Here is a 72089-nt window from a genome sequence, read left to right as displayed (position 1 = left end):
CAGTAAGAGTATTAAGAGAGTGTAATAGATTATAATGAGGGCATTATGTGAATGAACCAGGCCATGTCAGGATATTATGTGACTGTCAGAGGTCACATTGCTCCATTTTTGAAATTAAAAAAAATGTTTATCTTGAAAGATTGACTAGGAAGTTTAAGGCACATACCCAGGATTTCATGGATGCCTAGTACACAGTTGTCTTTCCCATGATAATGAGAAAAATGGATGTGGGGTAAGAAGAGAAATTACAGTCAACAGGTACAACAGAAAATACAATATGTTGGAACCAGGAGCCCTACATTCCCCCATGAAGTGTAAGCTAATGGTTGCCCGTCATGTTCCTCAGGTCTTAATATGAGGAATGGACCACTTCCCTAAGACCATTTTCTGAAAGAGCATTTCCCTTGCTAAGCCAAAATTAAACTGGTAACAAATGTACCCAAAGTCCTCCCAGCCATGGCTTGCCATGTCCCTCTGGAAGTCACAACTTGAGGCCGGTACACTGTTGGCTAATTGAGGTTTAATTTTGCATCCATTCTTTCTGGGCACATTGGGCTAGGTGCTGAGTTGAAGGCTGGCACAGACTCTTGGACATGTCTGACATGTCCCACAGTCCCCTAGGATTTTCTAGCCAGTGCAAGGGTCAGTCTTAACAAGAAGTAATGACAATAAGGGGTCCAGGGCTCTAGTTTTATCCTAGTGGTAACAAGCAGCATATCAACATTTGAATTTCAACAGTGCTTATAAAGGAACTTCCTTGAGGAGTCCTGCTGATGGGGTTTAGGCAACAGGGAGAGAGAGAAAAAGGCTCAGAGAATGGCAGCAGTGGCTGGCAACATAGTCTGGCACCCTTGAATTTTCCCTTAAAATGCTAGAGGACCAGCCAGAAGGAAAAGGTTCACTTGTGAATATTCACCCTGGATGGTAAATTCCCTGAGGTCAGGGTCAAGACCCAATGCCCAGACAACACTGACACATTCAGTCCTATGTAAATGTTCATTTCAATTCTGAATATTTAGGGGAAAAACCCTCAAGATGACTTGGATTCTGCAATATCCAGTGCCATTATTCTTAGCTTGACACCTTCCATAGTGAAGGACAGGTTAGGCACACCTAGATGAGCTTCCTAACATTAGTTCCCAGTGGCAGCTGCATAGGGTTTGCAGGAGAGAGTTGGGTGTCCCAGGCAGCGCTGAGACTCTAAGTGGGGTCAGTGAATCTAATCATATCACATATCTCTATATTTCTGCACACCACCCCACAAGTTTACTAGCAGCACTATAGTTGAATATGTTTGAGACCTTTTCCACAGCAAGTACATCATCAGATGGCACAGTAGTAATTTCTTCATACATGCAATTTTTTATTTTTTTTTACATTTGAGTATTTTCTGAGTTACATAAACCACCATATTTTTTAACTATCATCCTTAAATCAGTATAAGAGTTGTGGAACAATGTAACAATTGATTCAGCCATATTGCTCCTCTTGAATATTTAGGTTCCTCTAGGTCTTAGCTAGTATGGAAATAATCTGTAAAATTTAAAGATCTTTCCCAAAATAGTAAAACCAGAGTGAATGTAGAGGATTTCTGTTTGGGGAAAGAATTCTGTTGTCTCCCATCCCTTTCCAACAAGACCAGTGTTCCTTGGAATCCTGTTTCCTTGGCACAAGCTCAGCCCTTTAAAGGTCTAGACCTTTGTCCCCTTAGACTGTGTCACTTTCCCCTACTCAGCTCTCTTCCTGATGCAGTTGTGCTGAGTCTTGGATGGTGTGAAGCAGCCTCCCCTATTGGTTATCCCCCACAAACACTGGAAGAGGACCCAGAGGTAGCCAGACTGAAGCTCAGTTGTAAAATAGGACTGATCAACAGGTAGTAGAGTAGCTGACTGTGAGAGAAAAGGGCACAGGCCACAGTCTGACTCCTGAAAGACACAATGATTCCATAGTTCTTTCTAAGTAACATAAAATTTTGTCCATGTGCAGTATCTGGTTTAAGAGATCACATAAAGCCTTTCCCATTCACAGGGTGGAAAGTCTTGGAGTCTTCAGGAGGAGGGTGGGGTGGGTGGGGTTTTTTAGATAATTTCATGTGATCCAAACCTGTGATTTCTGTTTCTATAGAATCATTAGAGTCTAGCAGATCATGTTGTTAAACTCCCAGGTGAGAGAATATCATTGTGACTTCATTGTCATATTATAGAAACTAGAATATTCTAGAGTGAAGGGTTAATAATCTGTCCTTGGAGATAGGAGCTCAATGTAATTTGTGGTAGACATATTTTCAGTTGAATAAATAATAAATATGTGCCAGGAGTCAGGGGATATTGATTCAATATAGCTGTGACCCAGCTGGTTGTGCAAGAGGGGAGACAATGGCCCTCAGGGTTGACGTGCTTCTCTGTACACCGAGGGCATTTTTGTCCATGTTCTCAAATGCCCTTTTTTCCTTTGGTGTCTCCTCTGTTCTTCCATGGAGATTGGTCTCTGGCAGACATTTGAGAAGCAGATGGACAGTAGGACAGTGGGAAAAGATGTGACTGCTCAGCCTAGTAATGCCCTAATTCCTAGGGACACTCTGCAAACTTGATTTCTTCTTCCTAGAGCAGTTTAAAGCAATAATCACAGAATAGTTAAATTGGGAGTTATGACATGACTCAATGGTCAGGAAAGAAGTTGCTGGAAAGAACCATGATCCCTGAATTAGATCACATCTAAAAGGGTATTGGTTGGAAACTAAGGTTGAAGTGACCTGAACCAGGAACCTAGTTTTGAAGTGTGTGAACTTGACTACATTTGGGGTAGTATATCTTCCTGTCCTTCTGGTTGAGGGAAGTTGGGACTTCCCTCATCTTGCTCTCAGAGTGCAATGGAGATTGAAGGAGTTCCTAGATAACTGCATGTGGCAGAAGAGTACAAGGGTCATTTGTGTTCTGGTGTGACCCTGTAGCTCCAATACTCCAAGCTGAGTTTGAAGACCCTGCCTCAGATGAATGTCTTTGAACAGTGCACATATGACTGGTAATTAATTTTAGTAGTTCTATGGGATTTTGAAGTCAATTTTTATTTGGGGCAAATGATACTCATTTTTATTGAAAACTGCCATAAACCACTGAGGTTTTAAATACATTTTTGTAAGTATAAGAGGCAAGGTGACTTAAGAAAAATAAGTAAACAAAAAATAACTCAAATACAAAAATTACAAAGGCAATGTGGAAATAAATATATGTGGGAACAACTAGAAGATGTGAGCAGACAGGAAGTCTTCCAAACTCAGCCTCAAACTGACTGGTGTGGAGCCTCTATGAGGTGCAATCATGGAGTCTTCATTCTTTTTTTTTGGGGGGGGTGCTGGGGATCAAACCCGAGTCTTCATTCTTTCTGATTCCCCTTTTCCTTCTCAAGGTCTATAATAATTTTTTTTTTTACCTCAGAGAGACTATTAGTGAACTGGTAGACCAAGAATAATTTAAAACATACCTTTGGAGACTGGATTTGTCTTTATGTTCTGGCTCTACCACTGTCAAGACCAGTGGCCTTGGGAAATAAGTCTAACACCCTCTGAACCCTGATATCCTCATCTCTGAAGTGGGGATGTCCTGATACCTGGGTTTTTTGACAGTGCCATGAGCTGACATGGAGGCTTCCCAGCTATGTGGTGTAGTCAGCTATTCCCCTGCAGATCAGAGGGGAGTGTGGGAAACAGCGACAGACAATGGGATAACAGTGACTGAGATTGGGGGTCTCTGATGACCTCATGGTTGTGGCATGCCTGGTGCCTGGGAATGTTTCTACACAAGGGCACAGGATGCTGGATTGCTGCTGTGGCAATGCCCTGCATGAGGAGTCTGTGTAAGAGTCCTATCAACTCTGATCTTGATCTCAGGCTTATAGCTCCTGGGAAGGAAGACATTTTTATGATAGAAAACCACAATATTTCATGCTCCACTTCTCCTGTGTCTGCCCACTTTAGAATAACTTTTAACAATGTACTTTCTTGAGAGCAAACACATAGTTCCTAGCATTAAACTTTGCAACTGTGGATTGCAACTGAGGAAAAGCTACTTAGAAGTCCTAGTTTCTGTGACTTTCCTGAATACAGAGAATAATGGTTTCATAGTCATTAACTTAATAACGAGATGCATATAAATAAGGATTGCTGGTATAACTGTTTAGATCTACATTTCCATCAGAGAGCAGGGCTCCACTTTATCCCAGTGTAATCTTCAAAATCTGTGTGAATCTTGATTTCTTATCCCCTTTTGCCCCTCACTTGAAGTGAAAATTTGGCCACATTCGTCACAGCAGGGGAATCTGCCCAGCATGTTTTTATGTGTCTCTAGTGTCTATTTTCTCTTCTTCCAGAAGAAACTCCTGATTTTTCCTGGGATCCTTCCTCTACATTTCACCCTATGTTGGCTGAGGTGGGAAGATGACATAGTTTAAGAAATCAGAGCTTGGAAACCCATTGAAGAAGAAAACACAGTCTGCCAAGTTGGCTTGAACTGGTCCACACAGACACTTTCAGAGGTCCTTCAATGGCTCATAGGAGTTGAGCATGGAAAGCTTAATGCCATCTCATAGTCACAGAGGAGGCCAGAAAATGGAAAAAGGAAGAAATGAAAAAAATATACATCACTGAAACCAGTTGTGCCTGCAGTCAGAACTACCCCGAGGGTTATCAAACAAAACACTGTCCCCACCTTTGTCTATGTTAGTTTGAGTTGATTTTCTTTCACTTGAAAACAAGAGTGCTTACTGACCTACTGTTTTTCTGAATTCCCTTTCATTTGTAGTAATAAAGGGACAAGAGAATGGTAACAAGAAAAAACAGAAGAATAACTATCCAAAAAATCCAATTACCTAATTAATCAATAGGCAAGTAAACTAAACAGACACTTCTCAAAAGAATAAATACAAATGACAAAAAATATATATGGAAATATGTTCAACATCATTAGTAATTAGGGAAATGTAAATCAAAACTACACTGATATTTTATCTCACATCAGTCAGAATGGCATTCATCAAGAACACAAATAATAGATGCTGGAGAGGATATGGAGAAAAATGAACACTTTTACACTATTGATGGGACTGAAAATTAGTGTAACTATTATGGAAATCTGTATGGAATCTCCTCAAAAGACAAGGCATGGAGCGACGTTATGACCCAAGTATACCACTCTTTGATATTTATCTTGAAGAATTAAAGTCATCATCTTACAGGGATACATACTTATTCCATATTTATAGTGGCACAACTCACAATTGCTAAACTATGGAACTGGCCTAGGTGTCCATAGACTGATGGATGGATAAAGAAAATGTGGTAGAGATATACAATTGATTTTTATTCAGCCATAAAGAAAAATGAAATTGTGTAATTTGCAGGAAAACACATGGAACTAGAGACAACCATGGTAAGTAAAATAAGTCAAACTGAAAAGGTGAAGGGTTAGATGTCTCCCAAGGGAAGCTACGGAGGGAAAAAAGAAAAACAAAGCTGGGGTGGATATCCTAAAAATCAAAGGGAGATCAGTTAAGGAAAGGAACCAAAGGGTAGGACCAAGTGGGGAGGGAGCGGGGAAGTGCTGGGGAATCATATTGGTTAAATAATAGTGTTTGATTGTGTTCATGTACAAATATACAACAAATCTGAGCATTATGTACAACTATAATGCACTAATAAAAATGTGGCAAAGAGAAATTAAATCCATACAAGCATTGAGAATGACTTAATTCTGGCCACGTTTTGGAGCACATCTTTCAAGAGTCCTAAAGACTTGCTTCTGCTTTCATATGCTTCTCCCTATGCAAAGAAGGTTAAAATTTAAGTTGTTCTAGTGGCTTGTATGAAGATGAATATAATCCAGGACATATTATATTCATTTATTTTTCTTTAGATTTCAAAATAATACATTTCTACAGGATGTAGGCACTGTGCCTATTGTGTCCAATGGATAAATGGACTCTGAATATGCTTGCTTTTTTTCTGTATTATATGTAGCACTTTCTCAGTAGGCATGTTTGTAAAAACTATTTGTTCTGTTTTCAAGCAAATCATATTTCAATAGATCTACAATGCATATTAAGAACTATATCAACTGGGGCATCCACTATGTGGAGGAGAAAGACAGTCCTGGTGTTTAGCTCTATATTATACTTTCTCCTTTCAAGTTTTCCTGAAGAGTTGGAAAAGCCAGAAAGCTTGACAATGTAGCTGAAGTAAGATCAATGCAAATCTTGAGAATTTTTTAAAATATTTATTGTTTACAGGACTGGTGACTTCTGGGAAACTAAGTTTCCTTCTGCAAAGGTCCACCTTCAAATCCCAATTCTTGCAATCAAATTAGAAAGATTTCAGTCACGTCACTCAAAGTAACAGATGTGAGTTTATTGAAGTGCTAGTACAAGGGAAAGGGGACACTCTCAAGAGAGATTGTATTCTCTCAGAGAGGACAGAGAAGTGTTCCTCTCCTGCACTCTAGTTTTATTGGAGGATCTCAGGGAAGTTTCATGAGAGCCCTGCCCAGGTTCACCTTTTGACTTTTGACTGACAGCTGGATGACACCAGACTTTCATGTCCCAACTGCCAATGACAATTCTAGGTCACATTGGTCCATGCTGTTTCTAATTGGATTCCTAACCATAAATTCTTAAAGATTATCTTTATCACCCTGAGTTTCAGGATCTGATCTGTGAAAAGGGTCACAAAAGTCTCCCTCTTCAGAGTAACTTGAGTCCCTCTTACAAACATTATTTCAGGCCTGCATTTTTCCTGCAGAATATAGGGAATTTGCTGAGGAATGTGCCGTATAGCCCATCCACTTAGGCCAGACAGGGATGCAGGTAAATTGCTTCTTGGAAAAGAAAACATTTGGGGGTCATCACAATGGGCCCACTTTAAAAAATAATTCTCTTAATTAGAATAGGGTTCTCACCACTCAAAGCTATTTGTCCACTATTGATATGGGAAATCAGGTTTGGGTCACCTGGTGTTGAAGATTGACAACTAAGTGAGCCAAGGCATGCATAGAAAACAATTTTTATTTAAAAGAAATAACAGAGATAGTAGACTCCTCAAGAGAGGAGCTGGGACCTAGAGCTGGTGCTCCTGAGTGTAGGAATATTTTGCTTTTTGATGGACACCCACCCACCTCCTTTATTTCTGTGGATGTTCCCAAAGGCAGAAAAGGGTAACCTCAGGGGATAATTACTTGTGTTGGAACTTGTCATTCTTCTAACCTGGAGGTATTAGCTATCAGTTGAGATTGAGCTGGGAAGTGCTAACCAGAGTTTAGCTCTTAGCAACTCATTTTCTTTTCTTGGATAAACATTTAAAGGTCCTTTGCTCCTGTCCTTTAGCAGTTCAGCCTAAGTCACACTAGGGTTCAGGTTGTGTTCCCAACCAGCATCTGTTTCACCAGAGAAATTGACAGCAATGCAGATTCTCAGGCCACACCCCAGACCTGCAATGTCTGACTCAGGGTGACTCAGGAATCCTAATTTTCATGATCCCTCCAGGTGCACACTTGGGGCTAAATACTTATGCCTTGTTTTGGTCTCTCATCCAAGAACAGAATCTTTTTCACCACTTTGTAAAGAGACTTTTTATGATAACCTCACTCACTGACCCCCAGCAGACAGGTATCCAGTATTATCCAGTTACAACCAGGGTGCACAGATTCTGAGATACAAGAAGCTATGCTCATAGTTCCTTAGTGCTGAGGAGTCCAGGGAATATTGTTCCAGTGTTCCTTTTAACACCTTCAAACAGAGCTAAACCTAATAGTCAAAGCCCTGTAAATGTTTTGACTTTCACTTCTCTGGAGGTGAAAGCAAAAACCAATTTATTGTTTAATAAGTTCTGGAAATCATGTTGCTGCTCTGTGACCACTATTGAGAATGAGTTTGAAGGATCACATCTTTTTTATATGGAAGATCCTGGGTCATGGTGAACAGATCCCCACTGTTGTCCCTCATGACCACTAGATGGCAGGAATGCACTTACCCCCTGGCACATAGTGGCACTCTGCAGTCAGTCTCCCTGCTTCTCTGGGTCCCATCATAGTCCCTGAAGTTTCAGTGTCCTGAGGTTGATTGTAGTGAGGTGTCCAGGAAGTCTATGCATCCAAGGGCTTTGACTAGAGGGAGCAATGGTCATGGTACTGTGGCAGGACAGTCCTTTAGAACTTTTCAGGGTAAGCTGATTATCTTCCCACAATTCTGAGTCCTGAGAGTTGGCAGACCTCTGGTCACAGGCCCTAAAACCAATCAGGCAGAGGACTGCTCATAAAGTGGTGACAGGCCATTTTCTTCTCATAGGAAGACTAATCTGCTTGTAAAGACAAGAAGACCTATCTTTTTTGATGCTTTAAAGTGTCCACTGGGAAGGTAACTGAGGAGGTGTGAAGAGAAATAGCATGTGAATATTGAATTCAAGTCAGGCTCTACTCCTGACTATGGAGGGCTTTTATCTGCTCTTGTGCCTCTTCTTTGACCCAATTTTGTTGCTAGGACAAGAGAGTGTGAACAACAGGAACCATGTTTGCACACTTACTCTTCTCAGGTGCAGCTGCCTTCCTATCCTCCCACCCCTGACAGCCCTTCCTATTCCCTGCTTTAAGATGGGAGGGCCTAACAGAAAGTACAGGGCTGGATGCACCACCTGAGAAGCTTTGTAGGTTTGTCTGTGATGTAAGTGTACCTTGGGTTTGTGTTAACCTGATATGGTAAGACACATAGAAACAGGTTTGACTCACACAGATGGCTACATTTTCTTACAAACAGTTGCTCAGAATTATGTGGGAAGTATTGAAGGATTATGGAAAATAATAGTCCTGTAAGACAGCTCCCCAAGATAATGGAAGAACAGTGTGACTTGGAAGGAGGGATGGGAAATTGATCAAACATTAATCCTCTCCCAGGGCATTCTTTCCTAACAACAGTGGACCCTGGGGCAAAGGGGTGGATACTGAATGCTGGGTCCTAAATCTTGATCTTCTCCCATGGCAAATTAGTTCTAAATGATAATGGGCAATATTTGAGTACTCATTCCTCAGGATCCAGACTCTTATGCTTCCAGACAACAATGAGTTTCATACTTTTTACAAATACCCTCCTAAATTAAAGTTTTAACCCGTAAATCTAGCCCCTGATGGTCAAAACTTCATGTACACTGTTTCCAATTACATCATTGTGCCCTATAAAACCAAAATCTCATCTGTAGTTGATGGCCATTTTCCCATGTGGAAAGTGAATCCCCACAGTGCCTAAGTCTATGAAGGAATAAACTCTTCTCTGAATCCACTGAGGTCTGCCTCTTGTCTTTTTTTGCTTACAGTAAAAACCCTTTCTTTACTGCCTTCAGCTCTTCTTACTTTTGGTAGGGCTCTCACAAGTGTACATCTTAAGTTATAGTAAAAAAAAAAAAAATAACTTTGTTTTTCATTTGAATTGTCCATGTAGGACTGCTAAGGCTGTACTCTCCTGCCAGGTGTTTAAGACCAAGCTAGTCAAAACTGACCTTGTTCATATCTATTCTTATGAATGAGCTGAGATTCCTCAGAGATCACACTTGAAGATGCATGTGAAGCCTCCTGACTTCTTTACCTTTCCTCTACCAGTGGTGCCATGTGCCAGGATGGATCAGGTCAGTGTTTGGATGACCAAATGTGACTTCCCTTGGAAATATCAGGGACAATTATGTCTCCAATGACCCTCTTCTTTGCAGAAGGTGCACCATGAGCTGGCTTTTTGTTCTCTAGAGACCTCTTGATCTTTCTGATTGGCAGATCAGGTAACTCATCAGAATTTCAGAGTCCTTAGAGGAGTCCCCCCTATCATTCTGTGGATTCTTGCTGACCTCTACAGGCAAGGGCTAAGTATTGGGAGCTTTTTCCTTGGTCCTTTTACTTCCTTGATTTTGGTCTCCAAGTTTTTTGTTTTTAAACCTCCAGCAAGGCAGTTTCACAAGTCTAATGGAAAGAGTAACATGTTATAACTTTGATATCTCTAATTCTACAGTCATTTACCCCTTCCCTTTAATTGGGGTCAGTATTACTAGTGGAAGTATCACATCCATTCTGTCCTCTGTAGATGATTACCCATTACCTCAAATTAACTCGTGTTGTTATATTAGAAGTTACACTTCTGTAAAGTACTAACACGTAACAATTAAAGTTTATAAGGAAAATACAAAATGAAATTAGCAATAGCAAAAATGCATTGTTTTTATAATAGCTATGGTCCAAGAAACAAAACTTTTTTATAATCCCAAACCTTACTTTGTTATATCTCCTGTTTATTTTGAGACAACAGTAATCTTTAAAACAAAAATCAATCTTTTGAACACAATTTTAAATGAGCACAAGTCTAACCTATTTGGGAGCCATTCTAATGTGGAGTAAGGTGGGAGGCAAAGACTTATCTCAGGTTAGGTTGGGCTCTTTACAAATAACAATACAACATTACACCTGAAACATGAATCAAAGGAAAGCTAAAGAGATTTTGGATCCTTTTTTGTTGGAAAGTGGCAAAAATGTTTGCATGTTTTACAAAATCTGCCTTTAAATAGATCAGGCTCTCATTATCTTTTTAAAATACATTTAAATTTTTACCCCAGTGTAAAAAGTAGCATAAAATTTTATATACATCTTATTGATAACAGGTTCAGTTATAGAATATTAAATGATATAAATTTCCAATTAATTTTTTTTTATTTCTAGATGATTTAAAATTACCAATTTAGACAAATTTAGTTTGGAGAACACCAGCTTAGTAAAGTACTCTTCCAATCTTTATATTTATAATATATATCTTAGAAGAACATGAATATATTTAATATTCAAAGAACTAATATTGTTAGGGGTCGCTAGCTCAGTTGTAACTTGCCGATAGCTCCCAGAAAATATGCTCCACATACACGAGATCTCATGCAAGAGACTTTATTTATGTGGATGATTCATGTCCACTCAGGGCGAAAAGAAAGGAAAAAAGAGAAAGATGGCATATGGCTTCTCCCAGATATTGGAATTTCGTGGGCTGGAAGGAACTAATTGCAGAGGAAAATTCTTGCAGGCTGACTGATGAACCAATAGCATGTTAGGACGTAACGTGGGAGGCAGAAAGATGGTGGCAGCGTAAGCCAGAAATTCCTGTAATGTAAGAGGCGGGCAGAGCGCAGATTGACAGGTGGTGGGGAGGTGGGAAAATGGTTGTACCTGGTGGGTGGGAGAGTGGTTTTATACATTGCAAATATTATCACCATTATATAGATGTCCTTAAATTAGGTAGGTTTAATTTTCAGAGTAAAATTCAGAATCCAAAAATACTTACAGCCTTGCAGAGTTTAGCAGTACTAGTAAAAATAAGTGATAACCTTAAATCTCTTATACATTTAGGGAACAGAGTTAATAATTCAAATTAGACTTAGTCAAAGAAGACAGATACAGGTAAGTTTTAATGGCATTGTTGCCCTATGCCAGGTGTAAGGTATAAAAGAAAGCACTTACTGGTTAAACTACATAAACATTTATTTTTAAAATTTTATAGAATATTTAGATAAGGCTCAGACAAATATATTTAATTTCAGATGTATACATATTTCTAGTCAGGTATATTTAGGTTATTCATGAAAACCAAGCCTCGTCAAAATCTTAAGTCATCTGCTTCTCTGACAAAGAAAAATCCTAAAAGCAATTGACATCATACTTTAATATTTTATAGCTGTCAAATCTTGCACAGATTGGTATTCATCAGTGTGAGGTTTTTTAACAGGCAAAAACGGCAGAGTAGGATATCTGGCAAAGCAGACTCATTTTACAATTTAAAAAAAATGTCCAGAAGAGAATGAGTGCCTCTTCTTTTATTATTATTTTTTTATTTTCATAGACACCATTGTGATTCATTGTACACAAAAAGGGCACCTATTTTTGTTTCTATGGTTGTGCACAATGTAGATTTATACCATTTGTGCCATCATACATGTACATAGGGTAATGATGTCTGTCTCATTCAACCATTTTTATACCCCCTCCCTCTCATTTTCCTCTATGTAATCTAAAGTTCCTCCATTCTTCTCTCACCTACCACCCCACCACCCCCATTTTGTATCATCATCCACTTATCAGGGAAAATATTCTGCCTTTGGTTTTTTGAGGTTGGCTTGTTTCACTTAATATTCTCCAATTGCATCCATTTATCTGCAAATGTCATAATATTATTCCTCTTTATGACTGTATAATATTCCATTGTGTATATATACCACAGTTTATTCATCTAATCTTTTGTTGAAGGGCATATAGGTTGGTTCCACAATCTAGCTATTATAAATTGAGCTGCTATTTTTCCCCCTGGGGCAAGTTATTCCCTCCTGAAACTAATCTTGGTTAAGAGAACATTGATCAATTTCCCCAGGGAGACTTTTTCTTAAAAGGTCTTTCTCACTTCTAGTAGACCTCCAGCAGAGCAGTTTCTGTTTCCTTTTCCTGGAAGATACTTGCACTTGAAATTTTTAATTTTGGTGTGAGTATGTTATCTGTACATTTAATTTACACAACAAATTTTATCCCAGCAAAGGGATTAGACAGTTTGGCAAATTTAAAATCTGTGCCTTAAATTTCTTTTTTTTTCCAATTCACACTCAAGTGGTTGTAACACAGTTTATTGTTTTATTAGTCTCCCTTACAATCATCATAATGCCATCCACTCTAAGTGAGTTCCCCATTGTTAGTTATACCCAGAGACTCTCTCTTTACATACTTTTGTATATAAAGGTACTGTCTAGTGAAGGTCACAGAAATTATTAGGAACCTCTTTCTTCAGAAATCAGCAGGCCAAAAGACAGGTGTTTGAATTCATAGGTACTGAGGGAGACCTTTGTATTTTAGCTGTGTGGGCAAGAGGAAAGGCTTGCATCCAGAATTGTCCCCTGATCAAATACGGCAGGAGAATTACAGGAGACAATTTTGTCCTCACATTATAATCTAATAATATTAGAACCCATTGTTTCATTTTTTTGTGAATGGAAGTTTTCATCTTCCATCCCCATTAAGACAGTTTAGCTAATCATCAATGAATATAATGGGCCCCAGATAGGTTTTATTTAAATGTAAAGGCAATCTTGTGAGATTAAGAATTCCAGTCCACTTCTTTGACCCAGAGTGGCAGGAAAATTAAAATGGGGTTTGGACCCAAGTGGAAGTTACAAAAATCCAGACATAAGAACTAAAAGTACACAGCCAAATAGAAAGTTATGGGTCAAGTCAACATCCATGGTACCTTCCCAACAACTGTACAGAATAGATTCCAAAAATTAACCTTTACACTTTTAATATCTATTGAACATGAACTCTGACAAGCCTCTTTGTGTCTTTGTCAAAACCTAATTTCTGATCTAGTATACTCAAGTGGAGAAGCTTTCCAAATATTTCCCCCTCACGTCACAGGGAGATTCATCTATTTTTTTTCCTTTCATTCAAAACTAATTATATTTCTTTTGTTTTTGTCCTCTGCCACCATCCATGAGTTTCATTCTTCAAATCCAAGGGACAAGAACCCAGAAAGAAAACCCAGGTTTATTGTTTATATAGATTCATTCATCTGAAGAAGCTGAAAACTGAGCCTTGTTCTCAAACTCTGGTTTTATTCTCATGTGCAAAGAGTGTCTGGAAAGTTGGGCAGAGGCTATATTCTCCTTGTCTATTTCTCTACAGACCAGACAGATTTCCTGAAATTTTCTTTTTTCTCCTTTATATCAGGACTGTGTCCCTGACCCACAGAAATATGATTTGCAGTTGCCTGGGGCAAGACTGAGAAGTAGTACTCAGACTGTTAGCACTGGTTTGGAAAGAAAAATAAATAAATCCTACATTTTTGTCCTGCTATACTCACACATTAGAGGGAGCACCTTTTACCATTCAACTTGGTTTCTGCCTGTTAATATTTATTACATAACTGCATACATGCCTGTACATACAGAATCTTTTATTTTACCTTGGACAGACCAAATCCCAAGTGCAAGATTGTAATAATACAGAAAACCATTTAAAGAGCACAGTGTTACAGTAAAATGTCATGTTTTTTTACTGGTTTATACAGGTTTTTTACTGGTTTTACAGGTTTATACCTATAGGTGGCCCATTCAGCCAAGATCTTTCCCAAGAAACAATCTATAGAATCAACACAGTATTTCCCATGTCTTAAGGGACCAGAAAGAAAAGCAAACAAAAAAATCCTAGAGACAGACAAAGAGGATCCCCAAACCATGGCCAACAGAGGGAAACCTTTAAAACAGACACACCAGATGAGAGAAATTTCAAGTTCCCAACTACCACTTAAACATGACTTATACACCAATGGACCACAGATATCCCCACAAAAAGGGACTAGATATTCCCACAGAGTGGAACCAGATGTGTTGAATCAAGGGTCTTGGTGTGCACACTGAGGGAGCTTACCGAGTGCCTGAGGTGTCCAGACATTACTGCTTTCAGTTTCCTTTTTCTCAAAGTAGACCAAGATGGAGTGATTCTTAAAATGCAGGAAAGGAAGACTAGAGTTCCCTGAAGCAAAAGAGTCACTAAATGAATAGTCAAGAGAAAAATTAAATCAAATTAAAAGCCAGAAATAAACCAAAATGACTGGGAAAAAAGTCATATCTCAGTAATAATGTTGAATATTAATGACCTAAACTAATTAATCAAACACATGGGCAGATTGGATTAAAAAACAAGACCCAACAATATGCTTTCACCAAGAGTCTCACCTCATAGGCAAAGTTATCATTAGACTGAAGGTGAAAGGATAAGAAAAAAAGTTACTCATGTGGATTACATAAGCAAGCAGGGATTTCAATCCTTGCACCAGATAAAGTGTACTGCAAGCCCATGTTAATCAGAAGGGATAAAGAAGTTCATTTCATTCTACTGAAGGGAATTATAAAACAGCAAGACATAACAATTGTAAATATTTAAAAATATTTATGCTCCAAACAATAGAGCATCTATGTACAACAACAAAAAAAAGCAAAAAAAAAAAAAAAAAAAAAAAAAAAAACCTTTCTCAATTTCAAGAATCAAGTAGGCCACAACACATTAATACTGGGTGACTTTAACACACGGCTTTCACTACTTGACACATCTTCTAAACAATAACTTAATAAAGAAACATAGAAATAAATAATACACTCAATAATTTAAATTTAGCAGTTAATATAATATTTCATTCATTAATGAGTGAATATACTTATTTTTTGGTAGCACATTAATCCTTTTCTAAGGTAGACCATATTTTATGCCACAGAGCAACTCTTAATTAATACAAAAAAATGGAGGGCTGGGGAGAATGCTCAGCTGGTAGAGTGCCTGCCTCACAAGCACAAGGTGCTGAGTTCAATCCCAGTACCACAAAAAAAAAAAATGGAGATAATACCCAGCATTCTATCAGATCATAATGGTCTGAAATTAAAAATTAATTATAAAATATAAAATAAAATTATTTCTAACACATGGAAACTAAATAATACACGATTGAATGATGAATAGATAGTAGAAAAAACCAAGGATGAAATATCTAGAGGTAAATGAGAACAAGGATACAACATACCAGAATTTCTGGTACATTATGAATGCCATACTAAGAGGAAAATATATTACAATGAGTTATTTATTAATGAATAAAAAGTAAACAAATAAATGACATTACATCTGAAAGCTCTAGGAAAAGAACAAATCAATACCAAAAAGAGTACAAGACAGGAAATAATTAAAATCAGTGGTAAAGTCAATGAAATTGAAACAAAAGAAACATGAAAAACTTGACAAAACACAAAAGTTTAGTTTTTGAAAAAATCAATAAAATTGGTAAATACCTAGCTGCACTACAAAGAGTAAAAAAAAGGATACCCAAATTACTAAAATATGTGATGAAAAAGAAAATATCAAAATGGACACAACTGATATACAGAAGATAATTTGAAACTATTGTGAAAATTTATAATCCAATAAAACAGAAAATACTGAAGACATTGACAAATTTCTAGAGACATATGACCTACCTATACTGAATCAGGAGGTCATACATGATTTCAACAAAACAATATTAAGTAATGAAATCAAAAACACCATTAATAGCCTACTTGTATTAGAAAAATACAAGATAAGACAGATTCTCATTTGAGTCCTTCAATATCTTCAAACACCAAAACTCCTCAAATTATTCCATGAAATAGAAAGCAAACCCTTCCAAGTTAATTCTATGAGGCTACTATCACCCCAATACCAAAATGAGACAAAGACACATCAAAGAAAGAAAACTTCAAAAAAATATGCCTGATGAACCTAGATGCAAAAATCTCAAAATCTGGCAACTCTCATACAAAAACATAAGGATGGTGCACCACAATCAAGTTCATTTTGTCCAAGGGATGCAGGGTTGGTTCAGCATATTGAAATCTGAAAATATAATTTATCATGTCAATAGAATTAAAAATAAGAATCATACATTTATCACATTAGCTGTAGAAATAGCATTTGACAATACAACACTCCTTCATGTTCAAAACAGTAGAAAAACTAGGGATAGTAAGAACCTACCTCAACATCATAAAAGCCATATATGCTAAACCCAAAACTAACATAATTCTAAACCGAGAAAAATTGAAAGTTTTCCCTCTAAAACCTGGAACAAGAAAAGAATGCCTTCTTTCACCACTTTTACTCAACATTGTTCTTGAAATTCTAGCCAGAAAAAATAGAAGAAAAAATTTAAACGTATGCAAATAGGTAAAGAAGAAAACAAGCTATCACCATTTGCCAATGACTTGATTCTATAATGAAAGATCAAAAAATTCCATGAAATAACTTCTAGAATAAATGAATTCAGAAAAACAGCAGTATATAAAATCAATGCCCATAAATCAAACACATTACTATACATCCATAATGAATCCATTGAAAGAGAAATAAAAACAATACCACATTCCCAGTCACCTAAAAAGTATACTTGGGAATCAAACTAACTAGAGGTGAAAGACCTCTACAATGAAAATTACAGGACATTAAAGAAAGAAATCAAAGAAGACCTTAGAAAATGGAAAGACCTGCCATGTTTCTGGGTAGGCAGAATTAATATTGTCAAAATAGCTATACTATCAAAAGCATTATACAAATTTAATGCAATTTCTACTAAAATCCCAATGGTGTTCTTCATAGAACTAGAAAAAGCAATCATAAAATTCTCTTGGAATATTAAGAGACCCAGAAGAGCCAAAGCAAATCTTAGCAAGAAAAGTGAAGCAGGAAGCATCACGATACCAGATCTCAAACAGTATACTATAGAGCCATAGTGTTTAAACCAACATGATATTTTCACCATGACAGACATATAGACCAGTAGTACAGAATAGAAGACACAGAGACAAACCCACATAAAACAGGTATCTCATGTTAGGTAAAGGCACCAAAAATATTCACTGAGGAAAGATACCTCATTAAACTAATGGTGCTGGGAAAACTGGAAAGCCACATGTAACAAAATAAGATTAAGCCCTATTTCTCAACCTGCATGAAACTCAACTCACTGTGCATCAAAGATTTTGGAACTGGAAGAGACTCTGGGACAACTAGAAGAAAAAGTCGGCCCAAATCTTTACCATGTTGGTCAAGGATCTGATTTCCTTAACAAGACCCCTAAAGCACAAGGTAAATCAGGAATCAATAAATGGAATGATCTCAATCTAATTAGCTTATTTTCAGCAAAAGTAACAATCAATAATTTGAAGAGAGAGCCTAGAGATTAAGAGAAAATCTTTACCACATGTACCTTGGAGAAATCATTAATCTCTAGACCATTTAAAAAACAAAAAAACTTAACACCAAAAAAATGAATAACCCAATAAATTAATGGACTAAGCAACTGAACAGACACTTCACAGAAGAAGATATACAATCACTCAACATATATATGAAAAAAGGTTCAATATCTCTAGCAATTAGAGAAATGGAAATGAAATCTACTCTAAGATTTAATTTCACTCCAATCAGAATGGGAATTATCAATAATCCAAGGCACAATTAATGTTGTCAATCACTGGTCGGTCGCAGTCACGGAGCGAGCTGGTGGGTGAGTCCAGCAACCTGCAACTCGGAGGTAGCCAGCGGGCACCCAACTGCCTGCATTGTGAAGCTAGGTGGTGGGCAGCCAACCCGCCCAACCACCAGGCCAAAGACAGACACCATCAGCGAGTGACCCTGTCCAACCAACACGCCGAGGTCTGTCACCATCACGGAGCAAGTCAGCAGATGAGACAGCATGCCTGCATCGTGGAGGTACCCAGAGGCTTCTTTATAGGATATTGTAGGTATTTTGAATTATTCCTGAGGGCATGGCCATCATCATTGTAAGGGCAGCTCCCTTCCCGAGACACCTACAGGAGGGTCTTTGATAGACCCAGGAGTCAAAAAGAGGAGGTATTGAGAGACTCAAGACCAACTCAGAGCCACCAGGTGAATCTCTCCCACTGGTCAGGCTCCTCAGATGGTGGAGTAGTCCCAAAAAACAGGAAACTTTGTGGAATAGAGTGGCCCAGTAAGACTCCCCTGCTGAAGCTGAGAAGCCAGTCAACCAGGAACATTGCAGATGAGGGATGCACAGAGAGAGGCTTCCATGCAGAGTGAGTGTCCAAGGCCCAGGTGGTAGCTCTGGTCCCCAGGGATCATAGCAGAGGAGGGTCATTCAGCAAGGGAGTCTCTCTCAGGGCCAGGCTCCCCAGACCAGGTGGTAGATCAGGCCCCTGAGAACATCGAAGAGGAGGGATTCCCAGTACAGGTGGTAGTTCTGGACTGAAGGGAACTTCTCAGAGGAGAACTGCCCAGTGAAACTTCCCCACTGGGTGAGTCTTCCCTGGTGGGTGAGGCTTTCCCACCAGGGAACTAGAACCAGAGACACAGGCCCAGATCAGACATGCCCAAGTCTGCAGTCTAGTCCCCATTTGGCAGATCATCAGTCAATAAGTGGAGGCACCTCTGCCCACTGACAGGGAATATACCCCACCTAAAGGCCACCACCCCTAGAGGGGCAGCTTCCTAGAGAAGAACACCACATTATAAAGTTCCTCCAAGACTTCAGGCTACTGAAGGCTAAGAGGGGAGTTACTGGAAATCTACAGAGACAATATTAGTCAATAGAAGAAATCTGCAATATTCCAGAGTTTCACTAATAGATACTATAAAAGCACTACTTAGAGGCAAATTTATTTCCTGGAGTGCATTCAATAAAAGAAGAAATCAACAAATAAACGACCTAACACTACAGCTCAAAGTATTAGAAAAAGAACAAAGCAACACCAAAAAGAGTAGAAGACAGGAAATACTTAAAATCAGAACTGAAATCAATGAAAATTAAACAAAAGAAACAATCAAAAAAATTAACAAAATAAATAGTTGGTTCTTTGGAAAAATAAACAAGATTGATAAATCCTTAGCCACACTAACAAAGAGAAGGAGAGTGAAAACTCAAATTACTAAAATTCGGGATGAACAAGGAAATATCACAACAGACATGAGAGAAATACAAAACATAACTAGAAGCTATTTTGAATATCTATGCTCCAACAAAACAGAAAATCTCGAAGACATCAACAGGTTTCTAAAGCCATATGAATTACTAAACTGAAGCAGGAGGACATACACAATTTAAATAGATCAATTTCAAGTAAAGAAATAGAAGAAATCATCAAAAGCCTACCAACAAAGAAAAGTCCGGGACCACATGGGTTCTTAGCCGAGTTCTACAAAACCTTTAAAGAAGAACTGATTCCAATTAATCTCAAAGTATTTCATGAAATAGAAGAGGAGAGAACCCTCCCAAACTCATTCTATGAAGCTATTATCACCCTGATATCTAAACCAGACAGAGACACATCGAGGAAAGAAAATTTCAGACCAATATTCATAATGAACATTGATGCAAAAATTCTCAACAAAATCTTAGCAAACTGCATACAAAAATATATCAAAAAGGTAAGTGCACTGCGATCAAGTGGGTTTTAACCCAGGGATGCAAGTTTGGTTCAACATCCGGAAATCAAAAAATTTAATTCACCATATCAACGAACTTAAAGTAAAAAATCCCATGATTATTTTGATAGATGCAGAAAAAGCATTTGATAAAATACAGCATCTCTTCATGGTCAAAACACTAGAAAAAAAAGGCTTAGTGGGAACACTCCTTAGCATTGTAAAGACCATCTATGCTAAGCCCATGGGCAATATCATTCTAAATGGTGAAAAACTGAAAGCATTTCCCCTAAAAACTGGAGCAAGGTAGGGATGCCCTCTTTCACCACTTCTATTCAACATCGTCCTTGAAACTCTAATCAGAGCAATTAGACAGACGAAGGAAATTAAAGGGATTAGAATATGAAAAGAAGAACTCAAATTATCCCTATTTGCTGATGACATGATTATAAATTTAGAGGAACCAGGAAATTCCACGAGACAACTTTTAGAACTCATAAGTGAATTCAGTAAAGTAGCAGGATATAAGATCAGTACTCATAAATCTAATGAATTTTTATATGTAAGTGATGAATCTTCAGAAAGAGAAGTTAGGAAAATTATCCCATTCACAATAGCTTTGAAAAAAATATATAATTGGGAATCAATCTAACAAAAGAGATGAAAGACCTCTACAAAGAGAACTACAGAACACTAAAGAAAGAAATTAAAGAAAACCTTACAAGATAGAAAGGTTCCCCAAGTTCTTGGATAGGCAGAACAAATATTGTCAAAACGGCCATACTACCAAAAGTGCTATACAGATTCAATGCAAATAAATTAAAATCCCAATGACTTACCTTACAGGAATAGAGCAAGCAATCATGAAATTCATCTGGAAAAATAAGAAACACAGAATAACTAAAGAAATCTTTAGCAGGATGAGTGAAGCAGGGGTTATCACAATACTAGAACTTCAACTATACTGCAAAGCATTAGTAACAAAAACGGCAAGGTATTGGCACCAAAATAGACAGGTGGATCAATTGCACAGAATAGAGGACATGGACAGAAACCGAAATAAATACAATTTTCTCATACTAGACAAAGGTGCCAAAACATGCAATGGAGAAAAGATAGCCTCTTCAACAAATGGTGCTGGGAGAACTGGAAATCCATATGCAGCAGAATAAAACTAAGCCCCTCTCTCTCACCCTTCACAAAAATCAATTCACAATGGATAAAATACCTTGAAATTAGACCAGAGACCCTGCATCTTATAGAAGAAAAAGTAGGTCCAAATCTTCAACATTTTGGCTTAGGATCAGACTTTCTTAACAGGACACCCATAGCACAAGAAATAAAAGCAAGAATCAAAAACTGGGACAGATTCAAACTAAATAACTTTCTCTCAGCAAAGGAAACTATCAGTAATGTGAAGAGAGAGCCTACAGAGTTGGAGAAAATCTTTGCCACTCATACTTCAGGTAAAGCACTAATTTCCAGAATATATAAAAAAACTCAAAAAACTCTACATGGATTATAAAAATAACCCAATCAACAAATGGGCTAAGGATATGAACAGACACTTCACAGAAGAAGATCTACAAGAAGTCAACAAATATATGAAAAATGTTCACCATCTTTAGTAATAAGAGAAATGCAAATCAAAACTACCCTAAGATTCCATCTCACCCCCATTAGAATGGCGATTATCAAGAATACAAGCAACAATAGGTGTTGGAGAGGATGTAGGGAAAAAGGTGCACTCATACATTGCTGGTGGGGTAGCAAATTAGTTCAGTCACTGTGGAAAGAGTGTGGAGATTCCTTAGAAAACTTGGAATAAAACCACCATTTGACCTAGCTATCCCACTTCTTGGCCTATACCCAAAGGATTTAAAATCACCATACTACAGAGACAGTCACAACAATATTCATAGCTGCTCAATTCACAATAACCAGATTGTGGAACCTACCTAAACACCCTTCAAATGATGAATGGATAAAGAAACTGTGATATATATATATACAATGTAATATATATACACACACATATATATACAATGTAATATTACTCATTCATAAAGAATAATAAAATTATGGCATTTGCAGGCAAATGGATGAAATTTGAGAATATTATGCTAAGTGAGATAAGCCAATCTCAAAAAACCATAGGATGAGTGATCTCACTGATAAGTGGATTATAACACATATAAAGAATAGGAGGGGGGCAAGAATGGAGGAAGAAGGGACTATATAGAGGGATAAGAAGGGTGGGAGAGGTGGGGGGAAAAATAACAGAATGAATCAAAACTATTACCCTAGGTAAACGTATGATTACATAAATGGCAAGCCTCTGCTTCATGTACAAACAGAGAAACAAGATGTATCCCATTTGTTTACAGTAAAAATGAATTTAGGCGATCCAAGATGGCGGCCTAGAGGGAGACTGCACCCCCGGTCGCTCCAGAACCCAGGAGTTAAGAAGGGGAGGCATTGAGAGACTAGGACTGAAGTGGAGCCACGGGTGAGTCTGCCCACTGGGTAAAGCTCGGCCCGGGTGGCAGGCCCAGATAGAGGTGGCTTATCGGAGCCGGGCAGGGCAGCTAGAGTCATCCACAGGCAGTCCTGCGCACTCCGGCGGTGGGCCCCGCCCACACAGCCAGCTTCTCCAGGTTCTCGGAACGGAACTGGCCCGCTAGTGAGAGCCTGTCTGAACAGAGCACACTCCGAGTCCCGGAGCTGCTGCAGTGCAGTGTACTCCTGCAAAGAACCAGCGGAGAGCCTCGTTCTGCAATCAGACTCAGGGATAAGGACAGGGCAGCCGGAGACCTCTTCAGGCGGCTCTGCCCACTCCGGCTGCGGGCTCTCTTCACGGGGCGATCCAAGATGGTGGCCTAGAGGGAGACTGCACCCCCGGTCGCTCCAGAACCCAGGAGTTAAGAAGGGGAGGCATTGAGAGACTCGGACTGAAGTGGAGCCACGGGTGAGTCTGCCCACTGGGTAAAGCTCAGCCCGGGTGGCAGGCCCAGATAGAGGTGGCTTAGCAGAGCCGGGCAGGGCAGCTTGAGTCTTCCCAAGGTAGTCTTCCACACTCCGGCAGTGGGCTCTTCCCACACGGCCAGCTGCACGGTGCAGGCCCACAGTGAGAGCATTTCCGCACAGAGCCAGTTCCAAAACGTGGAACCAGTAGAGGGCTAGGGGCAGTATTCTTCGAATGAGCTGCTTTATCAGATTCCTCCAAGACATCAGGCTACTGAAGGCTGGGAGGTGATACACTGGAAATCTACTGGGACACTATAAGCCAATAGTGGAAAACTGCAATATCTCAGGGTCCCACTGACAACTGACCATTATGAGAAAACAAGGGAAGAAAATGTCCCAAACAAACCTAGATACTACATCAATAAAACCCAATGACAGCAGAGCAAAAGAAATGTCAGAAAGGGAGTACAGAATGTACGTAATTAAAACGATCAGGGAAGCTAATGAGGAGATGAAAGAGCAAATGCAGGCATTGAAGGAGGAGATGAAAGAGCAAATGCAGGCATTAAATGATCGCACCAATCAACAGTTAAAAGACCAAATACGGGAAGCAAGAGATCATTTCAATAAAGAGTTAGAGATACTGAAAAAAAACCAAACTGAAATCCTTGAAATGAAGGAAACAATAAACCAAGTTAAAAACTCCATAGAAAGCATAACCAATAGGATAGAACACCTGGAAGACAGAACCTCAGACATTGAAGACAAAATATTTAACCTTGAAAACAAAGTTGAACAAACAGAGAAGATGGTAAGAAATCATGAACAGAATCTCCAAGAACTATGGGATATCATGAAAAGGCCAAATTTGAGAATTATTGGGATTGAGGAAGGCTTAGAGAAACAAACCAAAGGAATGAACAATCTATTCAATGAAATAATAACAGAAAATTTCCCAAATCTGAAGAATGAAATGGAAAACCAAGTACAAGAGGCTTATAGAACTCCAAACATACAAAATTACAACAGACCCACACCAAGGCACATTATTATGAAAATACCTAACATACAAAATAAAGACAGAATTTTAAAGGCTGCGAGAGAAAAGAATCAAATTACATTCAGAGGGAAACCAATAAGAATATCAGCAGATTTTTCAATCCAGACCCTAAAAGCTATAAGGGCCTGGAACAACATATACCAAGCCCTGAAAGAAAATGGATGCCAACCAAGAATCTTATACCCAGCAAAACTTACCTTCAAATTTGACGATGAAATAAGATCCTTCCATGATAAACAAAAGCTAAAGGAATTTACAAAAAGAAAGCCAGCATTACAGAACATTCTCAGCAAAATATTCCATGAGGAAGAGATGAAAAACAACGATGCAAATCAGCAACAGGAGGCGCTAGTCTAAAGGAATAGCCAAATAAAGGAGAAACCAAATCATGTCAAAAACAAATATGAGTCAATTGACTGGGAATACAAATCATATCACAATAATAACCCTGAATGTTAATGGCCTGAATTCATCAATCAAAAGACACAGACTGGCAGATTGGATTAAAAAGAAAAATCCAACAATGTGCTGCCTGCAAGAGACTCATCTCATAGAAAGAGACACCCATAGACTAAAGGTGAAAGGATGGGGACAAACATACCACGCACACGGACACAGAAAAAAGCTGGAGTATCCATCCTCATCTCAGATAATGTGGACTTCAAACCAAAACTAGTCAGAAGGGATAAAGAAGGACATTACATGCTGCTTAAGGGAAGCATAAATCAGCAAGATATAACAATCATAAATATCTATGCCCCGAACATTGGCTCATCCACGTACGTCAAACAAATCCTTCTCAATTCCAGAAATCAAATAGACCACAACACAATAATACTAGGCGATTTTAACACACCTCTCTCACCACTGGATAGATCGTCCAAACAAAAATTGAATAAAGAAACTATAGATCTCAACAACACAATCAGCAATTTAGACTTAACGGACATATATAGAATATACCATCCAACAAAGAATGAATACACTTTCTTCTCAGCAGCACATGGATCCTTCTCTAAAATAGACCATATTTTATGCCACAAAGCTACTGTTAGTAAATACAAGAAGATAGAGATACTACCTTGTACTCTATCAGATCATAATGGATTGAAATTAGAAATAAATGACAGAATAAAAAACAGAAACTTCTCCAATACCTGGAGACTAAATAATACACTATTATATGATGAATGGATAACAGAAGACATCAGGAGGGAAATAAAAAAATTCTTAGAAGTAAACGAGAACAAAGACACATCATATCAAAATCTCTGGGACACTATGAAAGCAGTACTTAGAGGAAGATTTATTTCATGGGGTGCACTCAAAAAAAGAAGTAGAAATCAACAAATAAACGAGTTAACACTACAGCTCAAAGCACTAGAAAAAGAAGAGCAGACCAATACCAAAAGTAGTAGAAGACAGGAAATAGTTAAAATCAGAGCTGAAATCAACGAAAACGAAACAAAAGAAACAATCGGAAAAATTAATAAAATAAATAGTTGGTTCTTTGAAAAAATAAATAAAATTGATAAACCCTTAGCCACACTAACATAGAGAAAGAGGGAGAAAACTCAAATTACTAAAATTCGGAATGAACAAGGAAACATCACAACAGACACGAGTGAAATACAAAACATAATTAGAAGCTATTTCAAAAATCTATACTCCAACAAAACAGAAAACCTTGAAGACATCAACAAATTTCTAGAGACATATGAACTACCTAAACTGAACGAGGAGGACATACACAACTTAAATAAACCAATTTCAAGCAATGAAATAGAAGAGGTCATCAAAAGCCTACCAACAAAGAAAAGTCCAGGACCAGATGGGTTCTCAGCCGAGTTCTACAAAACCTTTAAAGAAGAGCTCATTCCAATACACCTCAAACTATTCCATGAAATAGAAGAGGAGGGAACCCTACCAAACTCGTTCTATGAAGCCAATATCACCCTGATACCTAAACCAGACAGAGACACATCAAAGAAAGAAAATTTCAGACCAATATCCTTAATGAACATCGATGCAAAAATTCTCAACAAAATTGTAGCAAATCGCATACAAATATACATTAAAAAGATAGTGCACCATGATAAAGTGGGTTTTATCCCAGGGATGCAAGGTTGGTTCAACATTCAGAAATCAATAAATGTCATTCACCATATCAACAGACTTAAAGTTAAGAATCACATGATTATTTCAATAGATGCAGAAAAAGCATTTGATAAAATACAGCATCCCTTTATGCTCAAAACACTAGAAAAAATTGGGGTAATGGGAACATTCCTAAACATTATAAAGGCCATCTACGCTAAGCCCATGGCTAATATCATTCTAAATGGTTAAAAACTGAAAGCGTTCCCCCTAAAAACTGGAACAAGGCAGGGATGCCCTCTTTCACCGCTTCTATTCAACATCGTCCTTGAGACTCTAGCCAGAGCAATCAGACAAACCAAAGAAATTAAAGGAATACGAATAGGAAAAGAGGAACTCAAACTATCCCTGTTCGCTGATGACATGATTATATATTTAGAGGAACCTGGAAATTCAACCAGAAAACTTTTAGAACTCATAAGTGAATTCAGTAAAGTAGCAGGTTACAAGATCAATGCTCATAAATCCAATGCATTTTTATACATAAGTGATGAATCTTCAGAAAGAGAAATTAGGAAAACTACCCCATTCACAATAGCATCGAAAAAAATAAAATACTTGGGAATCAATCTCACAAAAGAGGTGAAAGACCTCTACAATGAGAACTACAGAACACTAAAGAAAGAAATTCAAGAAAACCTTAGAAGATGGAAAGATCTCCCATGTTCCTGGATAGGCAGAATTAATATCGTCAAAATGGCCATACTACCAAAAGTGCTATACAGATTCAATAGCAATTACAATTAAATTCCCAATGACTTACCTTACAGAAATAGAGCAAGCAATCATGAAATTCATCTGAAAAATAAGAAACACAGAATAGCTAAAGAAATCCTTAGCAGGATGAGTGAAGCAGGGGTTATCACAATACCAGAACTTCAACTATACTACAAAGAATTAGTAACAAAAACGGCAAGATATTGGCACCAAAATAGACAGGTGGATCAATTGCACAGAAGAGAGGACATGGACAGAAATCCAAATAAATATAATTTTCTCATACTAGACAAAACATGCAATGGAGAAAAGATAGCCTCTTCAACAAATGGTGCTGGGAAAACTGGAAATCCATATGCAACAGAATAAAACTAAATCCCTATCTCTCACCCTGCACAAAAATCAACTCACAATGGATCAAATACCTTGAAATCAGACCAGAGATCCTGCATCTTATAGAAGTAAAAGTAGGTCCAAATCTTCAACTTGTTGGCTCAGGATCAGATTTCCTTAACAGGACTCCCATAGCACAAGAAATAAAAGCAAGAATAAACAACTGGGATAGATTCAAACTAAAAAGCTTTCTCTCAGCAAAGGAAACTATCAGAAATGTGAAGAGAGAGCCTACAGAGTGGGAGAATATCTTTGCCAACCATACCTCAGATAGAGCGCTAATTTCCAGAATCTATAAAGAACTCAAAAAACTCTACACGAAGAATACAAATAATCCAATCAACAAATGGGCTAAGGAAATGAACAGACACTTCACAGAAGAAGATGTACAAGTAATCACCAGATATATGAAAAAATGTTCAACATCCCTAGTAATAAGGGAAATGCAAATCAAAACTACCCTAAGATTTCATCTCACCCCAATTAGAATGGCGATTATCAAGAATACATGCAACAATAGGTGTTGGCGAGGATGTGGTGAAAAAGGAACACTCATACATTGCTGGTGGGGTTGCAAATTAGTGCAAGCACTCTGGAAAGCAGTGTGGAGATTCCTCAGAAAGCTTGGAATGGAAACACCATTTGACCCAGCTATCCCACTCCTTGACCTATACCCAAAGGACTTAAAATCAGCATACTACAGAGATACAGCCACATCAATGTTCATTGCTGCTCAATTCACCATAGCCAGATTGTGGAACCAACCTAGATGCCCTTCAGTTGATGAATGGATAAAGAAACTGTGGCATATTTATACAATGGAATATTACTCCGCAATGAAGAATGATAAAATTATGGCATTTGTAGGCAAATGGTCGAAATTGGAGAATATCATGCTAAGTGAGATAAGCCAATCTCAAAAAACTAAAGGACGAATGATCTCGCTGATAAGTGGATGAGGACATATAATGGGGGGTGGGACGGGCTAGCAGTAGGTTTAGGGTTAGGTTTAGATTTAGGCTAAGGAGAGCAGTAAGAATGAAGGAAAGAAGGACTGTGTAGAGGGAAAAGAGGGGTGGGAGAGGTGGGGGAAGAAAAAAATAACAGAATGAATCAAAACTATTACCCTAGGTAAACGTATGATTACATAAATGACAAGACTCTACTTCATGTACAAACAGAGAAACAAGATGTATCCATTTGTTTTCAGTAAAAATGAATTTAAAACATATATGTCTACAGTTTCTTAGAAAAGTGAAATTATATATATTAAAAAATTTATACAGAATGGAAAATTATTTCTGATTTGAAAAACTGTACAGTGGGACTCCTTCTTTTAAAATAATTTGATCTACTTTTGAAAATGACCTATGTTTCAGATTTAAAATCAGCAACCCTCTCTTTCTAAACCTCTAATCCATTTCATTCCCCAATACTAGACAAATTAATACAAAAAGGGGAAACTTTGTATTTTCTTACTTTTTGGTAAAGCAGGTATTCTTGGGCCCAGATTTTGAAAGTATGCATACTTCATGGCCTCTTCTGCTGAAATACTTTTCTCAGATTCAAACTGTAAAAAAGCAAAGAACTGTTTCATTAACTTTTACTCTGAGTTACTATAAAAGTTGGCAAAGACAAATCAGTATTTAGAGTTTTTTTAAAAAACATGTGTTTTTTAATACGAGTACTATTTTAAGTACTGATTTGGAGTACTCCAGATATACTTGAATTTGATTTGCAATTGAAATTATACAGTAATAATTATATCTCAGTTCCACATTTTCAAGATAAGTCTAGACCTCAAGTAAAATTTTAGATTCCTCTATTTTCTGAATCGATGAATATTAAAATATTCAACCTTTGCTTTTACTTTTCTTCATGAATCACCAAGGACTGGGGGCAATACACTCAGTGTCCTTATGGCAGATGTTCTTAGTAATCTATCAATACCCACTGTCCCTTTTCCTTGTTAATTGACAGATGGATCATAAATCAGGACTGTTTCTAAGTTTAGGCTAATTACCACAATCCTGCTCCCAATTTCCAGCCTCTCTTACAATTAATACACTGGCCAATAAGACTTGGGAAGAGCCTTTCAGGGGTTTCTACTTAAAGCCTTGCTTTCAAAATATAAGAAGGTAAATGTGGCTGGTACCACCCTTTTCCTTCCACTTCTTCTTGCTTTGGAGGAAATGTGAGTGGTATTTGGAGCTGCAGTAACCTGAAAGGCAGTTAACTATAAGTAAAAAGAGAACATAAGAACAAAAATTTGGAGAACATGGCCTTCACAAACTTGATAAATGACAGCAGCTCTTCTTGGTCACAATCAGAGATCCAGGTCATTAAGAGAAACTATGTAATAAATATAACATGTTGTATTATGTATTATACATTATACTTTTGCATATATACATATATATATATATGTTTAACTTAAGCATGTTCCTGAAATATTCTGGAAACTACCATAAATAATAATTATCATTGTACATATGAGGAAACCGAGGCATAATGACATTTAAGAATTACAAAGATGTGACTTACCTGTACAAATTTTGTTATCTCAATTCTTTCACAGTCTAACCTAGATATAACAATAAAAAATGTGACAATTTTCATCTTAGCTGATAGAAACTTTTCAGCTAAAACTATTTCCTAAGTGTTTTTGTTTGCTAAATGTAAGTGACCTAAAACAGATACTTTTGTTGAGTTCAAAGAGACTCAAAACTATTTTAGTCTAAAGAGGTTTATCTTGTCATTGCCTTAGGAAGAGGCAATAAATAACTTCAGTTCAAATTTTCAATGTTCAAGAAAAATATTAAAGCTGTTGAATTTGAGTCATCTTTCTGTCTCAAAATTAAGTGACCTCCATAAGAAGAGCTTAATGACTACATCAACGTTCACAGTATTGAAATGCAGGCAAGTGCATAAAAGCATCATTTTCCTATCATATGGGTAAAAACAAAGAAAAGGGACCCCAAAATATATCAGTGTGATTCAAGGTAAGAACAGACACAAGTCATTCAATAGAATTTAATAGGAATGGTTACTAGAAGGTACTAAGCTCAATTTAAATGTGCATAACTTTATACAACTTCATTAATCAAGACAACCAAGCCAAAAGTTAATAAAGAATGCTAATTGTAGTTATGAAATTAACATAACTGGGAATAATGGAGGTAGGGATTATTTTAATGGGATTTTCTATGTTTGAGAAATCAGAGGTTCTTTTACTGACTTTCACTGACAAAAGTACCATTACAAGCAGATAAATATTCTCCCCTGAATGTTCTAAGTGGGTCCGAGGAATCCTGGAAACCTAGACATTCTCCAGAATCTTCCAGTCTTCAGCACTTTTCCATTCTGGTACACATCCAGAGGACCCTAGGAACTGACAAGCTTGGAGTTAAGTTCATGGACAATCTGCTTCACACTGAACATTACCATAGGAATTGGTATATATATATATATATATATATATATATATATATATATGCACCATATCTATATCTATATATATAATATAGAAAATATGAATTATACTGCTTTGGAGAGACCAAAATATGTCAGCATACATGACTATCTTCCTTAGAATGTCTAACTGAGAATATAAGGTTTTATACTAACAATAAGAACTATCAGTACATACAAATATTTAAAAATATTTCTGGTATCAGAAATGATTTGCTATTATTTCCTAGTTTTGTTATGGGGCGCAACTTAAGAACAGACCGATCACCACTGAGAAGTCCAAATTTGAGAGTCTTTAATAAGTCGACCAGCTGACTGTCTCACAAAATGTCCCAAAAAATGGCTATTGGAAGAAAAGCTCCAACCACAGGGTTGTAGGGGTTATTATATCAAAAATCACATCAATCATAAGTGTCTGTTGCTATGATTCAAAATTACAAACTAACATCATGAGATCATCAACAGAGGTGGAAGTGGGTCAAAATGACCCTTACCTAGGTACAAATGAAAAAATGGTTACTAGCATCCACACAATCACTGTTCATATGGTACATTGTTTAGGAGTAATAGGAATGAAAGGAGAGCAATTCTTTACTACATAGGAGTTCCCATTGTATATTATTAAACATATCACACCAAGTAATTCATGATGGGTACAGAGGCGGGGTGTTCCCATGGGAGAAGCTTATTTCCTACATAACATGGAGTCTCAGAGCAAAATGGAGTGTGTTTAGTCATTTCCCTTAGAGTCTGGCCTATAACATTCTCATGAAGTCAGATCTGTCAGCCCATCACAGTTTGAGAAGAAATGGAAGTACAAGAAGTGTGTTATGTTGTAAGTAATGTGAATTTTTTAATTAAAATAGACAATGTCCTTAATTTGATATTTTGGTGACTTAAAAATTTTAATGGAAAATAAAGTCAAGAGGTTATTCTATATTACTGCAAATATAATGCATTCCACAAGCCAAAATATTCAGGCCAATTTTACTGGGAATTTTGGACTGATCTGGATGTAGCTGTGAGAAGAAACTTCAACTGAACTGCTGACATTCAGGATGTTACATTTTGCTGTGGAGTCACAGTTTATAATCTTCAAATAGAAATTATGTCAGTAATGCTGAAGAAAATACATGTGGGTCATCTGATGTAAGCATCAGAGTCAAAATTTTACTTATAACATTTAGGTGTTTTGTGAGTAAATAGAGAATAATTCTGTGGAAAGCAAAATGAAAATGTATCATGATCTTTATGATACCAAATAAGGAATTAATCAATGCTTTTTTTCTGGGAAAAGGAGCTTTCTAGATAAACTCTAAAATTTTAATACATAAGTTCTACACTCATTTTATTTACAACTCAATGCTACTTCATACTTTATTGTTTTTTCTTACTGAATTATAAAATTAATATGACAAAGGAAGGTAGGAATTTAATTACATTAGGTCCCAAAATATTTAAGAATTGTATGTATTATTATTTGCATGGAAATTTTATTGTGACAAATACTTGAAGAAATTAGAAAGGATTATATAATTTCTCCCCTTTTCATTTAAAATAATAGCTGGGTGCAAGGCTAATTAGAGGATGTGGTTTATATTTTGGAAAGTTATAGTTCTTGAATTCATCATTTGAAGAAACACTTGGCCAAGTTTCCTGAGATGGAGTTCCTGAATTATAAAAAATAAATATACATAGAAATTTGTACAGTTCATGTAAATTATCCTTATGCACATATATATAAGCATTACTAAGAAAGTGCCTTAAAAACATTTTACATTCATTAGATGCTTCAACTGAAATTAAAATGATGGAAATTATAAATACTTATGTGCTGAAAGGGGCAAGACAGGAAGGAGGACCAACAAATAAGGAGATTGTTGTGGTAATTTGGGAAATGATGGTGGCATAAGATAAGGCATAAGGTAACAGGGATAAAGGGAAACAAATAATTCAACACTTTCTAATTCAGGAAGAAGAGACAATATGCAGATGCAGGGTGGTGTGTGTGTGTATTTGTAAGAGAAGAAAAATAGGGAGGCTCAATGTAGAGACACTATCATCTAGGAGTTGGGTGAGCACACAGGAGTTTAAGACACAGTCCTTCCATTAAAATCTCACAATCTAGTAAATATAAAAAAATTATGTAAAATCTAATTTTAAATATTAAAATATTATACATAAAATAAAATAATATGATTGAAATGGAAAACTGTACAGTGGTTTCTCAAAAAGCTAAAAACAGAATTACTATGTGATCCAGAAATTCCATTCCCAGATCTAGACCCAGAAGAAATGAAAGCACAATCTTGAACAGATATGTGTAAACTCACATTCATAGCACTGTTTACAGAAGTTAAAATATAGAAACAACTCCAATGCCCTTTGATAGATGAATTGATAAAGAAACTGTGTAAATATCTGAAAGTCCTCATGACATAATCTGCAATATGGATGAACCCTGAAGATAGTATACTAAGGAAAATAGTTGAAATAAGTCAGTTACAAAAAATACTGTGTAATTCCTTTCCTTTGGGGTGTACAGTAAATTTTGGAGAAAAAAATTGTAATTTTCAGCAACTGCAGAAAAGGATGGAATAGGAAGTTGTCTAATGGGTATAGAGTTTCAGTTTTGCCAGAAAAATAAAAGTTCTGAATACAGAGATAGGTGGACAATGACATTTAAGAAAGAAGCAAAGATCAACATCATAATTAGAACCCTTAAGATTTGTAAAGAGCCACGCCTTACCTGAGATAAGGCTCTGCCTCCCAGCTTACTGCATGTAAGCTTTGGAGTGCCAAAATAAGCTGGACTCCAACTTCTCTAAAATTATATTCAAAAGATTGGTTTTTGTTGTAAAATTACTATGATCTCAAACAGGGGATATAATGTATAGTTCAGCCAAAATTTAAAATGACTATTATACACGTTGAATATATAGTTTTACTCTTGCAAATTTCATTTAGTAAAACTGTTGCTGAGAATGGGGTGCCATCTGTGCAGTCATCTTGTATAAATGAGCTATTTCGTGAACTGGCCTGTAAAACCGATCCCCCCCAGGAAAAGGGCATGCAAACACTGAGGATGCTGGCAGCCACAGTGGTGCCCTTGAGGGCCAATACAGGTCAAATAGGATGTGCTGGGTCCCAGGCTTATCAAGGCTGTTCAGAGATAGCTATCTGAGGAATGTGCAGATGTATGAAGACCCCATCTATCAAGGACAGGGGAAACTAGCCCTGACCCCCCTCCCTCATAATTCATTCCTTCCCTCCCCTGTGCTCCCTCTAGGACCATTCAGTTTTGGTGGGACCCAATAAGATTCAAATAAAGTAGAGGGACCAAACCAAAAGAGGACAAATATTTAGCTGTCTGAATGTTAACCAATAATGTACAGGTCCTTGTGTATGAATGCTTAAAAAAAATCTTAAATAGAGTGCTTTCTCACCACTCTGGGCCGCTTCTCCCCAGCCATTGTATCGGTCTGAGGTGCTGGTTGCAGTCCAGGCTCGAGCTTGCTTAATAAAACCTTGTTGTGGATTTGCATTACCGTGTGTTCACTTTGAGTCTCTGGGAATTAGTCAGAATGGGAACCTAATACAGTTATCTGTTAATGTTTTGCAGAAGTAGCTGCTTCAAGAACACAAAACCTAGGTAACTTGATTACCTAGGACACCTATAGAACAGATAGTGGTAACTTCCAGTACTAATACAGACTCCAGTTAGATAAAAGGGGTAAATAACTGTAAAGTTATAAACATTGAAGTTAAAGTCCAGTACTCTTACTTTATGACTGGTGAGATTGGCTTCTTGGATAATTAAAATCAAATTTAGAGATTAAGATTAAATACAGAGGGCAATATAGACCAGTATTTGGATCTTTTGCCTTCAGTCAGCCTGAACCAGGAAAAAAGAGGACTTCTCTTAGGAGTGTTGCAACTCTGGGTCACACAACCACCTGATCAAGGAGATTGATGAGGACACTAGAGGATGTAAAGTCAATCAGTGCAAAGGAGGGTCATGGAAAAAGGGAGACATCTTTTGATGCTTCCAAAGGAAGCCACCTCATCGAGGAGACCTGCCTAGCCAATGGCACTGGTGGAGCTAAGAACTGCTCTTAAGTTCTCTATGAGTGACCACTGTGGGAACTCAGCTGACTCTTTAACAGACAGGAACAAATCAGTTTGACCAGCTTGATCTTAGATACCCAGCAAAACAGTTAAACCAAAACACAGCCATTCTTGGGCATTTAAAAGAAATAAGAGTTAAATGTAACTTAAGATGTACACTTGTGTTAGCCCACTAGAATAAAGACTGGAAGCTACAAAGTGGAAGATTCTTAGACAAATGTGCCTGATAACTATCAGGAGACACTGCCAGTCAGAAATTTTACAGTTTACACAGGTAGGCTTAATCTATGTTTGCTAGTATGATTATCTAGCCCTAAGATACAGAAGTATAGAGATCTCTATTAAACACAGATTATATCAATAAAGGGATATTTTTAAAAAATCAGATGACATTAAGTAGCTTAACTATATTTTCTGGGGATATCAATGACATTAAGAGTTAAATGTTGTGTTTACATTCCTGATAACCTGAACAGTGTTAAAGTCCCCAAATACAGGCCTGTCCTCTCCAGTCTTTGTTAGGCCTTATTATGGGAACAATTTCTCAGTTCTTCCTCGTCCTGGTGAGGAATTATTGACTTCTGTCATTTTCACTGTATTCATTGGCATGTTCTACTTGCTACAACATTTACTTTGTACTAACCACATCTCAGTATTCATGTCTTTTTGTTCTTCTCTCATAGAAGCACCCACCTCCAGATGACTTTACAACCTGCTCTTCCTCAACCAGACTTCTACCTTGAGCCCCATGATTGACCTGATTTTTAAAAGGGAACCCCAAACTGCTTGCCCCTTACTGCCCCCTTCCAGCTTCAAAGCAGCCAGAATGATTGGCTTCCCCTTTTTCTTACAGCAGTAAGGAGTTCCTGAAGCAAAAGGGGGAAATGAAGCCAGAATTAAGGACAGGTAGTTAGTGTAGAAATAGTGGATCTGGTCAAATCGAGAAAATAAAGCCATGAAGACATCTGCCTCTGGAAGTTGGAGACTGCCCCTAGAAGCTCACTTCTTGGAACTTTAGAACATCAGCCATGGCCCCCTTCTTCCTCCCGGTAGAAGTCTGTATTATTACCTTTAAATAAAACCTGCTTAATATGCTTAAATAAAAGTTCTGAAGACAGAGATAGGTGGACAATGATGTGAACTTATTTAAGGTCTGAAAACTACACTTGAAACTCATTAAAATAGAAAATTTTATGTTATGCACTTATTACTAGAATTTTATAAAGAGAAAAATATGCTACACAAAACAAGTTTTTAAAATTGCTCAAGACAACAATAGAAGTATATGACTTAGTACATAAATTTAGAAAATAAGTCACCAGTCAGAGGAAAAAATTGCACCAGAGGCTAGGTTGTATTCAGGAAAGGATTTTTGAAAAGTTGTGTTTTGAAGGTTATGAGGCATAGGCCCCAGTTAGAGCAACAGAGCAGACAATTGGGATGGGTGAACTGATATGAACTCAAAAAGCAAAGATGGGAAAACCCAGGCTTTTCTGAAGTACATTTAGCTAAAAGGGGATATTTGCATTGAGAAATAGTTTGAAATTGTTGGAAAACATAGTTTATGGACATTTTATGGAAATCTCTAAGTACTGGATTAAGAAATGCACTCTATAGCTTAAGGAGTGCACTGGCCACAAAGGTATTTAGATAGGGGAATATCAAGATCAAGATGATGCATGAGAAAGATGGCTACAGTATTTTGATTATGTTTTTACAACAACTTAAAACTGGTAGATTTTTAAGAATATTAAATAATGATAAAATAATTTTTGCTTTTAAACCCAGAGTACACAGTTTCCTAGCATGCCAGTATTTCAGGAGAGAGGTAATGAGTAGTACAGCTAATTTTTCTAAAGTAGTTAGCAGCAAATCAAGTTCACTACTGTGTTTTAAAGACCCCTATCAAAAAGGGCCTTCTGTGAAAGATGCAACTAGCAGGATTGATAAAGATTTAGTCAGGAAATTCAGATTTAGGTGGGAAAGCTCTTGCACAAGAGATTGCACCTCCTTTTAAAAAAGGTCATTTGAAATCAGCATTCTCCCCTATTTTGGAGATCACTACTGTATTCTAAATAGTCAACAGAGGGAGAAACAGTGGAGTGGCAAAGCTGTGGACGCTGACAGTTTTGCTTCAAGGATTGCCCAACACCCATTTGGGGTGAGGAACCAGGCCTTGTGAGGCATGGAGGACAGAGTCCAGGGCAGAGGTCTGAAAGGGTCGGTTTAGTGACTGGCACTTGACACTTGAAGTCCACCATGGATGTCACTAATTCTTAGTTAACAAGACTGTGATGCTGAGATTCAGACACTAATCAACCCACCTTTAATCAGAGTAATGGGATTGGTCTGTGATGTTCTTTCAAGGAGTGAAGGGCAGGGTTGCAGTTTTAAAGTTTTCACCTGGCTTTGATTAAGGAAGAAAGAGCAGCAGCACAGTGCACTCTAGCTAGCTCAGTTTCCTTCTCCTAGATTCTTCCAGAATTAAAGGCACACCGCATCACCCACTCACGGCCTTCAGACCTAGCGACTCGCAGTCCCGACTGGGTGACTCCTAGAGAAAGGTGGGGACCCAGGTGCTTGTGCTCGCAAAGTTCATGATACTGTGCCCCTGGGGCCAGGCCCACAAGCCAGAGCTCACCCAGCCTGTGCCCACCCTAGGCCACCTGGGTGGCACCTGGGCCTGTACACACCCTAGGCCACTGAGGAGGCTCCACCGCCCCTGGGCCCACGAGCAGGCCAGTTCCACCATCTCCCAATGACCCCATACTTTGCCCAGCGCCTGGAACTAATGCAACTGGAGTCCTGCAGAGTCCAAGATCTCAGGTCGCCTGGGCTGAACCTTGCCCACTGCCGCGTGCTGGTCTATGGGTCTTCTGTGCTGAACTGGGCCCCAGAGTGTCAGCACCAGGGTCCCCCTGGACCTGCCAGTTAAGGGGGCACTGCGCTGTAGTCGAACAAATAGCCGAGCAACCCTAGCACCGGGGGTAGGCCGCAGCGGCTGCCCCTTGGGTGGGAATGAGCTCTGCAGTGGGGCAGCATAACTGAAGAGGGTATCTGGAGCCCTTAGGGTCCGGGGAGACTGTCGGGGACAGGTTGCTCTGCCCTGACTTCTGGCCGCTCTCACTGATAACAAAGAGCGTGCACCCAGCACAGGCGCTTCAAGGAGACACCGCTGCCGCCATGACCCAAGCACAGATCCTCAGCACAAGCTGCTGGGCCACTGCTGCACCCGCAGTCCGCCATGGATTGGTGGAGAGAGGTGACACTGCCCCAGCTGCCCCCCGTGCTCTTCTATTTTCAAACTCACCCCGCCCACCCACCTGCAATTTCGCTGGGGATCCAGTGACTTCCTGTGCTGATTGCGCCCCCTAGGGACCTGAGACGGAAGTTGCAGTTGGTGCCATCTGAGTCTGCTCTTGGAGAACAGAATATTTCAAAACCTAAATGTTTGCAGGTATTGTCTTTCTGCCCCTCTCTTCCAGTGTCTTTTTTCATGAATATTTATGTAAGAAAAAGTCATCCCACTATTCTTTTTTTCATATTTCAAACTTTGTTCTGAATTATCTCAATAGGCTAAAAGCTTAAAGGATTATATTTTAGCTGCCCATTAACTGATTATTTGATTAAAATTTCTGACTTTGAGTAAATATCAACTAAAACATAGGATATTGTTTTCAAAATGTTAAATGCCACACTGAGATCTTTAGATTGATTTATAAAACAGTTCTTCAAAGGGCATATATTTTTCAATGCTACTGATAATGGCTCCAAAGAGCAAAAGGACCTAATATCATGCAGAAATTTGTTTTTTTTTTTCCCAAGAGCTACAGAACTAAAATTTTGCAATTCTATTTCATTCAGTCTATGTTGGGTGTCTCTCTGTGTGGGTTCATTTGTGTGTGTATAGACATTGATAACTGCAACTTCTGTTTCAGTTGATAGAATATGATACGTAATATTAACTTAGCATTCAGAGTGATGTCAGATTAAATTTTGACTAAATGAAATTCTAGTGACTGTTGTGATTTCATAAATTAAATTAAAAACAACCTTTTTCAGGAATTAATTGAATTTTTATTTGAAGTATGCAATGGCATTGATATAAACTGGAATTGTTTTATTATCTGTGGAGTTCTAATAAAACTGCCATATATTGCTTTTGCTTTCTTTTTTACTTAGAGAATTACAGTCATACATAGTAAGTGGTTTCATTTGGACAAAATCAAACAAGCATGGAATTTTATTTACTCCATTTTGGTATACAGTGTCTTTCAGCTTTCCATCTCTCTCTCCCTCTCTATCTCTCCGACTCCCTCTATTCCCTTCCCTCTACTCTATTGATCTTCCTCTTATTTACTTATGTATTTGACATATATCACTTATTAGTTCACATTTGTTAGTGCATAAAAAACTTAAAGATGAAAATAGAGCAAAATACATCTTGAAAAATTATCTTGCATTGAGTTCAAACATCTTTAAAACTATTACTACAGTTATACTTGCTAAACCATGTATTTGCACACGTCTCATGTTTTACACTGATCCTTCTCAAACAGACTTGAATGCTTAGATTTCTTGTGTTCAATTGTTTCACAAATATGGATGGCAAAATTGCATCAACATTTTGTGGGATTATATTTTCAATATGAATTTCATAAACAATAGAATCTCAGAACTATTTTTTTTCTAATAAGAATGTGCTTTTTCTGAGTTTATCACTGTGATTTTTAAAAATTGTATCCAAACCACAATGAAAAAAGCATGATCATTCAGTGAATACAGAAACATAGTTTGAAAAACAACTGGCACAAGCAATCACCATAACAAATTGCCATAACAAGCATCCATACAAATTTGTTCCACTGCAGACTGCTAAGTCTCTACATAATACATGTATTTCAAATATAACCAATACAAATTGTCAGCATTTCCCATTAACTGTGGTGGTTTTTCTTATCTTCTAAGCTTCAGTACCAATGATGGTCACTAGTTTTTGGTGAAGTGGTTAGCCAGGTAGAAAAGCATACTTAATTTTATTAGAATGCTATCTTTAAAGATGGAAAAGGTGTGGGGGATAGAAATGAATCTTTATGCAAGAAGGTTTAATTTTGGAAATAATAAGTAATAAGAAGGTTTAATTTGGGAAATAACAAAGAAAATGATTTCAACCTACCACAACTAATTCCAGGCCAGGGTGACTTCTGGTATACCCAAAGAGCAGAGGAATATTTGGGGTTTAATTGCAAAAATGTACAGTTTAAGTGTTTTATAAAAAAATTGGCACTTTTGGAGTTATTTGAGACATAGTGAGCTCTGATTGTTGAATGGCTACAATTATTAGACATTAATTAATAAATATAAAATTACTCAATCTAATCTTAGGGAAAGAGCTAAATGTTTGATAGAATTGGATTTGAAAGACTGCATATCAGGCCAGTGGTTTTATTTAAGTGGTTAACTCTGTGGTAGTTTCTCTTATAAGGTTACTTGTGCACACAGCTGTCTCTTCATGGCCTTCACCTGTTGTTTGTCAGTATTGACATCACAAGTCTATCATGAATGACAATGTTCACAAAGACATTGATTTTTGTGTTTTGGAAATAACCAGAAAATGAGAATTAAATTTTTGGTTAAATTTCAAAATTAAATATGCAGTAGAATGCAGTTTACTCAATTAGGTAATAGAGAAAATGGCAGAAGATGAAAGGAAATCAAAGATATACCAAAACCATCCTAAGTTCATTGAACCATTGATAATGATTTTGTATGATAATAATGAATTAGAAACTGTGTATCTGGCATTGTTGTATGATTGAGAATACAACAGAGAACAAAACAAGAAAAAGTCATTCTAGAGGAGGATGAGCATTTTTTCAAATAACCACACAATAGGTATAATAATTAAATGTGAGATGCACAAAAAATAAATTGCCTTTCTTATACCTGGTGCCTGAAATCCCAACTACTTGGGAAGCTGAGGTAGGATGATTACTTGAACCCAGAAGTTCAAGGTCAACCTGGGGAACATAAAGAGATGCTGTCCCAAAGAAGGAGGGAAAAGCAACATTTTGGGGATTCTATTCCCACCTGTACTGTACTCCTCAGCAGTAAAGACAAAACAGAGTAACAAATGCTTTCAGATAAACAACAAAAAGTTTATTACTAGTATATGCTTACTCTCAAAAGGAAGTGAACCCAGAAGAAAGGAATGAAAAAAGAGAAATAAGAGCACAAAAATTATGAAATAAACTGACAAATATAATATACTAGGGTTGGGGATGTTTCTCAGTGGCAATGTACTTATCTAGCATATGTGATGTCCTGGGCATCATCATGACATGGCAAAAAATGTAAAGAAAAAAAATAAAAGTACCATTAATGCAAATATGAAGTCATAATTAAAAACCAAGATGAAGTAGAAAGAATAGCAGAAAGTAACCAATATACATTGAATATTATTAAAATGGACTTAAAGTATTTTTGGAATAATAAATAAGCCAAAAACAATAAAGAAATTGGACTGGCAGTCACAACTGCCCTCCACCACACTCCCACTACACACCCCATTCCCCAGTGTATGTAAATGCTTTACAAATGAGTTCTAATGAAACCTCAGAGAATAGAGTGCATCCTGTCAAACATTTCTCCTACATTAGCAAAGAGAGAATGGTATGAAAACTTTATGAAGTTAGTGTAAATAAAATGTCCCAATAAGAGAAGGTCCAAGCACCTATGTCCTATCATTACCACACAGCTATCCTGGAAATAAAGGTGTTCATTGCCTTAAATGTGGGAAGGGGCAGAAAGAACAGGTGGGTCATTTTTTTTTGTTGTCTTTCACAGTAAACCATGAGTTAGAGTGAGAACCTTGTTGACTCACCTTAGCACAAACAAGACCACATCAGAATTGATAATCCATATAAAAATACAAATCCATATAAAAAATAGCTACCTCTCTACAACATATTCAAAAATCAATTCAAAATGGACTGAAGAATTACATATGAAAAACAATATAGGAAAACTTTTAATTGAAAATATAGAAAAGTATATTTTGGGTCATTTAATCTACTCAACTCATAGAGATTACTCAAGTCACACCAGTCACATGGACTGGTCAAGTCATTTGGGCTGCTTAGATCATTAAGTAATAGTGGTCCAGCTAATGATTTTAATATAGCCTTACTGCACTTCCACTGAGGCTTATTTTAAAATGGATAAGTTTTTCTTTACCTTTTCACACTCTTCCCCTTCCTAACCTGAGTGGAAGAAGAACATTATCTTTGCCTTGTCCAAGGCCAAGTTATCTGTATTTGAGCACATAACCAACAGAGGAGTCAAGTAATTCAGATTTCAGGGATGGCACAAAATTGAAAGAATGGCTTGTCCCAAAACTAGTAAGTGAGTCACAGTAGACTACAGAAAAGACCTTTAAATGAATAACTCCTTCAAAAACTCTCTGTTCTCCCTGATAGGCAGAATCACAGCATTTGGGTCAGGAGTTCTCTGTTACTGCATTGCATATAAAGCAATAAACCTTATTTTTCCTTCTTTCAAAACTCTATTATCTTTATTGACTAGGCAATGGAACAAGAACCAAACTTTCAGTAACAAGCTCCACTGTCTATAGAGGGTACACAATCATAGTTTACCCAGGTCATAATGGCTACTTATAATGGTCATAGTGACTACTCACTTTTTAAAGGTCATGGAAGCTACTAAGGTCATTTCACAATGAAGGCCAGAAAGGATTTGCAGGTAATAAAGGCTGAATTGGTCATAGAATGCACTTGTGTCACAGAGGCTATCTGGGGCATAGAGTCTCTTCAGTGAAAAAGGTTGTGGAGGACATATGGACTACAATGATCATAGAGGCTACATGGTTCATAGAGACAACTCAGGACACAGAGATTCCAGAGGTCATGGAGTCCTTAAAGGTTATAGAATACATACATGTAATGAAGTCTACTTGGATCACTTTGTTAAATCAGGACATAGAGGGTGCCCAGGCAATAGGTACTATGAAAGACACAGAGGGTAAGTAGTCCATACTCGGTATGGAAGTCATAGCATATATTCAGGACATTTGGGTTACTCTGTCCATAGAGAATATGGAAGTCATAAAGATCATATATGTCATACAGTATAATCAGGCCACAGAGGTTACACAACTCATAGGGGTAATATGTTTATTTAAGCTACTCAATTTATGCACACTACATAGTTCATCAGGGATAATACAGTCATTTGTGCTACTCAGGATACTGTGGGTATGAAGATCATAGAGGTTACATAAGTTCAAAATACCAAGGTTTTTTTAAACTACTCAGTTTCTGGAGGCTATGCAGGGTACAAAGGATAGGCCATAGAATAGATGCACATCATACAGGCCATAAGGGTAACAGAATTTATGCATATCTTAAGTGCTACTGTAAGAAATGAAAAGTCTGGCGATCCTCTTTCAGAATATAGCCTTATTTGACTACATTTGTAGGCATTTTATTTATAGCCATTCCCTTTGCCTGATTCAATTTTAAAATTAGGCAATTGCATAGATTACAACGCCAAACTCATCCAATCAGACTGAAGGGCAATAGTGCTCAGGCACTTTTTTTCCTGAGTGCAGCTGCCATTTCCCTGAAACTTTCTCTTGGGGCCCAGCTGCCCCTGAAGTCACTGCCATGGGTGCCTGGAGGTCTTTTCTCTGGGTGTTGCTGCTGATGTTGACCCTGTCACAGCCGACAAGACCCAGAAGTCACTGCTGCCCTCATCACTGCCTCAAATGCCTGGTTGCCATCTACACTGCTGCTGCTGCTGCTCCTGCTATCACTGACACTGCTTTCACCAAAACCACTGCAACTCCCAGAAAGTCACCCGGAGTTCTCTCTGGGTGCTGCTGCAGCTGCAGCCGAGCCACTGCTGCTGCCACTGCTGCCATAGTTCTCCTAACTTTTGCCAACACCACTGATGTCTGCAGCTGTTGCTGACCCCCTGGTTGCTGCCACTGATTCCTGCTACTACCACTTCCACCACTGTTCAGAAATGTATTGCCAGGAACACTCCAGGTTTCATTGCACATATCCACACCAATTTTGAGACACTGGCCACAGTGTAGGTTTGTGTGGAGTAGCAATAGTTTGCTTCCACTGCCATTTTGGGGTACACTGCCCCCGTCTGGGGACACCAGCCAGGACCTGGAGGTTCAATGCCAGGGTACCTATAGGTTTGGCTGCAACTGGGGTTACAACATAAAATATTAATGGAATGAAACACCACAAACAAGATTCCCCAATAAAAGAAGCCACTGACAGAACAATAGAATAAATGTCCAAGAAGTTTAGAATGTCCATAGTCAATTTGATCTGCCAAGTACAGGATGGTATACAGAGTTAAATCAAAGAGAAATACAAGAATTGAAAGATCAATAAGGAGTTAGAGATTGTGGAAAAAGCAAGTAGAAATCCTCAAAATGAAGGAATCAATCAATTATAAATTAGTCAATTGTAAATTCAATGGAAAATATCACACACTGTCTAGACAATTTGGAAGACAGAACTTTAGAAAATGAAGACAAAATATTTAATGTTGAAAATAAAGTTGACCACACAGAGAAGATGGTAAAAATCCATGAAAAGTACTTTGAAAAATTTTAGGGATTAACATGAAAAGATCAAATAAATTCTGCCTATCTAGGAGCATGTGAGGTCTTTCCATCTTCTAAGATCTTCAATTTCTTTATTTTTTGGTGTTCTGTAGTTTTCATTGTAGAGAATTTTTACCTGTTTTGTCACATTGATTCCCAAGTATTTTATTTTTGAGATGATTATGAACATTGTAGTGTTATTTCTCTTTCAGTGGATTCATTGCTGATGTATAGGAATGCATTTGAATTATGGGTATTGATTTTATATCCTGCTATTTGCTGAATTCATTTATTTGTTCCAGAAGATTTTTGGTGGAATTTTTGGATCTTCCAAATGTAGAAACATATCATTGGCAAATAGTGATAATTTGAGTTCTTCTTTACTCATTTGTATATATTTAATTTCTTTCTTTTATGTCATAGATTCTTCTCAGGTCATAGAGGATACTTGGGCAACAGAGGCCAAACAGGTCACTAAGGAGACTCCCAAAACCTCCAAATTTGTCATTCAAATACTCAACAATGGGTGTAGCCCTCTGTCTGTGAATCTAAAATACTGACTCCAACCTGGTGCCAAGGAACTTGCTCTCATTGATAAACTTTTCTCCACCTTCTGGGAATTTCATGCTCCCTTGTTTGTACAGTAATGGTCTCAGGATATCTACCACTGGTATTTTAATTTTATTAGTCTCCTTTATTATGTGCTAAAACATTTTATTTCAGCCTACCTCACTTATCCTTCATTTGTTACATGACATCCCAGTCAGAACCAATCCACCTCTTCCTCAGCCTAAACAAGAAAGAGTAAGCCCCTTGTCATAAAGTTGTACCTGTTGAAAACTAAGTTGATGAATGTTAAGCTACATGTATTTTGCAATTTTGCATCCTGGTTGTTCACGAACTCTGTTGAAATCTTTAGCTTCCCTGCTACCACTGTTCCAGAGAGACAATTCCATTAGTGCAGTCATTGGTTCCTCAGGTGGGACAAATCTATTCTGTCATTGGTCTAACCTTGGGAATTTTCAGTGCTCTAAATGTGGTAGAGAATAGCCATCAGAATTGTGGGAACTTGGGATAGAGTCCTGGATACTTTACATAATAATTTCTTTCTGGAACAAGATCATGTCAATTCCCTAAGAAAAGCAGTTCTCATTCATCGGATTTTTCCCCCTCCTTCCTGCCTGGAATTACACCTGGCAGTTTATGTTGAACAACTGTAATTCTGGTGATCTTCTACTTTAGTGATAACTTTCCTATGTTTTGTTAGTTTCTCCTAGTGTTATTACAGAGGAATACCCTTGCCGTGTTTCCTCGCTCCCAAGGTGTGACCAATTCATATACTTGTAATACTTTCCAGGAAGGGTAATTTCAATACTATAATGTTAATCAAGAAGATGGATGCATGAAATCCCTGCCTGGGAGAAGGGCTGTGAGCTTGTTTAATTAATATCCAACTCATATCCTGGGGCCAAGCCATGAACACACCATAGAGATAATGTTCTTTCCTTTCTGAAATTTTATTATGCTGTTCAGGTCATAAAACTCACACAATTCTTAGAGGCTGTACAGGTCCTAAAAGTTATGCTGGTCATAGAGGATAGTCAGGTTTTAGAAAGTACACTGGACATAAAGGTTAGTCAGTTAGTAAAAGTTATTCAGGTCATCAAGATAAGGATGACCAGTGGCTTCAGAACACAGAAAATATGCAAGTCATACATGTTACTTAGGTAGTAGGAGTTACGCAGATCACAGAGGATACCCAGCTCACAATGGTTGTTCAGGTCATAGAGCCTACCAAGTCTTTAGTGGCTACAAATTAAATATCTACACATGGCATAAGCCTGTGGAATTCATAAAGGCTGTCAGGATTACATAGGTAGTAGTTGCTTCATGAGTTATAAATGATATAGGGTCATAGAGTTTACTCATACTGTAGAGACTATGCAAGCCATAAAACCTCAATTTTTTGAGGCTGCTCAGGTCCCAGAGTTGACACAATTCATAAGGGCTTCTCAATCCATAGAGACCATTCAGACTATTAATACTACACAGGTCATATGGGTTACTCAGTTCATTTAGGCTACTTACACCAGAGAGGATATGCAGGACAGGGAGTCTATAGTAGGTCATGAAAACCATACATATTACAGATAATATAGTACAAGTCATAGAAATTTTTCAGGTTATAAAAACTTCTGAGATTATAATGACAATTCAGGTCTTATAGGCAATGCAGGTGCAGGGGGCTTCACAGATTATAGAGGCTCTGAATGTTATTGTGGTTACATTAGAGATAGAGGCTACACAGACCATAGTGGCTGCATAAATCAGAGGTTATGAGGGCTAAAGAAGCTACTTAGGTCAGAGAGTAAGTAGTAAAAGTCATAAAGTCTACAGAGATCATAGAGTCTATGCATGTCAAAGAGGTATGCAATTCACAGAGGTTAACAGGATCTAGACACTACTCAGGCCAGGTAGGTTACTGTGCATATAAGTCCTATGCAGGTCAAGGAGGCTACATGATTCATGGAGCCTACAAAGTTCAAAGTGCCTATTGAGGTCATTTATGTTTCTCAGTTCATAAGGTTATAGAGATCATAGGGATTGTTTACACCCATAGAAGATACACAGGTCATTAATGCTATGCAAGTATAGAAGCTATTCTGGCTACAGAAACAGCACAGGTCATATGAACTTTATGATAATTTGGGTACTCAGGCCATAGAAGTGGTACAAGTCAGAGAGTATATGCAGGCCAGAGACCCTGTTCAAATTATAGAGGTTATGCAGTTCATAGTGCCTATGAATATTATAGGGCATACTAAGGTCATTTAGACCACTAAGTCCATAGAGGTTTTTCAGGTCTACTAGGCTACTCAGGATATAAATACATGCAGGCAATAGAGGCTATGCTGTAGAGGACACCCAGGTCATAGAGGTGATACAGTTCACAGAGGCTACTCAGACCATACAGGCTACCCATGCCATAGTGATGATACTGGTCATAGTGAATATGCACTTCATAAAGAATATTGATGTCACAGAGGCAACTCAGGATACAAAGAATACACAAATCATATCAGTTACTAAGCTCATTTACACTTTTTAGTCCAAATAACCTATAAAAGTTATAGAATTTACAAAGAAATAGAGACTATTCAGGGCATAAATAATGCACACATCAGAAAATGTACTCTAGTCATAGAGAATATGAAGGTCATACAGTTTAATCCAGTGATAGACACTATTGAAAACTTAAAAACTTTGCAGGCCATAGGTGTCATTTAGGTTATTCAGACTACATTAGCTACATAAATCTTAGGTGCCACTCAGGACACAGAGGCTTCACAGGTAATAAAGGTTGTGCAGATCATAGGGGCACCATGGGTCATAGTAGTTCCTGAGATCATAGAAATTACACAAGTCATTTAGGCTAATCAGGCCATATAAGCAACACAGGTTTTAGTGGCTGTGTACACCATATGAGCTATGCATGTCATGAGTCATACACATGTCCTGGATACTACACAGATTGTAGATGCTACATTGACCATAGAGTTTATGCAGATGTTAGGTGCTTCTAATTAATAGGGGCTATACTGGCTTCAGATTGACTCAGTTCAAGCTATATGATCAGCTGAGATGTTTAAGTGAAAAATCGAGGTTTTTCAGGTGATAAATTCTACACAAGTTATAGGAATTATTCAGGACATGTAGGCTACATAACTTATAAATGATATAAATGTCATGGAGAATACATTAGTCACAGATAGGATATAGAAGTTTCTAAGACCACAGAGAATACACTGGTAATTAAGGAAATTCAGGCCATAAAAAAAGATGCAGGTCATAGAGTCTGCACAGGTCAGAGAGGTTGTGTTACCAAGAGAAACTACTCAGTTCCAGGATGCTACTCAGGTATAAAGTATAAGCAGACAATAGAGATTATTTAAGTCATATGTACTGCATAGGTCTTAGGGGCTAATCAGGTCATAGAGGTTACATAGGACATGGAGGATACTTAGATCAAAGAAGTTATGCAGTTCACAGAGGCTACTCTAGTCATAGAGGGCATGTAGGCCATGAAGGCTACTCAGGACCTAGAGTCTTATGTCACAAAGGCTGCAGGAATCATAGAGGGTTTACTGGTCAAAAAGACTATTTAGGTCATAAAGGTTGTGCCAACCATAAAAGCCGCTCAGGTCAAAGAGGATACCTGGACTATAGAGGTTACAAGAACATAGAGGTTATGCAAGTTGGAGGGGCTACAAAAATCATATGGATTAAAAGGTCAATCATGGTTCTAAGGCCATTATCCTACATTTAGGTTTCTCAGGCCATCATGATTACATAGATAATTGAGTGTATGCTGGTTAAAAGCTACTATGTCACAAAACATATACAGGTTATAGATGCTACTTAACTGATAGAATAGAGGCATGTTATAGTGGCTACACAGTTGACAGAACCAACTCTTGTCTTAAAGGTTATACAGTCCAAAGATGGTACTCAAACTAGACTACTCAAGGGCATAGGATCCACTTTGGCCACAGAGATATGAGAAGTCACAGAGGTTATGAAGATTATGAAGGCTACTATAGCCATACAGAGGGCTACAGTACATAAGATTTTTCAAGCCAAAGAGACTACGTAGGTACTTGAGGCCATAGAGATTATGCAGTTAATAGAGACTCTGTAGGCCATGGAGAATACTCAGGCCATAAAGGCTACATAGTTCATAGAGTTTAAGTAGTTCATACAGGCCATAGACTTCAAAGGTCGTAGTGAATACTATTTTTTCTAGAGAATACTGATGCCAAATAGGCTACACAGATTATAAGAAATACACAGGTCATAGAGGCTGTGCAGGCAATAGAATTTATTCATTCCATAGATTGTATGCAGGTCATAGAGGTTGCACTATTTATAGAGTATACTCAGGTCACAGAAGGAACATGGGCAATAGAAGTGATACTATTGAAGTGAAGCTACACAGACCATAAATGATATACTGGCCATAAAAATCTTCATAGTCAAAAAGAATATATAAGCCAAAGATAATACAGAGATCATATAATCTACTAATCCCATAGAGCTACAGAGGACATACAGGCTTTTTTGACACAGATATTTTATAGTTAATAGAGACTAGTCAGTTAATAGAGGCTAAGTTCATATAGGCCAATAAAGTCATAGAGACTTACAGGTCATTTAGGTTACTCAAACAATAAATGTTACATAGGTCATAAAGGCTACACTGTTCATAGGGGCTACTCAAGCACATAGACCCTGTGGATCACAGAAGCTACTGAGATCATAGAATACACTAAGGTCATTTAGTCTATTAAGGCCATAGAGACTAAGAAGTAATTTGGACTACTCAGTCCATCTAGGGTACAGAGGATATAGCACCTTCCATGGTCATAATAGGTGACACTGGATGTGAAGTCTATGTAGGTCATAGAGAGTACTAAGGTCATAGAGGCCACACAGTTCCCAGAGAATACTCAGGGCATAAAATCTGAAAATTCAGAGTGGATACTGAAGTAATTGAACTTTTTAGACCATGAAGGCTATGAGATGCATAGAGGCTGTGCAGGCCATAGAGGCTAATAAGGCCATAGATTAAAAGCAGGCTATGTGGACTATTCATGTCCTACAGGTTACTCAGACATAGATGCTATGAAAGTCACAATGGCTACACAGATCATATAGGCAGGTCATTGCAGATAGGCAGGTAATTTATGTTGCAAAGATCATGAAGGCTACCCTGGTCATAGAGGTTACCCAGTCACTATGGCTAAGTAGTCCATAGAGGTCAAGGCCATGTAGGCTATTCAGGGCATAGAAGCTATGGCCCTAGCTCTAAGGTCATACAGACAACACATAACAAAGAGGCTAAATAGGGCATAGAGATACATATATCCTAGACATTGCACAGGTTATAAATGTCTATGCAGGCCATTTAAGACACAAGACTTATAGATGTTACACAGGTTAAAGAGGTTACTTCATCCATTGTGGAATTGGAGGTCTTGGAGAATATGTAGGCAATAAGAAATTTGCTGAACTTGTGCTGTAGAAATGCCAGGAGTCACAGATGCTCTGCCAGGCTATTCCATCCAAAGGTGTTACAGGTAATGATAGCTTCCCAGGGCATAAAGGTTGTGTGGGTCATGGAAGAAATACAGGTCCCAGATGTTACTGCTCATAGATGCTAAACATTCCATACAAGTTTTAGAGGCATGAGATAATAGTGGTTATACTGGTCATAGGGGCTATTCAGCATATAGAGGATACACAGGCATAAGATTCTTCTCAGCCCACAGATACTACATAATTCATAGGAGCCACTAATGCCGGATATACCACTTAAATCATAGACTATATGATAATTGTGGAATACATTCTGTTCATACATGTTATACAGAAAATAGAGGCTGCTAACACCAGGCAGACTATTCCAGAAATAGAAGTTGCTCAAGCCACACATGTTATGCAGGTCATAAAAGTTATGGCTATTAAGTTACAAAAGGTTACTCAGATCATGGGACTATTCAGGCCAAGAACATCTTCTATGTCATAGAGGCTACTCAGGTCATACAAGCTACATAGGCCACAGAGGGTTCTCAGGACATATAAGCTACATAGGCCATACAGACTTTAAAATGTCCTAGAGAGTTTATGCTGGTGATAGAGCCTACTCAATCTACTCAGGTCACAGAATCTACCCAGGCATAAATGCTACTCAAGCCATGAGATTTATACAGGTCATAAGGGCTACTTAGGTCATAGACCCTATAGAGGTCATGGAAGATAGTCTGGTCATAATAGCTATTTGGGTCATAGAGGCTACACAGCTTGTACAGGCTATACAGGTGTAAAGTCTTCTAGTTCATTGAAGATATGCAGAATACTTGGGCTACTCTGCTAATAGAGTGTAGGCTGGTAATATGGGTAATTCAGGACACAGATATAAATAGGTCTAGAATCTGCACAGGTCAAAGAGGACTTTCAAGACATAGAGATTACTCCTTTCTTTGAGGGTAAGCAGATAACAGGTTTTAATTAGTTCAGTTAGACTATTCAGTACATAAGAATATATACTGTATGCAGGTTGCTCAGGACAGAGAAACTGTGAAGGCTACACAAAATGTACAGGAAAAAAATGTGATCAAAGAGTAAGCCATGTTATCCATAAAGTCCAAGAAGGTCATGGAGTCTATGCAGGAAAAAGTACCTGCAAAATAAAGGCTATATAAACCATAGAGGTCACTGAGTTTTTTAATCCTACCCAGGTCTTACTGTCTATTCAGGTCTTCAAGGCTCTACAGGACATAAAGCCTAGAGAGATCACAGAAGCTGCACAATGTCATAGAGGTTATTTTTATCATACAGGCTATGCAGGTAATGGAGGATTTTCAGGTCATAGAGGAAATGCAAGTCATACAAGGTTCAAAATCATAGGGACTGTTAAGTGAATTTAGTCTAATAAAGCCCTACAGGCTAGGAATATCATTTAGGGTACTCAGGTATAAAAGACATACATGTCACAGAGGATATACACTAATAAGGCCTTACAGGGTAGGCAGAAAAAATTCTACTTATGAAATAGATGCTATGAAGGCAATAGATTCTACTCAGGATATACAGTCTTCAAAGGATACAGAAGCTACATAGGTTCTAGAAGAAATCAAGGCCATAAACTCTTCTCAGTTCTTAGAGACTACACAGGCCAGAGAAGATACTAACACCATAGAAGCTATTCAGGACACAGGTAATGCACAGGTCATAGGGAATATGCAGATACTAGAGACTACTCATGCCATAATACCTCTATAATTGATAAAGGCTAGCAGGTCACAGAGGTTATGCTGGTCATAGAGGCTCTGCATATAATAGGCCTACTCTGGAAATACAGGTTTTGCAGGTCACAGAGGTAGAACTCATCATAGAGGATACATAAGTCAAAGACAGTGGTATGGTTTGGATGTGAGGTGTCCCCCAATAACTCTCATGAGAGACAGTGAAAGAAGGTTCAGAGGAAAAATTATTGGGTTGTGGGAGTCTTAACCCAATCAGTGAATAAATTCCAGATGGGTTTAACTGAGTGGTCACTGGAAGCAGGTAGGGTGTGGTTGGGGAAGTAGTTCATTGGGGGCATGGCTATGGAGTATATTTTATATCTGGAGAGTGGAGTCCCCCACTTTCTCTCTGCTTCCTGATGTTGGGAGATGTTCCCCTCCACCACCCTCTCCTGCCATGATATTCAACCTCACCTTGAGCCCTGAGAATGGAGCTAGCCTTCTATCGGCTAAGACCTCTGAAACCGTGAGCCCTCAAGTAAGCATTTTTTCTTCTACAATTGTTATGGCCAGATTATTTAGTCACAGTAGCAAAAAACAAAACAAAAAAAAAAAGAAAAAAACAAACAAACAAAAAAACAAAACAAAACAAAACAAAAACTGACTAGACCAGAGGGTACACAAGGCATAGAAGTTACTGAGATCATAGAAGTTTCACAGATCATATAAATATGCAGGTAGAGGAGCTGCTAAAGTCACTAAGGGTAATAAGTCCACACAGGTGAGGGAGATAAATTAGGATAGCTCAGTTATAAAGGCTAGTCAGGACATACAGGTTACTCAGATAACATGTAATACAAAGATCAAAGAGGCTACACAGGGCATAGAGGCTACTAAGACCACAGTAATTACAAAGACTGTAGTAGTTACAGAGGTTAGATAAGATACTGTGATCATTTAAACTACTCAGGCCATTAAGTTTATGCAGGTTATAGAGATTACACAGGTGATTGAGACTATTCAATAATTAGATGCTATGCAAGTCATAAAAACTAAAGAGGCCATAAAGGCTTATCATGGCACAGAGGTTTTGCAAAAATACAGGTAATTTAGGTCATAGAGGCAATTCATGCCATAGAGTCTATGCAGAATGTTAGAGCTACTAGGTTTATTTAGGCTTTTGAGTCCATAAAATTTGGAGAGGTCATAGAGGTAATAAAAGAAATAAAAGCTATGCTGATAATGGAGATTTCAATTGTCATAGGGGGTACTAAAATTATTTTGGTTACATAGGCCATAAAGGCTACACAGGTAAATAGAGGCTACTCAAGCCATGGAGTTACTGGGCATAGTGTCTTTTTAGGTAATCTAGTAAACTGGGCCATAAAGCATATGGAGATGATAATGTCTATGAGATTTATAGAGGCTGTAGTAGACACAGAGGTCAGAAATATCACAGAGACTACTCAGGTCTTAGAGTCTAGACAGAAAATAGAGCCTACACAGGACGTAGATCCTGCACAGGTCATAGAGTCTACATGCTCATTGCAATTACTAAGGCCATTTAAACTAATATGGCCATACAGACTAGGCAGGAAATAGAGGTTCTGACTGTAAAGGCCAAATTGGTCATACAGACTCTTTAGATGATATAGAATGTACATTCCACAGAGGCTACACAGTGCAGAGAGGCTAATTAGTCCGTACTGGCAGTGAAATTATTAGTGACTACTGAGGTTATATGGACTACTGAAGTAATTTAGGCTATGAAGGTATTAAATGCTATTCAGGTCAGAGAAGATACTCAGGGAATAAAGGATTCACAGGTTATATGAGCTACTAATGTCATAGAGAATCGAAAGATTGGAGAGGTAACTCAAGTCATTGAATCTACCTGGGCCATAGAGTCTTCACAAGTCTTACAAATTACTGAGGTTATTTAGGCTACTTGAGCCACAGAGTCACAGGTCATAGAGACTACTAATACCATTTAAGTTACACAACTCAGAGTGTCTATTCTGAACACAAAAGCTACATAGGACTTAGTGGCTACTGAGATCAGAGAATACAGAAATAATTTAGGCTACTCAGATCATAAAGGTGACAGAGGTCACAGTGGTTTCATAGCCATAGAGGCTAATCAGGTCATAGAGGCTATACAGATCCTTGTGGCTCTGCAGACTATAGAACCTATGCAGGTTTACTGACTTCAAAGTCTTAGAGCTCATGCTGGTCATACAGACCACTCAGTTCATACTCTCTACTCCATTCATAGAGGTAAGCAAAAAAAAAAAGAGAGAGAGAGAGAGAGAGAGAGAGAGAAAGGCATTTTAGGCCACAAGTGCTATGCAAGTCATAGGGACTATTTGATCTTAGAAGCTACATGTGTCCTGAAGGATACTCAGAGCAAAATTGTTTCTGAACTGATAAAGACCATGCCAGTTACAGAAACTGCAAAGTTCATAGAGGCTATTCAGGCCTTAGAGCCTATACAAGTGATTCAGACAAAATATGACATAAAGACTACACAGATCATAGATGATACTCAGGTCATAGGGCATATGCAAACAAGAGAAGTTACTCAGGTCATAGTCATATACACTACTAAGTTGATGGAGGATATACAGGTCATAAAGTCTAGGCAGGTCATAGGGGCTATTAAGATCATTTAGGTTACTAAAGTCATACATTTAGGCTACTCAGGAAATAAAGGCCTTGCAATTTTAAGAGCTACTCAGGTGATAAACAAAATGAAAGTTGAGATATTATTCAGTATACTAAGGCTACTCAGGCCATATAGAACATGAAGATAATAGTGGTTACTGAGGTCAGAGCAGACATTAAGTTAATTCAGACTACTCAGGCCATTAAGGCTATGCAGGTCACAGAAGATACTAAGGTTATTTTGACTATACATGATATAAAATAGACACAGGTTACAGTGGCTACATAAGTTTAGATGCTTCTCAAGTCATAAGGAGTACACAGGTCATAGAATATACATAACTGATCAAGGTTCTTCAGACCATAGACTATACTCTTTAGAGTGCTCAAAGTCAGTGGTTTCACAGGTCATAAAGGCTAAGCAGTTCACCTATTCCACTTATGTCTTAGTGGGGGTGTGGGAAGTGGAAGGTACTCAATCATTAGGCACTACAGAGGTAATAGGGGCTACTCAGATCCTAGAGACTAAGCAGGCCATTGATTATACTTAGGTCAAAGTGGGAAATCAGCCATAGAGGTGTTGCAAATGACAGAGACTACACAGGCCATGGAGGCTTCTCAGGCCACAGAGGTAACTCAGGTAATGGAGGCTACGTAGGAGACTTAGGCTGCTCTTGTCATAAAGTATACTCAGGTCATAAGGGGGACCCAGGCAAAATAGACTATTCAGGTCATAAATACTGAACTGATAATACAAGTTACTCAGGTCATAGAGGCTACTCTGGTCATCAAGGCTATGCATTTTATATTGATTACTAAGGTCATTTAGACTACTAAATGGGTAGGCTATAAGGATTTGCAGAGGATATTGAGGACATGTAAGCTACTCAGATGTTTTAGTCAGCTTTTTTCTGCTGTGATGAAAAGATCTGACAAACAATTAGGGGTGGAAATTTTATTTGTGAGCTCATGGTTTCTGACGTCTCAGTTCACACACATCAGGCTTCTTTCTTCAGTTCTTGAGTTGAGGCTGAACATCACAGCAGAAAAGTGTGGTGGATAGAAGAGGCTCAATGTATCTTATCAAGAAGCAGAGACTAAGCTCAGCTAACCAAACATATACCCTAATGACTCACCTTCTCCAGCCACACCTTACCAGTGTATAATTATTTTTCAGTTAATTCATATGAGGCACCATAGTTTGGTTTGACATGATTTCTCAGAGCACTTTTCCAAATACAGACAAATTATGGGGACACTGGTCAAAAATTAGGCTTCTACTGCCTTAGAAATCACTGGCACATCATCTTCAAAAGTGGCTCTCACATGTCTTTCCAGCAATGCCTGAAAGTTCTGGTGACCCAAATCCTACAGCTCTTGATGTAATGACTCTTCTTAGAGTTTACCAATGTTAATTGCAGTGCCAGACTACCTATCACTTTAATTTATGAGATCTGTGTTTTTCTGTCATCTACAGGAGGGTTCACCTCTCTCCTAAATATACTGTACATCCCAGAGTATATCCTGCATCCATGCTTCATGAAGTATTTCACAAAGAAAATGAAGGTCAACTTGTACCACAAGTATGTGGGCAGCACCTGTAACACAAGCAAATGATCAGAATGGATCTCAATTTTCAATGCCACAGAATTACCACAACCCTCATGACTTCAGTTCTGAGTCATCACTGAAATCCTGGAATGGATGAGGCCAGAACTGGCTGTGGAGAGGGCATGTGAAGGAGGAGAAACACCTACAGGTGTTAGAGAATTCCCCCAAGTCCAGGGTTGCTCCTAGTGAGCCTCACTTGGGAGCAAGCAGAGAGATAAGACAGAGAACCCCCTTGAGTCCGTCTTTCAAATTCCCAGCAGGTTCCATTATAAACTAAAGATTCAAAACATGCCCAATAACTGAAATGATGTAGGAAGCAACTGATCAAGTCATGTAAAAAGCATGGTCTCTGTCCCATTTCTCTGGGAGAATCCCATTACCAATAAGGCAACTGCATGGAACAATTCCTCAACCATACACAAGGATCCCTGCCACTGGTGATTTGGCTCTTCAGATCTGAGCTGCAGGCTTGCACCTGAGGTCAGTCAAGTGACCCTAAGTCCGAGGATCTCTGTATGAGGATCAATATGCCCTGAGTGCAAAGGTGCCAATACAAGGATCTGAGGAGGGGCAGATGGAGCCTGTGCTGCTTTAATGCCCCTCACTAACCTGAGGCTTGAAGTCGATGTCTCTGGACTGTGTTTACAGGGTGTCCTGTCTCAGGCTCTCATTGACTGTCCTGGGTTCTATCCTCTTCCTTTAATCATTGCATTTGTTTAATTTGGATTCCAGTAAGAAAACTGTGCTCATGCATACATCATCTTAAAATGTATAAATTTGTCTAGGTCAGTCTAGCTGTGAGCAAATTTTAGTTTTAAAATAATATATATTTTTATTTTTTTCTATTGAGAGTTTGGCACACTACACCTTTGTGTTGGATGCTATGTTTAGAAATAGAATAATTCAGCCCTCAGATCTTGGCACTTCAGTGATTGAAACTGGCAGTGCTGTGCTTTAGAATGTGAAAACCAGAACTGGGCTGACTCGGTACAGATCCATGTTGAGGATCTTTGTAGAAAGATGTGTTTGAGGAAGGGGACTAACACTTGGGTAGGCTTTATTGATATACTTCTTCATAGGATTATTTGTTAAGACAGTGAATCTGTTTCTAGTTCAATTAAACACTGCTGGAACCCAAAATTCATCACCACTTCTCTGTAATTTCTTCTTTGTCCAGTTTTACAGAGTTAAGATCCCAGGAGAGCAATTTTGAAGCACTTTTCCAGGAGTAGCCAACAAAGACAAATTATCCAGCTGCTCTTGTTACCTTAATGCTTGTTTATAGTGACATGGAAACTGAAGGAACTTTGGCCTATTTAATGGTCTCATCAGGCATGCCATGGCTCATTCATGGCTCTTTTTCCTTCCTGAAGAAACTTAGTGGAATAGGAAATGTTATCATCTAATGCCATAAGATGAATGCCTGTAGGAGTAGGAAATGAGGGGAGAAATATCCAGGTCTTTGATTTCTACCAATTTAAAAATCAGGGACCATTTCCTCTTTTCAAATTCACTGGAGCCTCAGTGTGTACCAAACCCAGAAATATTCATAGTTCCATATCTTCACTCCATTGATTCATCCACATTTGTTATTCCTCAGTAAATTTCAAAGAACACAAAAGAAGCTAGAAATGCCCTATCCTGGTAAGTTTCCCACAGGAGCAATTGTGCATATATGTGTTGATTTTTAAGTCTTTTCAGGCAACTTGACTATCATCTGTCTCTCACCTTTGGTGTGAAGGTGTTGAGCAACAACTTAGCTCCATGTGCACAAGAAAGATTGTCCTGAGTCTCCTGTAATTGTTACTTAATGTTTGAAGTTCCTTAGGGGAATGGAAAGATTTTACTTTGTGTTCCATTCAACAGTGAGTACAGGCAAATGAGTGAAGATGCATTTGGTTGGTTAGTGAGTATCCTTTTCAAGGAGTGGTTTCCTATTCCCTTGTCAGTCCTCAAAACTATATTGTCTGTCTTTCTCTCTGCTCCATTAGCCTTAGGTATTTAAACAATGTTGCCTTCTGAGATGCCTCTTTGTTTTTACTGCTGGGACCTTCTTTCCAAATTTTAGCTGGAAGTATAGGAGAAAACTCTGTCTTCAACTATACACAAAACAAAAGGATGTGGCTTGGTGCTACTCTGAGAGAAGCAATGTAGTCTTTCCCTAAAGACATGGAGAAAATGAAATTCTTTCCTATGGTTATGACCATGCTATTGGGCAAACTCTTGACCAATTAACACCATCCTTGCTTCTTGATATAACATGTGCAACAGTGAATTTTGTAACAAAAATATTTTCACCTACATGAGGCACTTAGAAATGGAAGTACAGAAATTACTGCTCCTTGCCACATCAAAGTGTCCCCCAGCATCTGCAAGCTGCCACACCAAGTTAATCTACAAAGTTCTAGAATCCCAACAGTTCTTTATGCTCCCAGTATATGGAACCAGATAGAAACAAGACTTTCCATGACTCCACCTTCAAAGTAAAACCTCATGACCCTTGCTGATTTCTGTTTCTTTGAAACAAAATGCAAATGTAGATTCACTAAAAGGGCAGGGAGCTATAGGACTTTGGCACTGGAATGCTGTGGGTGTTGGGGTCCCTTTTAGTATAACCACATTATACAATGGGAAGAGAAATTTAGACAATTCTACATTGCATAAGAACCATTTTCAGGTCTATATCATGGGGAAGCTATCTCTGTAAATCAGCCATTGAAAACTTCCATTGGTGCAGTGTGGAAACATGGCCAGGGGAGGAGCTCACTTCCTCTCTTTCATGGTGGAACTCATGTCATAGTATATTTGCATGTCATTCTCTGTTCTTCACCTTCTTGTTTTTTTCAAATGTATGTTTGTGCATTGCAACACATGACACTAGTGTTAGATTTTCACATGGAGTACATTTATGAATGGGCTGATACATCTGCTAACAACTTCAAAGCAGATGCTAGAAAAATCCCTGGAGATGTGAGGAAGCTATGAGGACCCTGCAATGCATAATGACTTTTTCAGGACCACACACATGGGCAGAAAGAGGGAATAGGTCTGAACCAAGGGGAGCTGGCTACACTAGACCTGTTTGGGGACCTGATACAGTGTATGTCAGTGAAGATGCATTTGGTTGGTTAGTGAGTATCCTTTTCAAGGAGTGGTTTCCTATTCCCTTGTGCATATGTCATGGGGAGATGAGAGCATTCTACCTTGCATGGGAACTTTTGAAATATCTTACATGTTAAAGGGCCTCAGTTTAAAGGTCCCCAAGGAAGTGACCTTTTTCCTTGGCAATGGAACACACAACCTGGAACCAAGTACCTAGGCACTCATAGTCCAGATACAGGCCTATTTTGCTCATTTTTTTGGGACAGCAAGCTCAGAGCCATGAGTTTTTATTGCCTACTGATCTGTGAATACATAGGTATTAGGAAAACTATGAGGAGGGACCTTTCCTGAGTGTAGAAGAACTGGATCAATGCCGGGTTCCAACAACTCTGGTGATTTTTCCCAAGGAGACCAGAGGCGAGACAGGAAAGGTCATTGCAAATGAGTGGAGGCTAGCCCTCAACTCAGATTCCCATTTTGATAATCCCACACTAAACAGGTGTGTGTGTGTGTGTGTGTGTGTTTGTGGTGTGTGTGTGTGTGTGGTATATATATATATATATATATATATATATATATATATATATATATATATATATTTGTGTGTGTGTGTGTGTGAGTGATATCCCCTGAGAATAAGAAGGGAAAATCTTTTGTTCTGTTTTCCCTTGACATTCAGACTACTGTTTCTGTGTTAAAATATTCCTTTTGGATTCCCCAAAGTAGGGAGAAGATGCCATAGATTAATCACTGGATGTATACTGTGTATTTGAAATCTTCCCAGCACTCATCCTACAGAGCTTGTAGATTACCTGCACCTTGCCTGCAGAAAGGGAAACCACATATATCCTTGGATTTTTGTATTCCTGCTAAAATTAGGTCAGTTCCACAAAGATTCTGGAGCTATTGTGTAAATGATTTGTACCACCTCCAAGATCTGGAACATGACCATCTCCTGGTTTGGTTTTGGACAGTTTGGTATTACTCTGAACCTCAGTCATCTATGTGGAAAGGAGGGTCTTCAGAAGAGAACCCTGCCTGGTTGTTTATAAAACCAATAAGATGAACCCTAGGAGTATTTACCTAGGCCTGGTGTCATAGAGCTGGTTATCAACTGCTCTGGTCTTCCCTGTAGGCTGTCCCTCCCCTGTAAGGAAGTTCTCTGCCTTGGACCATGCTTCTCTGAAACCTCAGGAAAGAGTTTCCACACTTAGGAAGGAGTTTGTGGTCTGAATTTAGGAGAGTTCCTGACCTGTATGTAAACAGAACAGAGACCTCTTAGGTGGACATAGTGGGTCCTGCACCTGAGGTAGCTAGGCTATAAGTGGTTAGGTTTATTCTTGGCTTAAATGTATGTGAAGAACCTACCATTGTCAGGCACTTGGCCTATTATTTAGAAATCTGTATAAACACCCAGCCCTCCTGACCTTCTATTATTGTCAGGAAATTATTCAAGCCAGTATGAATTTAGGCAGATGGGGGGCACAGAATGTTACTGATGATGGACTTCTGGCCTTATGTTGGTATGAAAATCTCCAGTCAGATATCAAAGAGGAATGACTTCAAAGAAGGAATTGAATGGTCTTTGGGTCAAATGAGGGCTTCTGACTCAAGAGTGGTCAGCTCAGAGACTGTTTAGAGAATGAATATGCAAACCCCAGGTTCCACCCTTTGTGCTAGGAATAGCAGGGGACTGAGGTCTGGCTTATTCTGCAGAAGGAGCATGGCAAACAGTGGTGGAATTTTTGGTACCCAAGGAATAGTGTTGTGACTGGGGCCTCAGAGACAGGCCCTTAGAGGAACCCTCCTCTCCACAGCCAATCCCAGGCAGGATTAACCACACTTTTCTGTCTAGATTCTGGACAGCAAGTGTGCAAATCCCCTTTATACTAATTATACTTCTTTGCAAGCCTACTCTAAATACCTCAGAGAGCATACAGTACAAACCTCAGAGAACACTTTTGACTTACCTCAGAGGTCTTTTCTATATACAGCAAATAGCCCTTTTACTCTCTTAGCACTTACACTCACCAATAAGCCTTTCTGCAAACCTCATAAAACCCTCCTACACCCTTCAGAGAGCGCACCCTACATAACAAAGAGAACCTCCCTTTATACTCAGAGAACCATTCCTACAAACCTCAAACTCACTTCAATTCACATTTAAGTAACCCCTACCTACTCACATCAGGAGTCCTACCTATGCAATTCAAAATTCCATCCTTACACACTTTAGGGACACTTCTTCCACACTTCATTGAGCAACACTTAAATAACTCAGAAATCCCTCCCTCTACACCCTAGAGAGTACTCCCTACAAATGCCAGTGAGATGTTAATTCAAACCTCACAATGTCCATGCTACAAACTTCAGCAAATCAAATTCCTCCACAATGCAGATAGAACACACTACTCACTAAAATGCCCTCCTTACTCACCTCTGAGGGTTGAAGTGACACACCTCAGAGAGCCCTTGGAATACTCTGTTGAATGACTACCCTAAACACTTCAGAGATTGCCTCTACTATCCTCAAAGAACACTCCCATTACACATCAGTATATTCTATCTTGTCATATCAAATTGATCCACCTATTCACTTCAGAGGGTCCTAACTAAGCAACACAGATAGCAGTTGTATGCAGGTAAAAGCCCTCCTACACCACTCATAGATTCCTCCTGCACACCTAATAAAGACCTCCTTAAACACTTCAGAGCATGTGTATGACAAACCTTAGAAAGCCCTTCCTTCACATCTCAGAGATCCCTTCCTCTTCCTATACACTTCCCAGTCACCTCTCCATATAGCTCAGAGCCCTACCTACTCACATCAAGTACACTTTCTACACAATTCAGAGGGCACACACACACACACACACATCTTAGAAACCCTTCCTACACACATTTACCAACCCCATACAACTCAAAAACTAATACTACACACCAAACACTGCACCTCTACATACCTCAGAATGCCCTTAATTCAGAGGCCCTTGTTACACACCTCCTAGAGCCCTCCTTTCACAGTTCAGTTTGCCTTCCTTATTTATCTCAGAGATCTATTCTTACTCACCTTAGAGTTCCATCATTACACACTTCAGCAAATTCTTAACACTTACCTCAGAGCCCCCTCCCTATATGTTGCAATCAAGAGTCCTCCCTACAAATCTCAGGGACACTTCCATACAAATATCAGAATGCCCTTTCAAAGTATCTCAAGAAAAATTTACATAGACATCTCATGCAGCCCTTACTACTCACCAAAAAGCCCTCCATATTCAACTGAGAACCATAACTACAAATATCAGAGAGTTCCCATGATACTCTTCTGAGTGTCCTCCAAAAATACCTCAGAGATTCTGCTATCCTCAAGGATCCCTCCCATCAAACTTCAGAATGTTCTCCCTACTCATATCAGAGAGATTTCACTATTCACTTCAGTGGGCCCTCCCTATACAACTGAGATAGCATTTCTATTTAGTAATATAGTCCTCCTATTCCCTGGATATATCCCTCTGTACAAATAACAGAGACTTCCCTCCACACCTCTGAAAGCCATCTGTACACTTACCAGAGTGCCATCCCTCTGCATTTCAATGAGTCCTCACTACACACCTCAGAGTACCTACACAACAAAGCTCAGAGAGTTCATCCTACTCATCTTAGCAAGTTCTGACTTCAGACTATGTAGAATGCCCTCCACACCTCCTGGAGCCCTCCCTTCTATATCTAGTTGTCCTCCTTATTTATCTATGAGAGCTCTCACTACTCACTTCAAAAGGCCCTACAAACATCTCACTAAGCCCTTTCTACTCAACCCAGCACATACTATATATACACCTGAGTGAGCCCTCCCAACTCATCTGAGAAGACCCTCAAACTCATGTCTTATAGCCCTCTAATGCACATCATAGAACTCTCCTACATGTTTCATAGAACTCACACAGAACAGCTAACAGGCGGCATGCTACCAAACTCAAAAGAGCCTACTCTACATACCTCAGTATAACCTTCATATAAATCAAAGTGTATGGTAGAGGCGCTGGAGGCTGCGTTCAGCAGGCGATGCAGAGAAGCATAGAGGAGTGCACACCTGGCTGCCACAGCCCCTAACACCTGAACTTACTCCATTTCTCTGGGCCTATGGCGGCACCTGGCCATCCAGGGACCCGCGCTGCCACACTGAGAATCCTTCCCGGCAGCTACCAGTGTTCCACCACTAGACTACTCACCTGCAGCCCGCCATCCACACAAGTCCCATAAGTTGGGCCTAGGGCAGGCAGGCAGTTGAGGTGGCATGGTTAAGTCGGCACTCACCATCCAGTTCATACAGTTCTATTTTGTAACAGATTATGATCCAACAATTGAAGATGCCTACACAAATCATTGTGTGATAGATGATAGAGCAGCCTGGCTAGATATTTTAGATACAGCTGGACAAGAAGAGTTTGGTGCCATGAGAGAAAAGTATATGACAACTGGAGAGGGCTTCCTGTTGGTCTTCTCAGTCACAGACAGAGGCAGTTTTGAAGAAATCTATAAGTTTCAAAGACAGATTCTCAGAATAAAGGATTGTGATGAATTTCCAATGATATTAATTGGTAATAAAGCAGATCTGGATCATCAAAGACAGGTAACACAGGAGGGAGGACAGCTGTTAGCATGACAACTTAAAGTAACATACATGGAGGCATCAGCCAAGATTAGGATGAATGTAGATCAAGTTTTTCATGAACTTGTCCAGGCTATAAGAAAATTTCAAGAGTAAGAATGTACTCCTTCACCAGAACCAACTCAGAAAGAAAAAAGACAAGAAAGGCTGCCATTGTGTCATTTTCTAAGAATCCCTTGAATTTTAGCTACCAACTGCCAGGAAAAAACCTCATCTCCTTCTATCCTTATGGTTTATGTCATGTTGGTACCTTTCTAGCCTTAGACAAATGATCACCGCTTTAGCCTTATACCAAGAAACTGGCTACTCCTTTCCATGAAGCTAATATAATGGTTCTTTCCAGATCAATTTAAAGGAAACACTAAGGCTGCTTCAAAGATTATCTGATTCTTTTTAAATACATGTATTCATGTACAGACACATTCCTTTTTTTAAGGGCTTACATTTTAATAGGGATGAATTAGTTTTGAAACGTAAGCTGTTTGCAAAACTGAAGTTATATGTTGTGAAATAATTTTGAACTTCTGGAATCATGTTACCTACACTTACTCTAAATAGAAGCATAGGGAGGTTTTTCTTTTAAAAAATGTGAATTTTTTTGCCTGTCTTTAAAATTTTTGATGTCAATTTAAATACACAAAAGTGAGACATCTCAGATTTTTCTTGATACTATAGCTTTTGTTTTCCAGTGGTCAAAATACCAAAATGTCTATTGTATATATGGTTTAAAAACTACTTATCAGGCCTGTTATTACTCCTCCTCTTGAAGATGATAGTGTTCTATGTGTCCAACTAGTTGGGCCCACTCTGGACTTTGGCATCTCAATGTGTACTTGGTTTCTTAATTTAACTCTTTTCACAGTCATGTTAAGGGTAAGAATGAATAATTTTTCTCTATCTTCCTTAACAAATATTTCTTGTTAAGGGATTAAAAAAAAACTAAAGTTATTTTTGTTTGCTATAATATAAAATATGGAATTGATCTTTCCAGAGTAAGAAATGATTCATGTTTTTGCTATATTCTTTTACACATTATTTTCTTATTGAACTAGTTAACTATTATTTTTATATGTTTGTAAACAAATATGCTTTCAGAGCATACCTTGTGTATAAGTAAAGATAAGTATTTAATTCTCACTGTTCACTTTTAACTGACAAAGAAAAAAAAGTGGAAACTACAGAAACTGTGGTAGAAATTTTACTTGCTGGTGTGATCCTGGTTGTATCTATCTTTGGCCAGTTTTATTTCCATTCAAGAAACCTTCCCAATTGTATACAACTGGATGAGGCTCTGAAATCAACTTCAGTGTCCCCTGCTATATATTGACTGTTATATCAAGTATTAATTGTGAAATTTGTAATTGACAACTAGTATAACTGTGGATAACTTCTGATTTTTTTTTAGTTCTGTGGATTGTTTTTAAACAAATCAAAAGTATGTTCCTGATTTTGAGACACTAAGAGGCATTGCACAGTTGTCATTTTATTGAATGTGTATAACAGTCCCATAACCTTTATAGAGCATATCCTTGGATATATTCAGGTGCTGAAATTAAAGTTGATCTGTTATCACAATGAATAAATAAACCACCAAATAAATAAATCAAAGTGTACCACCATACTCACCTCAAGAGCAGTCCCTACACACCTCAGGGAGATGTTCCTATGTAACTCAGAGAGTACAAACTGTACTTCTTTGAAAGCACCTCCACTAACTATACTTATTTGCAAGCCCTCTATGACCACCTCAAAGAGCCTGCAATAACACTCCTCAGAGAACACTTTTGACTTTCCACAATGACCTTTCCTATACCCCTCAATACTGACACTCACCCTGAAACTAACCATAACCCTAACCCTAAGCATAAACCTAATCCCACCCTACATACTACAGAGAGTTCTCCCTGTTCCTGACCCTACATGCTAATCCTAGACCTAACCCTATCTCTAACCTCAATGTACCATCCCTTCTACATCAATTTGTTCTCCCTACTCATCTAACTGAGCTCTCACTATTCAGCTCAAAAGCCCCTCCAAACCCAACTCACTGAATACTTTCTATAAGTTCCAGTGCACACACCCTTTCCAACACTCTGAGCCATCCCAAATCACCTCAGAGGGCCCTTCCACCCAAGTAAAGGGGTCTTTGGACACACATCTTAGAGCCCTTCCACACAACTCATACAGTCCTTTCCAATATACCACAAAAAGTCCAACTTACTTTGGTGAGCACTCCCTCTCATGGCAAGAAGCCTTCCTGCAAATCTCATAAAGCTCTCCTACACCCTTCAGAGGGCTCTCCCTTGAAGAAAACCCATCTTCACAACTCCAAGAACATTTCCCACATACTGAAAACTCACCCCCAACCCATCTATGTAACCCCACCCTACTTACATCAAGAGTCCTTCCTACACACCTTAAAATGCCATCCATATACACCTTAGAAATGCTTCCTCCACATTTCATTGAGCAAGACCCAAACAACTCAGAAAGTTCTCCATATACAACTGAGTATTTCATATGAACACCAGAAAGACATTATTTCAAACCTCACAATGCGCATTCTACACACCTAAGCAAATACTACATACACAACTCAGATAGACCTAACTGCTCACCAAAAACCCTTCCTACTAACCTCCAAACATCATACATACACACCTCACAGAGTCATCATTATACTCCATTGAGTGCTTTCCCCAAACACCTCAGAAATTCTGTACTATCCTCAAAGAACCTTCGCATTGCATCTCAGTTTGTTCTCCCTACTCATATCAGAGAAATCTCACTATTCACTTCAGAGTTCCCTCCCTGAACAACAGAGATAGCATTTCTAATCAGTCATACACTATTCATAGGTCTTTCTAAACACCTAATAAAAATCTCCTTGTATACCATTGAGAGCCCTCCCTACATATATTAGAGGGCTACCCCTATGCATTCCAAAGAGCCTTCACTGTACACCTCAGACAACCTACACTACAAAGTTCAGAGAGCTTCTCTATACATTTCAGTGAGTCTGACCTACTCACAACATAGTTCCCCCCACACTCTATAAGATCCTTCCTTTATATCAGTTTTTCCTCCCTACTTCTCTCACAGAGCTCCCACTACTAAACATAAAATTCCTCTGAAAACAACTTTCTGCATCCTTTCTACTCATCTCAGTACACCCGCCCTCTACAACTGAGTGAGCCCTACTAACTCATATCAGAAGGATTGCCCACACACATGGCAGAGTCATCTGACACACATCATAGAGCTCTCCTACACAACTTATATAGCCCCTCTACAAGATCACAGGCCAAAAATCTACCAACCTCAGAGATCTCTCTCTACACACCTAAGAGTAATCTTCCTACACATTAAAGACCTCCATACTCACCTCAACAATAGTCTCTACACACCTTAGAGAGTCATCCCAACATAACTCAGTGAGTACAACTTATACTATTAACCAGATCATCTTTACTAACTCTATTTCATTTCAGGCACTCTCTAAACCCCTAAGCCCATCTACTCACCTCACATAATCCTCAATAAACACCTAAGAGAACATTTTTTGACTCACAACAGAGGCTTTCCCTATGTATTACAAATACTGACTCTCACCCAGAATTTAACCCTCATTCTAACTATAACCATAAACCCTCCCTACATAACACAGAAAGTCTGATACTGACACTGACCCTGACCTTGACCAAATCCTTATCCCTAAGCTAACCTTAACCTTAACCTCATATTACCCTTCTTCTATATCAGATTGTTTTCTCTACTCATCTCACAGAGCTCTCATGCCTCAACTCTAAAGGCCTTCCAAACACAACTTACTAAATTCTTTCTATAATTCACAGAGTACCCTCCCTATGAACCACTGTAAGCCCTCCAGCTCATCTCAGGGAACCCTCCCACACACACTATGAGACTTCAAACTCATTCCATAAAGTCCCTTTACATGCATCATAGTGCCCACCCTACACAGCTCAGTGGCCACAAACTATCAACTTAAAGTGCCTCCCAAAACATCTCAGAGTACCCTCCTTACACATCAAAGAATGCCCATTCACCTTAAATGCATTCTCTACACAGTTCAGTGAGGTGTCCCTGCATACCTCAGTGAGAATAAATTATACAGCTTTGCAAGCCCATTCCACTGATGAAACGTCCTTGCAGGCACACTCTAAACACATCAGAATATCTATCAACTGATGACAGACAGCCCTAAATACACACCTCAGAAAACCCTTTCAACTCACCACAGAGGCCTTCCCTATAAACTGCAAATACTGACCCTGACTCTGAACTTAACCCTAAGTCTTCCCTGCATATCAGAGAGCCCTTTCTGACACTGACCATAACCCTGAACCTGACTCTAAACTCTAACACTAACCCTAACCCTAACCCTAACCTAATAGTGTAATCCCTTCTTCATCAGTTTGTCTTTCCTACTCATCTCAAAAAGCTCTCACGACTCACCTCAAATGACTTTCCAAACACAACTCAGTGAGCCCTTCCTATCCTTCACAGATCTCCTTCCCTTTGCACCTCTGGGATGCACCTCAGTATGCTCTCCAACACATGTAAAGGAGCCCTCTCACACACATCATAGGGTCCTCCCTATTTGCTCTGAGAGTTCAAAGAACCCTCTCTATACACATCTTAATGTCCTGCTAACACATCAAAGAAAGCCATTACTACTCATCTTAAGAACTGTACCTACACAACTCAGAGAGTTGTCCTTGCAGACCTCAATGAATACTCACCATGCTCCTTTGGAAGCCCTCTCTAATCACCTCAGAAAGCCTGTGAACTCACCTCAGGAAATCTTTACAACACACCCCAGAGAGCCAGTTTAACTCATCACAGAGGCCTTCCCAATACAATTCAAATAATGATCCAGACCCTAACTGTTAGTTAGATGTAAAGGGGAGCAGTTTTGGTTCGTCGATAACTCCCAGAAAAGACGCTCCGCAGATACAGGTCTCACACAAGGAACTTTTATTCAAGCGGACAAAACGTGTCCGCTCGGGGGAAAGGGGAAAAGGGAAAGAGAGGGAGAAGATGGCGCACGGTTCTTTGTATTGGAATTTCGCGGGCTGGGAGGAACCAATCACGGAGGAGGGTTATTACAGACTGACTGATGGACCAATGACATATTGGAACGTAATGTGGGAGGCAGGAAGGTTACGGCGATGTAAGCCGGAAATTCCTGTAACGGGAAAGGTGGGCTTAACGGCAGATTGACAGGTGGATTTGGGAAGCTGGATTACCTAACATTCCCCCATTTCCTTTTTTATAAAGAAAATAAAATTTTTTGGGTACATGGATGAAGGTCAGTCTTCTGTAATTACTTCCTGCTGGGGTGTGGACGTAGAGCTGGTATCATTGTGACAGGGAGAACTGGAGACTTGATAGTTTCTCTGGAGGCACATCTGCAGCCAGGCTCCAATCCTGGAGGCACATCTGCAGCTAGGCTCCAATTTTTGTGAGATCCTGATATTTCTGCAATACAAGTTGATTAATTGACATGAAAGTAAAGACAGGGGGCTCCCCTCCTTGGCTGGCATTCTATTGGAAAGAAAATTCGGTGGTTAGGAAAATTGTAAGTAGGCCTCCGGTTCTCATGGCTGGGCATGGTCATCTGGTATCGTCTGGCTCCGTTTCTGGAATGGGAGGAAGGGTGGAGGGCTTCATGATCTTCAGTCTGAGACGAAGGGGTCCCACAGGAGTGGCTGAGTATCGGTTGGAAGAAGCCTGTGGATTAGGAGCTGGAGAAGGGTTAGTGGACCGAGAATAGAGCTTAACCCGAGAAATGTGTAGCCATCCTGGTAGATTTTGTACCTTGACAGCTGTTGGCGTGGTTAGGATCACTGTATGGGGTCCCTGCCACTTGGGAGATAGAGGGATTGTAGCTTCTTGAGGAGGAGAAATAAGAACTTGGTCTCCTATTTGAAGAGGTTGGGTAAGGAGGCCAGATAAAGGTTTGGGTAGGGTGGAGTCAGCATAACCCCATAGAAATGCTCGAATGTGATTCAGGAGAGGAATGGATATTTGAGAAGGAAGAAGGGAAGGAAGGGGCACTATTCCAGGTGGCAGGATGGGACGACCATACATTAACTCAAAAGGGGAAATATTAGTTGGTTTCTTTGGGAGTGAGCGAAGACGCAGAAGAGCGAGAGGCAGGAGTTTAACCCAGTCGAGATGAAGTTCTAAGGAGAGCTTGGTTAAAACATTTTTAAGAGTTCGGTTTGCTCTTTCTACCTTGCCTGATGACTTTGGGTGAAAAGGGATGTGGAAATGCCAAGGGACCCCGAGAGCCTTGGCAAGTTGTTGGGTGACTTGGGAAATGAATTCAGGTCCATTATCTGACTGGAAGGAAGTAGGTACTCCAAAGCGAGGGATGATTTCATGAAGGATGAAGGTAGAGACAGTTATTGCCCTTTTGTTGGAGGTGGGGATGGCTTCAATCCATCCTGAAAAGGTGTCTACCATAACCAATAGGTATTTAGACTTCCTTACTGTGGGCATGTGAGTGAAGTCAAGCTGCCAGTCTACCCCTGGAATGATGCCACGGGCTTGGTGAGTTGGAAAAATGGGAGGCCTGACAGCTGTAGGATTTGTTCGCAGGCAGACTTCACATGAGGAAGAGAGTTCCTTTAGAAATGAGATATCAGAGGAAGACAGTTGCAGATGAGTTTTAGCAAATTGTAAGAGTGAAGAAAGGTTGGGGTGAAACAGACGATGGAGATAAGAAAGTATTTCCCTGTTGGGGGGTGGTGAAGGCAAAGGATTATGGAGAGCCATAATAGGGGCTAGCCTGGATGAGAGGGCAGCCCTTTTAGCCTCCTCATCTGCCTTGTTATTACCTGAAGAGATGAATGATTGATGTGTTTGATGGGCCCTGCAATGTACAAGGCCTATAGTTGCTGGGAGGTGAACAGCCTCAAGGAGGTTTAGAATGTAACTAGAGTTGGTGATGGAGTTTCCTCTTGTACTAAGAAGTCCTCTCTCTTTCCAGATAGCAGCATGAGAGAGGATAATGTGAAAAGCATATTTGGAGTCAGTGTAGACTGTAAGGGATTGTCCCTTTGCGAGGGTGAATGCGCGGGTAAGGGCAATTAGTTCCGCCTGTTGATTGGTAGTGTTGTTGGGTAGTGGTCCCGATTCTATTACCTTTTTAAGAGAGACAATGGCATATCCAGCTCGACGGATTCCTTTATGGAGAAATGAGCTTCCATCAGTGAACCATACGAAAGTAGGGTTGCGTAGAGCTCCTTCCTGGACGTTAGAGGGATAGGGAAGTAGCTCTTCCAGGGTCTCAAGGCAGCTGTGGGTTGCAGAAGTATGTATATTGGAAGGTAGGGGTAAGAGGGTGGCTGGATTTAGAGGAGAGCATGTTTTGAAGGAAATGGAAGAGTCCTCAATAAGAGCGGTTTGTAAGGTTAACACCCGGCAGGGTGGTAGCATTTGCAGACCTTTATAAGTAAGAAGCTTAGATAGATGATGAGGTGAGTGCACTTCGGTGGGAGCCCCGAAAGAAAGTTTTTTTGATTCCTGAATTAAGACAAATGCTGCTGCTAATACTCTAAGACATGGTGCCCAGCCCCTTATAGTGGGGTCTAACCTCTTTGACAGATATGCAATTGGTCCAAAAGTGGGACCAAACATGTGTCCTAAG

The 72089-nt window shown here is 38.8% G+C and overlaps 1 pseudogene; it reads left to right on the top strand.

The window, feature by feature from the left end:
• The first annotated feature begins 18080 nt into the window (after positions 1 to 18080).
• On the top strand, positions 18081 to 64580 carry LOC124974392 (ras-related protein R-Ras2-like; annotated as a pseudogene).
• The last annotated feature ends 7509 nt before the right edge of the window (positions 64581 to 72089 follow it).

Source organism: Sciurus carolinensis, unplaced genomic scaffold (genome assembly GCF_902686445.1).
Source record: "Sciurus carolinensis unplaced genomic scaffold, mSciCar1.2, whole genome shotgun sequence".
NCBI classification, from domain to species: domain Eukaryota; kingdom Metazoa; phylum Chordata; class Mammalia; order Rodentia; family Sciuridae; genus Sciurus; species Sciurus carolinensis.
Note: the sequence above shows the minus strand (reverse complement) of the source record. Positions and strands in the feature narration are given on the sequence as shown.